This window comes from Rhagoletis pomonella, unplaced genomic scaffold, assembly GCF_013731165.1.
Source record: "Rhagoletis pomonella isolate Grant_MI unplaced genomic scaffold, Rhpom_1.0 Rhpom_scaffold_00011, whole genome shotgun sequence".
In the NCBI taxonomy this organism is placed as follows: Eukaryota; Metazoa; Arthropoda; class Insecta; order Diptera; family Tephritidae; genus Rhagoletis; species Rhagoletis pomonella.
Window position 1 is genome coordinate 21,014,125 of NW_023458565.1, and position 71,417 is coordinate 21,085,541.

General features: G+C 35.0%; 7 protein-coding genes and 1 long non-coding RNA gene across 17 annotated transcripts; 4 read left to right on the forward strand and 4 right to left on the reverse strand.

The window, feature by feature from the left end:
- The first annotated feature begins 2,356 nt into the window (after positions 1-2,356).
- LOC118746802 lies at positions 2,357-5,170 on the forward strand. Its single transcript, XM_036480713.1, has 2 exons — positions 2,357-3,390; positions 3,453-5,170. The coding sequence occupies exons 1-2, from the start codon at positions 2,794-2,796 to the stop codon at positions 4,854-4,856; spliced, it is 2,001 nt and encodes a 666-aa protein (XP_036336606.1). The 5' UTR covers positions 2,357-2,793; the 3' UTR covers positions 4,857-5,170.
- Positions 5,171-10,494: 5,324 nt separating this feature from the next.
- Positions 10,495-15,883, reverse strand: LOC118746805 (putative uncharacterized protein YGR160W). Its single transcript, XM_036480716.1, has 2 exons — positions 12,976-15,883; positions 10,495-10,932 (listed from the first exon to the last, which is right to left on the reverse strand). Exon 2 carries the CDS (start codon positions 10,774-10,776, stop codon positions 10,591-10,593), a length of 186 nt encoding a protein of 61 aa, XP_036336609.1. The 5' UTR covers positions 10,777-10,932; positions 12,976-15,883; the 3' UTR covers positions 10,495-10,590.
- LOC118746804 lies at positions 11,842-12,204 on the forward strand. The gene has a single exon (XM_036480715.1). The coding sequence runs from the start codon at positions 11,892-11,894 to the stop codon at positions 12,117-12,119; it is 228 nt and encodes a 75-aa protein (XP_036336608.1). The 5' UTR covers positions 11,842-11,891; the 3' UTR covers positions 12,120-12,204.
- Positions 15,884-15,981: 98 nt separating the features above from the next.
- On the reverse strand, positions 15,982-24,471 carry LOC118746803. The gene is made up of 4 exons (XM_036480714.1): positions 23,941-24,471; positions 19,491-19,601; positions 16,401-16,808; positions 15,982-16,325 (listed from the first exon to the last, which is right to left on the reverse strand). Exons 1-4 carry the CDS (start codon positions 24,118-24,120, stop codon positions 16,170-16,172), a joined length of 855 nt encoding a protein of 284 aa, XP_036336607.1. The 5' UTR covers positions 24,121-24,471; the 3' UTR covers positions 15,982-16,169.
- A 4,629-nt stretch (positions 24,472-29,100) lies between these two features.
- Positions 29,101-49,861, reverse strand: LOC118746806. 9 transcript variants are annotated; one of them, XM_036480721.1, is made up of 18 exons: positions 49,222-49,861; positions 44,320-45,235; positions 41,119-41,388; positions 40,817-41,044; positions 40,479-40,730; positions 38,505-38,762; positions 38,165-38,431; positions 37,646-38,092; positions 37,053-37,568; positions 36,770-36,985; positions 34,882-35,307; positions 33,326-34,812; positions 33,149-33,269; positions 31,222-31,613; positions 30,989-31,144; positions 30,123-30,924; positions 29,864-30,040; positions 29,101-29,425 (listed from the first exon to the last, which is right to left on the reverse strand). In XM_036480721.1, exons 1-18 carry the CDS (start codon positions 49,276-49,278, stop codon positions 29,286-29,288), a joined length of 7,128 nt encoding a protein of 2,375 aa, XP_036336614.1. In that variant the 5' UTR covers positions 49,279-49,861; the 3' UTR covers positions 29,101-29,285. The 9 variants fall into 9 exon arrangements, with proteins under 9 accessions (XP_036336614.1, XP_036336613.1, XP_036336616.1 ...); XM_036480720.1 differs by having other exon boundaries at positions 33,326-34,827; XM_036480723.1 differs by having other exon boundaries at positions 33,326-33,777; positions 49,222-49,783.
- A 21-nt stretch (positions 49,862-49,882) lies between these two features.
- Positions 49,883-50,700, forward strand: LOC118746809. The gene is made up of 3 exons (XR_004993894.1): positions 49,883-50,016; positions 50,087-50,243; positions 50,322-50,700. It is a non-coding gene; the product is annotated as an uncharacterized LOC118746809 (long non-coding RNA).
- Positions 50,694-52,164, reverse strand: LOC118746808 (cytochrome c oxidase assembly protein COX18, mitochondrial-like). Its single transcript, XM_036480727.1, has 4 exons — positions 51,536-52,164; positions 51,194-51,469; positions 51,021-51,131; positions 50,694-50,941 (listed from the first exon to the last, which is right to left on the reverse strand). Exons 1-4 carry the CDS (start codon positions 52,076-52,078, stop codon positions 50,714-50,716), a joined length of 1,158 nt encoding a protein of 385 aa, XP_036336620.1. The 5' UTR covers positions 52,079-52,164; the 3' UTR covers positions 50,694-50,713.
- Positions 52,165-52,795: 631 nt separating this feature from the next.
- On the forward strand, positions 52,796-55,469 carry LOC118746810 (F-box only protein 33-like). Of its 2 annotated transcripts, none has more exons than XM_036480728.1 (10): positions 52,796-52,931; positions 53,205-53,460; positions 53,699-53,854; positions 53,940-54,044; positions 54,114-54,345; positions 54,411-54,683; positions 54,757-54,831; positions 54,896-55,132; positions 55,195-55,383; positions 55,444-55,469. In XM_036480728.1, the coding sequence occupies exons 2-9, from the start codon at positions 53,321-53,323 to the stop codon at positions 55,333-55,335; spliced, it is 1,359 nt and encodes a 452-aa protein (XP_036336621.1). In that variant the 5' UTR covers positions 52,796-52,931; positions 53,205-53,320; the 3' UTR covers positions 55,336-55,383; positions 55,444-55,469. The 2 variants fall into 2 exon arrangements, with proteins under 2 accessions (XP_036336621.1, XP_036336622.1); XM_036480729.1 differs by having other exon boundaries at positions 53,209-53,460.
- Positions 55,470-71,417: the final 15,948 nt, after the last annotated feature.

A 71,417-nucleotide genomic window follows, 5' to 3' on the forward strand; every position in this document is an offset into this window, starting at 1 on the left:
TTTTTACAAGCCGCAATTCTGCGTTCCACCTCCTGTTTTGCCTCTTCTACTTTGTCGTGGAAAAATTATGTGAATGCAATAATACTTAGTACCAGCCATAATCTATGAGTTTACAGTCTGAATCATTTTATGATAGTAAGTTCTTTGCAAAACATTTCACGGAAGTCTGCCACAATGGTCGCGGCTAGACGGCAAATACACTAAGCGGAATTTAATAAGGAACGAAATTTATAAAAATCTATATACCTACAAAATATGAGTCGTTTTTTTTTTGAAAGTGGCATAAGTTACTTTAAACCTCTTGTGCTTAAATTACCGGTTACTTTTAACCGAATGCAGCTGTAAATCGTTTCATCGTCATAAACTAATGACAAAACCTTTCAGCTTTGGTTAATGAAATTGAACGCATAACGGACGTGCTCAGATAAAAGTAACCGGTCATTAAAGCACAAGAGGTTTAGAAGTGACTTATGCCACTTTCAAAATATACGGCTAATATGTAGATTCGTTGAGCATCCAAGAACGTTGGTCATCCATTTTTATTTTATTTTTTTTTGTGCGGATATAAAAAATAATTTGTTGAATGTTGTTAATGTTAGTTAAGATCTTAAACGAAAAATAAGCGGACTTAAAAAATGGGATTTTTGCAGGAACATTTGTAAATTTGTAGATACTTTTTTTTTAAGACATTCGGACTTTTCTTCCGCTGGCTCTATTTAAATTTCGCATAGTGTGCCATTCAAAGCTATAATGATAGATACTTAATATGTATGTGTATGCAATTTGGTGTATGAGTTCAAGTGCTTTGTTTATAGGAGAGAGAGTCCATGCGGTGCAGTAATGATATGGAACCAAAACAAACACCTAAATTTCTATGTATACATTAGACTGGGGCACAAAAAAAAATATGGCGCAAAATGCACTGAATTTCTCATCAAACTGAACAGAGCGGTGTTGTGTCGACTAACTTCCGTTTTCACAGGGCACTGGGCCCTGGGCTCAGGAAACCTACGGTGCAAGACGCGGGCGACGAGTACGGAAAAGGATGGAATGACGAACTGTACGAGCTTTTTAACGACATGGACATAGTAGTTAAGAAGGCAACAAAATGGACGTGCCAAGTGCAGAAAGACCTCTCAACACTCGGGATGAAGAACTGCCGAAGATTCGCAAGAAAGAGAAGCAATTGGCGAAATTTCTTGGTCTCGGCCCAAACCGACAAATGGTTGTAGTGTCAAATACGAAGAATAAGAAAAAACCGTGGAGCATCTGCTCTGTAATAGTTCAGCACTCTGTAGGACTAAAATTAGTTTTCTAGGTTAACCCTCCTTCTACGATCTAACAGACATAAGAAATATTAACCCACTGCAACTCCTTAGGTTCTTAAACTCCACGGGCTGGATCTGAGAGAAATAATCGACTTCTGTGGTCTTCTGGTTGCATTTTCTTTTTTTTTTGTTAAATTGCAAGTTGTGGATTTAACAGAGCACGCAAAAGTGCTAGTTCGAGTTGTTGAACTCAGCATATCAACCAACCTCTTTCGACCAGTATAAAACAATTATTTCAATTTCCGGCGCGCCGGTCTAAATAAAATTTTAGTTGAAACAAAATTAAAAATTCTAGTGAAACGTAAATACTCTTTTGCCTTAAAGGTTGTACGTCTCTCAAAAACACATTTTCAATGATTTCTCACGTTTTAAAATCCGGTCATAAATAAAAAAAGTATGAAAAAACCTAGATTTTAGCAGTGTTGGGAGAAAGGATCAAATTGTTTTTATCCCCAAAATTCGTGCGATCGAGGAGGTAATTACACTTTTATTTTCTTTTGTTTGACGCCCGACCCTATCTAATTTATATTTCTACAAAATAATGTATGAATAATTTTTATCAGTTTTGACCGACCATTCAAAAGGCAACCTCTCAAATATATATTTGTATATACACATATGCTTACCTACTTTTATGTAAACAATTACAAAGAAATTAGGTATTAGAACACTTGTTTATGCACGTACATATGTATGTATATGTATATTTATGCCCATATAACGGCCATGTGTGTATAAAAATGATGTGAGGTGTGCCCAATAGCAAACCTAATTAATCGCCTGATAAGCCGCTAGACACACTTCTAATTGTCCAGTGATAAGCATGCAAGATGGGCATGCACACAATACACCCTTGAACTTGATTTTAATATTTGTTTACAAATAAAAAATTTACAATTAAATACATCCATATTGTACATTTACGATCTTTCGGTGTATTCATTTGGGTTGTTAGCATTTCCAACAGAGCAGGAGTATTTTGTATTGAGGACCCAGGAGTAGGGTAGAAGGGGGAGGCTTCGACATGAGGGAGGCTTCGACTTTTTCAAATCTGGCAGTCGTTATTACTGCCGTTGTTCTCATTCCTAGAACAAACAGTTACCAAATTGACTGTGATGCTGTCATGAAAACTATTCAGTGCTTGTTGGCAGACGATAGTGTGCAGACGTATTTTTTATTTTTGAAGTGTGTTCATGTAAAAATTGTATGTAAGTATTCTTGTGTAAAGTGTGCAATCTATAACGTATTCGTTCCGTTTTTTCCCCATTAATATTTTAATAAAATTGTGTTTTGTTGGTTCTAAAGATATTTCAAGTAACAATAAGATGTATTTCTTTAAAGAGAAAAATTTGGCATAAGTGCAAAAGGGAGGATCCGACAACCTCTTTTGGGAGGTTTCGACAAATTGTCGAAGCCTCCCTTCTGTTCTTTTTCACTTAGCAAGCAATATTTTACAGCTATCAAGATGCCAAATATTTATAAAAAAAAGTTTCCGGAGAAAATCATCGACGAAGATAATATGAAAAAAGCCATCGAGGACATAAAACAAAAGAAAGAAACACCAACAAGCGCTGCTCGAAAATATGGCTTGAAGCGTACAACACTATTATCTCGAATTGCAAAAGAGCAAACAAATGTGGGAACTGCTAAATATTTCCAGTCGAAGTTTTCTTCGAACCAAGTACTTACAGCTACGCAAGAAAAGGAATTAACGCTTTACTTCAAAAAGTGTTCAAATCTACATCATGGATTGACGTATGACTTGGCTAGACGGTTCGTTTTCGAGTTTGTTTCTACATACAAAATAAAACATCCACCAAGTTGGGACAAAGAAAAACAAGCTGGAATTGATTGGCTAAAATGTTTTATGCATCGAAATAAAGAAATTAGTCTACGCAAACCTGAAAACACTAGCATATCACGCATTTTTGGATTTTCTAACCAAGCTGTTTCTTTATTTTTTTCAAACCTGAAAAAGGTATACGAATTACACCACTTTCCCTCTGAGCGAATATACAACATAGATGAGACTGGAATAAGTACGGTGTTGGATTCTCCAAAAGTAAGCCTTGTTCCGATTTGTTGTTGCAAATAAACTTCATGTAAGTATATACAAATTTACAGGTCATAGCTGAAAAAGGAAAACGAACCGTTTCTCAAGCCGCATCCGCAGAGCGGGGAAGTTTAGTTACAATGGTAGGAATTGTTAACGCATCTGGAAATCACATTCCACCGATCTACGTTTTTCCTCGCAAGCGAATGAATCCAAATTTTCTTAACGGATCAGTACCAGGCTCAATAGCACTTCTAGCCAACAACGGATGGATGAACTCGGAGCTTTTTATAGATGTTCTTATCCATATTAGAAGTCACGCTCGTTGCACTATCGACGACCCCATACTACTTTTGATGGACAACCATGCTTCTCATTGCAGTCTAGATAGCGTCATTTACAGTCGCGATAACGGCATATGCTTATTGTCTTTCCCACCGCATACGTCACACAAACTTCAACCACTTGATGTATCGGTGTTTGGACCTTTCAAGAAATTTTGCAAACATTCCTTTAATGATTTTACAGTCAACAATCCAGGAAAGAAAATCGAGATTTCACTTATTGCAGAACTTACGAGGACTCCATTTTTACGAGCTTTTTCTCCAGATAATATTGTAAAAGGGTTTTCAGCTACTGGAATCCTTCCATATAATTCATTAATATTTCCTCAGTCTGATTTTTCCCAGTCCGAAATCGAAACAAACTCTGAGATTGCTATTGAAACTAACCAAAATCAAGCCGAAAGTTTTGAGAATATAATCCTACCATCTGAACCGAATTGTTTCTCTCCAGAGGTTATCCGTCCACTTCCAATAGTGAGGAAAAAGAGAACTATTACTAAAAATCAAGGCAAGTCAAGAATTTATACGGATTCTCCAGAAAAAGCACGCTTGGAGGAGTTGAAAGAACAAAGCATAAAAAAATTGAAGCTACCAAAAAAGCTAAAATTTTGTAAAAAAACAAAAACATTGCGAAAACTAAAAACTAAAAAACAACGAAAGATAAGTTCCTCATCATCAAGTGAAAACGGTTCTTATAGCCTGGCTGATTCTGATAAATCATATGACTTTGGTGAGGTTGAAGAGCACAACAATGAGCAACCAGAATTGGAGGTTACTGACGGAATTCATGTTCAGAACGAAGAGCACGAGAATGAGCAACCAGCGTTGGAGGTTACCAACGGAATGCATATTGAGGAAAATAGATTTGTGCTAGTTAAATTTACTGACAAAACCGATTTCTTTTACATTGGTGTAGTCGTAGAAGTTGAAAGTACTACGTGCGTCGTGAAATTTCTCAGGCGCCAAAGTAAAACTCAATATTTCTATGAACCAATTGTTGAAGATACAAACCTGGTTTCAAAGCAGGACATATTACGTATATTGCCCACACCTGAACATCCACCAGGAACTTCACGCGCGCAAAGCAAATTTGTTTTTAACTTCGACTTCTCAAATTTAGATGTTCGTTAAAAGTAAAGTTATACTTCATTTTTATGCTTAAGTTGTTTATGTTTTTGTTCGAAAAAATTGTTATTGTATTGAAATAAATAACATTTATGAATTGAAAATCGTATTCAGAGTTTTTTCCAACGAAGTCTTTTTCTATTTTGCATGTTTAACTGCCATGTTTGATAAATGTCGAAACCTCCCACCCAATGTCAAAGCCACCCAGATGATTGGCGAAGCCTCCCGGAAAATGGGAGGTTTCGTCACATATTTTGTTCCTAATTATTTGATTAGAACTTTGAAATAAAATTAAGTAGTACATTAACGACCAATCTGAAGTGTCACAAACATACATGGCATCAGTAATTGTGAAAGGAGATGTTTGTTTCTTATTCTACTTTCTCTAAAAAAAACATTTTATCTTAACCTGTCGAAGCCTCCCCCTTCTACCCTACCAAGTGACAATAAAGCGTGCAATAAAACACAGGCTAAGACAAAAATAAACAGCAAGCTGGCACATACAACGTCTTTAATCAATCCTTCGGCTCTTTCAGTGATCACCAGGGCTGGCAAAATTATACCAGAAATTAAAAATGAAAATAAGCGCTATAAAAAGCTCGATATGCTCAAATATGCTAAATCAAATAAGTTTTATTTAATTTTTTCAATTTCGGAATAACGGTTTTAAAATTTTTCAAATTATCAATCCAAAATGATATTCTCTGGTCATTTAGAATTGTTGAGAAATTCGAAAAACTCCTTTAAACATCCGTTGATGTAGTTAGACAAAGTTTAAATGCTGCTGGGGAGTACTTCGATCCTAGTTACGGAGCCAATAAGTAGTATATATCTTTTGTATTAGCAGAGTTTTTGACCAAAATACTTTCAAGTTTTTTTATATATGTATTAGTTTTGTGTGTTATTTCAATATTAAACTTTTTGTTTGAAGTTTTGTTGTACCCACCAACAAATAACTAAACTTTGCCTTAATGAACGCAAAACTGTTCGGATTTCTTCAAGCTATAGCGGTATGTTTATATGTACATATATGTACAAATTGCATTGCATCAAGGCGAATTCACACAAGGTGGTAGTAAGAGCATAAAAACACATGTGAATTCGCCTTGTTTCATGCATTTCTATCGTCTCATTTTCCCCGAAAATGTATGAAATGTTGTCAACAATGCAAAAATAAGCAAACATATGCAATATCCAAAAAAATTGCCAGATATACTTATGCAAAATAAATTTTTTCAGGCATTTGCTTAGATTTGCCAGCATTGCTTTTAACAGAGGTACATTGGTGCCAAACTGGAATTTACTGTCCAAAATAGTACAGAGCCTTTATTCTTCAGCCGATTTGATTTTTTTTTTAATGAAAGCTAATAAATTTTGAAGAGATTTGTCGAGCCCTTGTAAAGAAATGTTACATAATACAAATTAGTTGAAAACATTTATAAGATTCACCAAAAACGATAAAATATGCAAAAGTAAAAGTTTTAGTTTATAAAAAATAACCAAAATTTAAATTTTTTTCAGATTTTTAGAGAAATTGTAGGTATGTGCAAGTTCCAAGTTCCAAAACTGCCTATCCACAATTTTTCTAAAAATTTTTAATATTTTTTATAAATTTTAACTTTTAATTTTGGTTTTCAAATTGTAGGTATGTGCAAGTTCCAAGTTCCAAAACTGCCTATCCACAATTTTTCTAAAATTTTTTAATATTTTTTATAAATTTTAACTTTTACTTTTGGTTTTCAACTAGTTTTTATCAGGCAACATTTATTCACAGGAACAGGAGAACCGAATTTTTTCAAATTTGATACTTTATCTGCACTTTGCTTTAAAAAATTTAATATAAACACACACATGAACAAATAAAAAATAAAAAATTGGGATCGAAAAATCTCTCTAAATTTTATTAGCTTTCATTAAAAAAAAAAAATTATAAAGTTGGTGGAAAAATGAAGGCCCTGGGCAAGCTGAACACATGAACAAGCTGTAGAAATCAATATTATTTTCAAAAACTCAATATACAAATTTCCTTAAAAATTTATAAAATTAAACGGATCAAAGCTGTTGCATTCTCTTTTGAAGAGATTGGTGATCGAAAAATGGTTTATTTAGAGTGAGTCTTACGAACTATTTATTATTTTCGACATGTTCTGTATTTATGTATTTATTAGAAGTACTTTTTGTTATACTGGTAATAAAAAGTGTACCAACTGCTACGCAATACAAATTTATGTTTTTTTTTTCCTACCACTTTTACGACTACTTCGCAAAACTGCGCAAGCAATTGAAGAACCATTCAAATAATAAGGAATTGAAAGTGCGTGCTTAAACACTGCTTAAGTCGTGAGTGTCATCAATGTGTATAATTTTCAAAGTACTTACATACATACATACATACGCATGCACACAATTGTCATTCAATTTACAATTTTGCATTTAAAAAAATCGAGATTAAATTATTAACTTTTTAAGTTTACATTATTACAGGTTATAGTATAGACCTATACATATGTACATATGTATTTATAATGATTACATAATCAATTACTAATAACTTAGTAACTGTTTACAAAAAAAAAAAAAAAAATTATTAGACTATTTATTTCTTGTTATGTGGCGATATTTAGTATGAGGACACGTAATAACGACGTGCCATATTTTTCATTGACGCCTTTGCTGGGACTTTAGCATTTTAGTCGCAATCACAATTCATTTGTTTATTTACATTTGAACTCACGTATCTGTATGTGGGTTTATCTACCTAGAAATTACATAGTATGCATATAGTATTTTCTTTATATTATGTATGTAACAAATAAAAAAATATGCCGACACATGAACATACATATATTTGCGCATATGTACATATGTATGTATGTATGCATTTATGCATGTATTAAATGTGCGTCCGAGGGGCCGTTGACGTAGTTAACGATAATGATGAAATAAAGCTTGGCTTTAGTTTGAGAATGAATTGGCAAATGCGTACTAATCGGATTTAATAATTTTATTGTGTGTGCATTCATACATATACATATGTATGTGTATCAATGCACTTTGTACCTGGGTATGTGCAGTTTATTGTAAAACAAAATATTTACAGCTAAATGAAATACTAAATAATAAACATTCCCACGACAGCCGGTTCTACGTATCGGAATGGGACGGGTTTTACCCGACCAAGGGCTGTTGTTTCGGCGATCTAACCCCGTTTAGGTCGGCGAAGTATCTAAGAAGTTGTTCGTCCGTAGGGCTATATTTGCTACGTATTCTTCTGCTCAGGGCTAGCATCGAGTCAAACCCAGGGCCAGAAACCTACACCTGCTGTGTTTGCCAGAGACAACTACACCACAACTCCACCCCAGTCAAGTGCAATGCTTGCGAGGGGTGGAGTCACCTCAGAGTCTGCTCAGGATTATGGACACAGCGGCAGTAGACCACGTTGTTTGTGGCCACCTGCTGCTCAAATAAAGCAGTCTCCACGGATAACCCCAGTCCACCTGAGCGGCTCAACACAGAAACCACAGCACCGCAACATAACAACACAATAGACCACACCACAACCACGACAGACCACATAACAGACACAACCACACCACCACCCACACGCCGCCGCCAACAACTCCTGGTTACTCCTACAATCTGCACCGTATGTCAGACCAGGATATTCCGTAATGTGACATCAGTCAAGTGCAACCTCCTGCCTTTGCTGGTGCCACTATAGGGCATGTTCAGCTCTGCGCACCACGCGAGATTGGACGAGGAATTTAGAGGGCCCTTGTTGCGTTGCTCGGTCGCAAAGCCCAACTGTGACGCCAACCACTACCACTTTAGGACGGCAGCCTCCACAGCAGCGCCACAGCTAATGGCGGAAAGGCCACACTCATCCCTCACACCCCGCATCACCACACGTCTCCCGAACCACATGAAGCTCCTTCAATTTAACTGTAACGGGCTTCAGAGCAAGATCGAGGAGATAACCGTCTTCAGAGGAAGGCATGGTATATTGATAGCTGCGGTCCAAGAGACGAAGTTGTACAGCAATTCAACCTTGTTTAATTGTGCCGGGTACAACGTGCACCGCCGAGATCGCGAGCGAGATAATGGTGGTGGCTTAGCGGTCATCATGCACCACACCGTGCAGTATCGTCTTATTGAAGCAGACATTGACCGCAGGGATACCACCCTAGAATGTCAGGGCATTGCTATCCGGTCAGACGATGTTGAGCTCGAAATATTTAACGTGTACGTACCCCCTGTCACTTACTGCCCGGCAGGATATCACCCTGATATAGGTACGCTCCTCAGAGGTGGAAACCGCACCACGATCTTTGGCACTCAAGCCTGTCAAATGATCGTAGGGGAACAGACTTGGCTGAGCAGATAGACGATTCGACATTCTGCACAATGAACGACGACGCACCCATCAGGATTATGGGCAGCTGCTGCAGCTCTCCAGACATAACAATAGTCAGCGCTGGTCTGATAAACAGCGACCTATGCTGACTTTGGCATCAGACCATCTGCCCATAGTCATCTCGATCGATAAACGAACCGACTTTGCCTCCGCGGAACACCGGACCAATATCAACTTTTCTAAAGCTGACTGGAAAGGCTACGCGAAATTTACTGGGAGCACCTTCGCTGAGCTTCCCACACCAACCGACGTCCACCTTGGTGAACGTAAGTTCCGCAGGGTTTACACTGCTGCTGCAGCTCGCTTCGTACCGGCAGGATACATTACGGACCCACGTCCAAATTTCCCTGCTGAAGCGGCTATTCTAGCCGATGGGCGTGACAGCCTTCGTCAGGTCGATCGCGGAAATCCCCGTATCAGGGATCTCAACGCAGAGATTCGGCAACTAGTGAACGTACATAAGCGGAAGAAGTGGGAAGAGCTTCTGAAGACTTGTAACTTCACCTCTGGTGTCAGTAAGCTTTGGTCAACCGTGAGGTCACTGTCCAATCCGACAGAATATGCATGTTGATGCTGAAAAGTTTGGGCCCTGCGGTTCATGCAGCAATCATAACTTTCGTGCTGTTTTTGTAGATAATCAGAAAAAAGTGGGATGGGCTTGACTCAAACGCAAGAAGTGGAAAGCCCTAAAGATATTTCATACAAAAAAAGAGTGACAATTTAGTTTCAGATCTAGAAATTTGAGGTATTCCAAGTTTTCGAACCTCTTTCCATAAAATGGAATAAAATTGACCAGTGACGGCATACTTAAATATTTTCTTGTACTTAAGTTTCCTACCTTAAACTTAAGTACTTGAGTATTTAAGGGTGCTATACTAAACCACTTTTTAGATATCTCAGGGACCGTATCGGTTATAGCTTTTATTAAAACAAAAATATCTTTTAGTGGTTCTTTACTCTGTTGTATTTATTATCATTATTTTTGGAGTATTTATTTTTTATTTTTTACATAGAAAGCTTTTGGTGTTTTACTTAAGGAGCGGTAGCGAGTTAAAAATCGTCAAATAAATATCATTAAAAGTTAAAAGTAAATATTCTCAATGTTAATGTTTATATTCATCTTCAACTTCAACCTCAGCTCCATTTTCATCTTCATCTTAATCTTTATCTTCGTCCTCATCTTCATCATTATCTTCACCTTCATCCTCATCATCATCGTCACGTTCATCTTCAACTTCAACTTTACCTTCATCGTCGTCATTTTCATCATCAACTTCCACTTCATCGTCATATTTATCTTCAACTTCAGCCATTTTGATCTCCATCTTAGTCATCTTCCTCTTCAACTTCATTCTCATCTTCATCGCCATCTTGATCTTCAATTCTATCTCCAACTTCGTCCTCATCGCCAGTATCATCCTCACCTTCATCGTCATCTTCATCTTCATTGTCATCTTGAACCTTATCTTTATATTCATCGTTATCTTTATCATAAGCTTCATCAAGGTGCATTCCGTGTCATTGTTTTTGATTCGGTCTTTGATATAGTCCTTATATCTTTCTATCTCTATCTTCTCATTCTCCTGGAACAGCAACGTTAGACCTTCAACGCAACCGTCCCCTGTCTATTCGCTCAGCCGCACATTCTACGCATGTGTAAGCGCCAATCTATTATTATTACTTATTAAAAGACAACGGTTATTTTCCGAGCAAAAAATAAAATTTAAAAAATTATTGAACTAGACTTTTTTTTAAATAAAACTTAAAAAATAAAAATCATTCTCGCTGTCGATAGTCTAAATAACAAACAACAAGATGGTTTATGGTTATGCATCCAGCAATTGATAATTTTTGCTTTTTTATTTTCAGGATTGGCAATCTAATAATGAACCGCTTCGAGATTTTCGGTTTTCGTCGAAACTTTTCAAAATTTGCTTCAGATTTTTACGTGAAATTTAAAGGTTATTCGTATTTTACTTATAAGGATTTTTTTCAAAGCACTTTGAAGAATTCCGATTCTAAAAAATCGTTTAAGGGTTTTGTCATGGTTCAAATAATGCGATTACATATGTATGAAAAAATCTCATACAACACACGGGTGAGGCTAGATTAAGCATAAACCTGTCAGTCTACTCTTCTTATTGTTGGGCATCTATATTATCATAACACCCCAGCAGGAACCAACTGCATGCATAAAAACATATACGTACATACATATGTATATGTATACCATAAGTTCTAGCTAACAAAACTTCACAATCATAACCAGAAAATACCGACTAAAGTGCGCTTAAATTACAACAACTAATTTTTTTATACTATAAAAAGGGAATAATACAACATACGTGCATGCATACATACTTCAAACTGATAAGCGTGAAACCTATCAGCTGAGACTAACTTCCAATCACTAAAACAAACCAACGATAGAGACTTTGGTGCTTAAGTGTAAAGAGTATAAAAATGATCGTTGTTTCTTAGTAGCTAACAGAAAGAAGTGTACATTGAAAGTAGCAATAAGTCGTGCATAAAATTTTGCCACTTACTAAACAAACTTATAGTTTTGTGAGAACGACTTAATTAAATTGCAGTACAAAGTCAAAATAATACTGCACAATATTTGCAAAATGTCCGCGAAGAATCTTCATCCACTGGTTGGTGCTACCACACGCTATATCGCCGGCAGAAATGCCATGCAGACAGTTTATTGGCGCACATCTGGCGCTGGACCTAATGGCCGAATGGTGAAAATACACAAAAATTGCGAATTCGAAAAGACACAGGATCTGCCGTCGAAAATACGCTTGCAGTATTACAATGAGAACTATCGGGCGAAGATGAAGGATGCACTGTGATCACTGAAGTGGTTGGCGAAAACACGAATTTTTAGGTTAACTTTTTTTTTATATGGATGTGTACATAGTATTAGTTTAATGAGTTAATTAGCGAAATAGTAAATTATTAAAATTTAACAATCAAATTTCTTTATTTATTTTTAACGCATGTTTATACATATAGAACTACAAGTGCGCAAGTGGGTACTCCATTAGTCGGGGTAAGTACTAAATATGCAGCGATAACACTATTCTTATTGCACGCGGGCGACTGTTTCTTTAAACCTGTACATTTGTGTATGGTGTGATTTGGATTGTAGGTCAATGAAAGGCGATACGTTGTAAGTATTTAATCCAAGCCCACATATTTATACTGTAAAAATGTGTATATATACTACTCTGACACATGGATTCCTGGATACAAGGGAAAAAATAAAAAAATCCAATGTATACTTACATACATATACATATGTATGCACTATCAGTGGCGGATCTAGATGGCGAAGGGGTGAAGGGGTCGTTACACTTGTTTTCTTATTTCTCGAATAACAACGTGATTACACAAAAATTTAATGATTCACTTTTTGCTTTGCCAATGGATTCGTATTCGTATTTTTTCAAGAACTTTAGGTATTCATAGCTTACTTGTAGCCATGATACAAAAATATGAAGGTAGTTTCACTCATAATGCCACAAGCGTAGGCACCCTAACTTACTCCTGCATGAGAAAGAGCCTCCGCCGAGCTACGTTAGAGACGTACATCGACCAACTACTGGACCTGAAGATGCACCGACGAGTGATCAACGGCATTCATAGGGAGTCGATCACCACCTAACACGACTGCCGATAACCCCAAAAACTCTTTGGGGAACTTACATGCTGTTACAGCAACAACAACCACTCCGGTCTATGAATACTGCGATCGACTCTCAATTGTTATCACAACGAGCCCATTGGAAACAGGTACCTGCTTCTACCTAACGTTACTTAAGTGGACCGGGACAGCCACCTGGAAAGCTGAAAATCATGTGAAAAAATATTGTAGCAAAGTATAGGTACTCACTTCGTGTTAAAAGTCTTGCAAAACGGAGCGTCTTCCCTGTTTATGTCCGGCATTGTCAAAACACGATTATTGCTACCTCTCAATTCGAGAAGTTGGAAAGCGTGAAGCGTAAACACCCTAAAAGTAAAACTCATCATCAAATTTCTCTGGTTTTTTGCGCTTTTCCGACTTTCGGTGTTCTAATCAGCTGTAAGTTTTGTATGTTGACATGAGCGCTGAAATCCACAACGGGTAAAACGTTAAGTGTGGAGATCTAATTTACGTTATGTGTACTTCAACTAATAAGGTTCGGTCTCCATCTGATCCCTAGCTTTACCACACGGGTTTTGTTTTCGAGGAAGCATCGAAAGTCAAGCCATTTAGCATTAAAGTACCAATCCCCAATACTGCGGCGAGCTTAAGGTAGTCACGTTCGCCTACAACTGTTACCACCTTGCACTGCTTATTCGGGTAGCTACTGCTCGTCTTAGCTGCTGGTGTATCTGTGGCTGTATTTACTGCGCTAACAACCATTGCGTGTTCCGCATCTTCCGTCTCATCAAAGCAGGAACGGTGTAGAAATATTCGGTGGCAACGTGGCCTGTTAGAAACTGCATTAAGTGGAAGTTTACTTTACTCTTTAAGCACTTTTCTATGCTTGTCATCAGTCTGCATGTCGACTTTCCTTTTCTCAGCAACGTTGCCCCTTTTGGAACTCTTTCTTCAAATAACAGATCGATAGGAGTTATGTCTGCAATGAGTGCCTCATATACTAGTCCACGATACTATTTGATCTAAATGGATTTTCCCAGGCAGAAGTTGCGTACAAAAGCACCAATGCTAATACTGCTTTCCGCTTCAAGATCCACCGCTGTTAGGCAGCATTCGAGAAATGTCCCATGTATCTTTGACCTTTTTTGTGTATTACATATTCCGCATGCGGTCCAAAACTGATTTTGTCATCTTTTATAAAATCAAGACATTTCAGCTTGCGTACAGATTTGATTAGATAACTATCTACCAAATTGAAGGAGTCTTCTTACGGCTGCTAATAAAGTTCGCTCCCGTAATTTTCAGGCGTTATATATAAGCCTATTTTGTTCATGTCCATGATCATCACTATTGCTTCTGACTTAATACCCGTCAAGTATTTTGCCACTGCAACCAGCACAATGTCGTCAGTGAAACCAATGATTTCAGTTCTGGTAGGAAAAGTCTGCGCCCACCATAGCGGATTTTGGAGGAAAACTTTTTATAATATACCAGCCGTTCAGCCGATCGAAGGTCGTTGAGGTACGTGCTACCACTCTGAAGGTCCTGGGTTTAAGGTTTAAGGTTTTTTTTCTAACAGCTTTCGCCTCCCGGCAGGCGATGGCAAGCCTCCAGTGTATTTCTGCCTTGAAAAATGATCTCATTAAAACCATTTGCCGTCCGAAGGCGGCGTTAAATTATAGGTCCCTCCATTTGTGTCATAACATTAGGAGGCCCACTACAAATCGGAGGAGAAGCTCGTCCAAACACTTAACACAAGTGTAAGCGCCATAATATTATTATTAGATATTGTTAACCGATCTATATGTGGGTTAATCCCAACCCGATTCACCGAACTTAACTAAATGTTGAATGTGATTTTGTGGAAGAAATGAAGCGCTTATTGATATATGTATATATGTATGTTTTTCCTCCATTTCGCAACCGTTAGACGTCACACAGTCTAGAATCACAATTAAGTTTCATTCAAACTTTACTGTCACACAGTAAGTGGAAATAATACGTAAACGTAAGAGGAAATAATATTTTATTTTCCTTAATAGGCTGCAAACGTTTATCCAATCTTAGACGAAATTTCTGCGAGACATTTTTTTTTTTGTTTTTTTTGTAATCTTAACTTAATTAGCTGCACAAATAATTTAATTAGACGCATTATACGCCTACTCGTAAATATGGAAGTATTTCGTGTGTGTGCAATATCTCTGGGCTCGAACATATGTATGTATATACTATGAATGTGAATGAACATGTGAAGATAGCTTTCGCATCGTTTCTCACTCTGACACTGGAGTTGGACTAATTTAATTGAATTGAATTTAATTGGACGGAATTTCAAACAAAAAAATATTGTTGTTATTGTCTAACATATATACATATACTATCTATACTAATATATGTACAAAAATTAACATATGCACACTAGGATGATAAAAAAATAATAATGTCCGCTCCCGAACTAATTAATATCGAAAATAAGGAGACCAGTATTTTTTATTTTGAAATCGGTTGACATTTAGCCGTGCCGTCGGGTTTTGAAGCTTTCCATTAGCTTATATTAAGAACATACACTTTTTTCGTAGAACTGCTATAAAATAGCTAAAAATAAATGTTTTTTTCTGGAATAAAAATTTTTCATTTCAGAAATTAAATTCGGATGCCTATTTAAATTAAAAATTTTTGCTAAGTACTTTTTCATAACCGATAATCTCATCTCTTATGTATTTACAGAATTTAGCTATTTTATGTGCTTGTATGCACATTACGCACATTTTGAATTAACAGTTTAGTAACATTTAAAGGTAAATTTCCATCATATTCTATTAATACTTCTCAAAGGAAATATTTTTATTCGATATATTAGTTTTTAATTAATTTTTTTCGAATATTTATTTTTAACGATTTTATGGCAATTCCATAAAAAGACATCATTTATCCAATATAAAATATATAGAACTTTTCAAAGTTTAAATATTAACCGATTGCAAAATAATAATATCCGCTCTCCTTGTTTTCTATTTTCTATAATTCTGGGGGCTGGCAGCAAGAAAATTTCTAAAAGTTGATTTTTCTGTGGACTTTTGGGCCACCCTAGTGTGCATAGATACTCGTTTGTATGTATGTATTATTCTTGTACACAAAATTTATGAATCAGTATGTTGGACAAACACTACAAAATTAAAGCATAAAATTAGGCACATAAAATTAGAATAAATTTCAAACTTGAACTAACATCAAATCTTAAATTAATAATTTGTTTTCAAAAATAAGATTTAGCAATGGCGAAAAATCCCATCAGCGCCAACGAATAGCTACTCATAACTCCCAAACTTGTAGCCGCAGAGCTGCACACCTTTCGAATCGTTTCCGTATATAAGCCACGTCTGGATAGCAAACCTCGGATGCTACGCAATTCCTGGAAGGAGTTGGGAAAATTTTAACTTCATTAAATTACAAAAAAATAAAAAATAAATTACCAAATCGTACAAACCTCTAAACTCAGCCCTTTTTCTGTTCTGCTCAGCACGAGTGTGTAAATGGAGCCGCTCATTTCATTACCGCAAAATGTCAGCACCAAATGATCGTTAACCGCCTTTACCACCTGTACGGTGCCTTTGAATTGTTTATATGAATTTAGCGCCTCTAATGACCCGCGTTGCTCGCCTACATTGGTCCATAGGCCGGGACTTCTTTCCGTATAATTAAACATGTATTCCAGATTATTATCACTTTCACTCCATATCAGTCGTAAGTATCGTGTTGCTGTATGGTCATTGTATGGTCGCTGGCTCTGAGGTTGTTGTTGTTGTTGATGTTGTTGATGATGTTGGGAAGGTGGCTGGTTGGTTTGTGTTCGCCGTTGACTGGTGTATTGGTGATTATTATAGTAATTTCGCATCTGGAAAATATGTACTTTTATATATGTATGTATGCAAGTGTATGTAAATATTCGCTATCAAGAAGTTGGAAAGATCAACTCAATTTTCAATGGTTGGCATCGACCATTTTTCATTAAGAGGAATTTTGGTCAGAGCTTTTTGGGGAAAAAATTAAAAAAAAAAAAACATTTCGAAAGTTCAAAATTTCACAATGTTCGGGATTTTTAATGTCTATTTCTTGAATATTTAAATAAAAAATATATAAATTCAGAACGTTCGAAAAATAAAAAAAAATACAGGATTTTGAAAAAAAAAATCGTAAAACCACAAACTTATTTTTGGTTAAATAGTTTTTATGCAATAACTTTAACTGATCTTAAAAGATACTGAAATTTTCCAGAAAAAAATATAAAAAAAATTAATTTTTGAACTGTGAACAAAAAGCCTTTGCAAACTCTAAATTAGAAATTAATTTTAATTAAATAAAAATTGTTTAAGATAACCTCATTTAGAGTTCGCAACAAATGCATTTCGTTGTTTAAAAATTGATATCTTAAAGTTCTGATCAAAATTCATGACGGTAGTACCAGGGTACGGTTTGTACAAGAAGATTTGCTTTTAGTGCGTTAAAATCTCACATTCACGGGGTTGGGGCTTTCCCTTCTTTCCATCTATATCAAAAAATACGTATATACAGTATCGGTCATATCTATAGCACGCCATTTCAAAGTGATATTGTGTGCCACTTATGTTTATTTATTAAGTTTTTAAAATTTCCAATTAAAATATAGCTCATTCTCAGAAAAACCCGATACAAACCCAAGTTTAATAAGTTGTAGAAAGCTACAAAAAAGTGAAACAAATTTCACATAAATTTCAAACTTTTTTCTCGCAAGTTTTAGAATTTTTTTGAGTACACAGTTTTTTAGCCCCTTCAATTTTAGTCTGATAATGTGGGAATTTGAAGTGGCTACGAATTACCGTTTATTTTTAGAATTTTTTTTGTCGCATTGGCTTCCATAATAAATAAATGAATATTTATTTGTATATGGAAAAAATCCGCAACACCTTTGGCGAAAAAAAATCTAAAAAATCAACGGTAACTTTAAGCTACTTGAAACTTGCACATTATTAGACTAAAATTGAGGGAGCTAAAAAACTGTGTACTCAAAAAAATTCTTACACTTCCGAGAAAAAAGTTTGAAATTTAGGTGAAAATTTGTTGCACTTTTTTGTAGTTTTCTACAAATTGTTACACTTGGGTTTATATGGGGTTTGTCTGAGAATGAACTGTATTTTAATTGAAAATTCTTAAAAATAAATAAATAAACACCAGTGGCACATAATATCTCTTTGAAATGACGTGCTATAGATATGACCGATACTGTATACAGGGTGTCCTAGACCACCCATCCGCCCCCTCTAAAATGGATGGAAGTGTTTTTCGTAAAAATATGACCTACAAAATCAGGGATGCCCCCTCTTTTGGTGGTATTACCGTTTTCCGGGTTCTACTGACTTCTGGTTTCTACCGGAAGTGGGTTAAATCGACCCGAAGAAATTTTTTTTTAAATGGTATGTACATGTTTTTACCATAGATTCGGATTCTGCTCATAAAAATACGTAACTTCTGTCGGAAACTTTTTTCTAGAATGTACCTCCGGTTAAAACAATTGACATCCGGTCGGTTTAACCCACTCCGGTCGAAACCGGTAAAACCATATAAATCAAAGTTTCACACTTTATATAAAGTTCACAAAAATTAAAAAAATGCATCCAAATTTTGAACTTTTTATTAATTTTTTTTAGATGGGTTTTTCCACTATATGGAAATATAAGCACGAATTTCTTATGAAATAAAATGCGGGAGACTGTCAGATAAATTGCACTTGTTATATACAAAAAAAACACAAAAGCAATTTCCAAAAAAAAAATCTCAAAAAATCAACGCGATTTTGTAGCCGGTTGAAACTTAAACTTCATTAGACTAAAATTGAATAGGCTACAAATTTTCATACTCGAAATTTTCTAGAAATGCTGAATAAAAAGTTGAAAATTTTGATGAAATTTTTTGATTTTTTGCGAACTTTATATTATAGAATGAACTATATTTTCATAAATAAATAATGCAAAAAATTGTTCATGAAAATAATTATGAATATTATATGAGAGCAAAGTGTACACTTTCATTTGTCGCCTAGTGTATGTTTGTACGTATGTCTAGGCATCGACGAAGACAAGATGAAATTGCGCCTGGGCAAGACACTACCCAAAAATCTTCCACTTGCGAAAAATAACTATTGCCAGCTGGTTCTTTTATTTCGATAGGCAATCGAAAATTTTTTGATGAATAAAAATCACATTCTACAGCCAAGTAACCCATAATATCTTTCTATGTGGCGATAAAACGTGACGGCATCGAAACGAATTTTCGAACAAATTCCATACTTAAATCGCACCGCCTATTCTAGATGGATAACGAATATCAAAGAAGGTACCTACAAATATACAGTAATGATCATTGGCCCTATTAGTAGAGGTGATAGGATATCGAAACAGAGTAAACGGAATCTTAACGATCAACAATGGCCAAAGACTTTCCTTGCTAAACGAGAGTATAAACAAAAAAAATATTAAACCATTTCTAATAAATATAATAAAATAAATAAATAATAAATAATCCATACAAAAGTTATACTTACTTGTTCTGTTATGTCATTCAAATGAATTATTACGCAACTATCATACTGGTATACACCTGGAATATCCTGCGTATGAATAATGATCTCGTTACCATACCATAATCCAGTGATCTGTAAAAGAATACGAATATATTCAAGTGAGATCTAGTAATATCTTGATTGTGACGCAATAAAAGTTGTTCTATATACATACTTATAAATCTTTAACTACATTCAATATATGTAAGCACGCATTTATGCGAACTTACATACATATTTGTGTACATTAGGCATATTATTTTTTTTTTTTCGTTTCTAAAATTTCATTTTTTCTTGTGGGCGAAGTTATCGTATGTGCCATACAAAAGTAATTTGTACATACATATCAAGCCCCTACCGCCAAAAATTTAAAAGTATTTTTTCAAAATTTTATTTTTTTTTGCAGAAATGCATCTACATTCATAGTACATGCATCAAAAAGAAATTTTTTGAAAATATGTCGCTTAATTATTATCTCGCCAGGGGGCGTCAGGTTCGAAATATTTTGAAAACCCGTAGTTATGGTCCGATTTGGCTAAAATTTGGCGTACTAGCACTAATTAAGAGCTATAAGTTAAGCCGATTGTCAAAATAAATAAGAACATTCTAGATTACGGTCTTCTCAGTTTGCAAAGTGTACGTTGGTCACGTTCGACATGATGGAAGTGTCCATTTGTATGTATTGTATATGTTTTTTTCAGTGCAAAATATTTTTTTCCTGGAGTTCCCTGCGGCAACCTTTTGTACAAAATTTTCACATAAACGTAATTTTTGTTGGTTTTGCATTATTCCTCATGCTCGCCTCATAGGTATATTTAATTTTAGAAAAAGTCATATGCCTAATGTACGTACGTACTATGTACCTACATTTGCATCCACAACATGCGAATACATACTCATAAACGAAAACAATCTTCATGCTTGTCATGCTGATGGCCGTTAAATGGACACTTCGTTAATTGTATTATTAAATTTACGTAACCTTTTGTTGACTTTCTAAAAGAGTCAACTTTAGGGCACCAGAAAAGATTCGGTATGTGGAGTATGCATTTAAATGTGTACATACTATGTACTCACACTCTAATGGACATTAGACTGAGTCGGGGAAAAAACTCACCGTCTGGCGAAATTTAGAATTTGCTAGCTTTGCGTGCTTTTCTTCTACCCTTTTAAGAGAAGTACATAACATAATTATTCCCTTTCTTCATTTTTCTTAAATGTACCCTATGTAAGTGAGTGTGAAATTTCCCTTATTATTATTTATTATTTCGTAAACCTTTTATTATTACATCAATGATTATTTATTGATTGATTGACATTAGATAGATGTGAGATATTTTTTATGCCCGTCAAATGGCGAAAAAAGACTCGCATTCGAAAACAGATAAGGAATAAGAAAGAATCGATTGTTTTTCTATATTAACTAAATGAATCATAGTATCATTTTAATCATCTGTTCTGGCTACAATTTTTCTAATAAAAAAAGATTATTCGATTTGTTTTTTTTTTTTTTAACCTGCAAGCTCGAATAAGTTATATAGTATTTATACATATACATAGGTGAATATAATAGCCCTAGACGACTTGCTTAGTACAAAACTAAGAGCTTATTTGTCGTCCATTTAAAATGAGCCGAGCATACGCTCCTTTGAAATCGTTGGAGTTGCCCATTATTATTACTTTACGGGCGCATACAGTGACTCAAAGAAGTATTCACATGTTGATTTTTTATACCCAAGCACACTTGTGCATTAGTGTATTATAACTATAAAAAATCATACTCGAAAAACGAAAAAAATACTGAACAAGTATGGAGTAAGAACATTGCTGACACAGACAGTTTGCCCGCTGTACGACAATGCCAGACCTCACACGGCCAACACCACGAAGCAACTCCGGGACAAGACTCCGCATTCTCCTGACCTAGTGCCTTCAGATTACCATCTGTTCACACCAGTGAAGGTGCACATGGGTGGAAAAAGGTGTTCAATTGATGAGGAGGTGAAAGTGAGGTGGAGAAGTAGGCCAAGGAGCTGGTGGGTCAGTTTTTCAAGGCAATCATGAAAAATAGCAGTGAAAGGGATGGAGACTAATTTTTTGAAGTCTAAAGATATATTTAAGCGATTCGCAAGGAAACATAGAAGTCATCTTAAGAATTTTTACACTGTTAAAAAATAGTTCGTTGTGGTTTCAAATACTCTAAATATTTATTAAACCGTTAAACACTTTACGACTTGCTCCACTTACGATATCTTGTGAACCACCTAAATATCTCCGACACAAGATAATCTTTTCAAATGTCACAGCGAGTTTTCTACAAAAAAAATTCTTGATAATGAAATTTTATGGCGGATAGTTTTTTGTAAGGTTTCATTTGAATATATTGAGAATCTGAGGTGATGGATCAACTTTGGTTTCGGACAACCCATTGGAAAAGTATAGCCTGGCCTTAGGATCTTGACTTTTGTCAAATCCAGTAGGCCTCTCATGAATATATATCTCTCGATATCTTATCTGAAAATATAATACTTATCATAACTAAACTACATCTATACATAGTGATCACCCGTCCTTTATTTTAAAGGACAGTCCTTAATTTAAACCAACTTTCCTTTACATTTTTTTTCAAATTAAAGGACGCCTTTTGTCCTTTTTTGAAAAATAAAAATGTCCCTTAGAGAATATCTATAATAAAAACCTTCGCCAGTTTATTTCGCACCCCACTTAATCGGTAATCTTTCTACAATCTATAAAGCACCGGGAAAGTTGTGCCCAGGATCATGTTGCACGCCGAGTTTCCAGTTCCACTGAAAGAAGATAAACCCCCTGCTGCACAGTGGTTCAAAGCTGGCATTTAGTGTTCGTAATTCACTGGAGCCTTCATGTTTACTTAATTTGATTAAATTTTATTTGTTTTTATGAAAGCTTACAATATTTGCCAGAGACCAGGTGAGCCTGATTTCTGAATTTTTATTTTTTTATTTTTGTAGCAATTTTGAAAAAAATGTATTCCCCTGTTCCAGTTGATAAATGTTATACAACAAAAACTATTTAGTTGGAAACAATTGTATGATTCCCAAAAAAAAAATTACAAAAAAAAATTTTTGAAATGTTATAAAAAAATGTTCATCAAAATAAATATTTTATTTTTTTGGTTTTCAGTAAAAGATTGCTTGCAAAATAAAGACTCCGCTGAATTATGAACATTAAATTCCAATTTTGAACCACTGTGTGTTAGCTTCGTCGTGCAGTATGAATTATGGTAAACGCATTTTGGTAGCAAAGGCTGGCGAAGTTCTCGAAAAGATTTGGCTTAATTTTTCGCTACAGCAGGGAAACTTGTAAAATTAAATAATATAATTAACTGGTAAATATTTAATTTAAATTACGATATGGGTAAGGTACTTTTATCATACAAGTTGTATGTACGTATTCCCAAATCATTTAAAAAAAAATTTCCTTTATTTTACGTTGGTTAATATGGTCACCGTACCTATACATATATTGACAACTTTTGCCTATTTATTTTTTATTATTTGATTATAATTACTTTTTTTTTATAAAAATATAGTGCATTTTACAACAGAAACGATTTAAATCCAAGTTTCAAGCTTTGTACAAACATCAAAAAATGCATCAAAATTTGAAATTTTTTATATAGATTTTTTTTTGGAAAATTTTAAGAAGTTTCATCAACATTTTTTATTTAGAAGTTTTAGAAAATTTTTGGTATGCAGTTGATAGCCCACTCAACAAGTGGAAATTTGACAGTGTTGTGCATTTCCTCCATATAGAAAGCCCGTCGAGCATACACAGTTTTGGCCATTTTCCTTTTATTTATTTAATGTTAATAATTTGTTTCAAGCTTATTATATTATATATCCAACACCATATAAATCCACATTTCAAACTTTGTATAAAAATTATAAAAATTTCAAACTTTTTTTTCAAAATTTTTAGAATTATTTTAGGAATGCAGTTTTTTAGCCCATTAAATTTTAGTGAAAATTTACAGACGCTAGAAGATCGCGTCGATTTTTAACAATTTTTTAGCCGACGGTGTTGTGCATTTTCTTCCATATAAAGTATGCACGACAATCTCAGAAAAAAAATATTAAAAATCAATGCGATTTTCTAAAAATTTCCAATAAAATTTAATGGACTAAAAAATACCCAAATTTTTTTTTAAAATTCTGAATAAAAAGTTTGAAATTTTGAATAAAATGTTTGAAATTCTGAATAAAAAGTATAAAAATTTTAATGACATTTTGTTGATTTTTTTGAATTCTGGCACAAAGTTTATTATTATTATGTCGGACACTATATTAAAGACTCATTTTGGTGGAAATTGCATATAGTGTTTTTTTTTTTGAATAGAAGCCCTCAATACATATTATAAAGAAATCAATAACTATAATGTAAAAAAGCGCACTTGTTCAATATCCACAGAGTGTTGAGGCTTTATGTCCATACACAGCAATGAATTCGTATAAATATTTCGATCCGTACTTGAAATCCCCTCTTCATAGCTTTGATACTGATTTAAGGCAAAACAGCAAAAAATTCCAGAATTCAAGAATAAAAGAAAACAAATCAAAATTTTCGGCTGCATTTTATATCAATAATTTTTTTTTTTTTATGTTAATACGAAATTTAATTAAAACACTTGATTAACGTATTATTTTATGTCTTTTTCCGAAAGTCAAACGCAACAGCGCACACAACAACGTTTAAGCTCACAGCACTGTTTCAAACTGCTGAGGGCGGCTCATCACTTAAGCAGATCAGGAGCGATAAGCGATATTTTCTCCAGTAGCGTCGCTTAACATTTGATTTTGTTATTTTGCTGTTGTTGTACAGTATTTGTAGAGTAGTTGTTGTTGCAATGTTTATTCTTCTTGATGTTACTAGCTATTGACATTAATAAAGAGGATGGATGGGAGCTGCTACTACTATTATTCCAATAACACTAGCGACGAGCTTATATGCTCTCGCATCTGGAAAGCACGGACTAATTTAAGCGCAGAAATTGCTGTTCATACATACAAACGTTCATCGGCGCATAAGTGCCGCTATGTATATACAAACATACAGCATGTTGTGGCGTGTATGGCATCGCAATTGTGTAGTTGTCATGATGAGTAGTGGGTTAAAGTATTATAAAAATTGCATACCAATATAAATTGGAAGAGCCTCAAATGGTGAGCGTAGAGAGAAATTTACTACCCGCCTCCACAGAATTGAAATTGTCAATTAATTTTGCGGGTTCGCCAAAGGGGGCTGATGTTGCTGCCCTTTATACCGCTATAAATGGCGTTGACCGTATGTGATCTACTCGAATGGTCCAGTTTGTTAAATGCTTGTATGAATCATGCACGCTGAGAAAGGCGAAGAGTTTCATACGCAATACAGTAGTTTTAAATTGTCTTCTTGGAAGTAATGCATATGTGGAGTTATAACTTTTGCTAAGTGTTTGGCCCAGCTTTTCCTCCAATTTGTGTTAAACGAGAGTTTAACTCCCCGCGAACGGCAGAAAGTTTGCCATTGCCATTACTTGCCGAGGGTCGAGCGCTATTAGAAAGAACTTCGTTGTTGCTGGCATCAGAAATCGAAACCTGGATGCACAGATTGGTAATGCACACCGCTGACCACTTGGTCTCGGCAGCTTTTTGTCAAAACATTTGATGCGGTACTGCCTTCTTGGTGCACGCATCGCCTCTTATATCACTAAGCAAGATGTTGAACATTTTTGGAAACTGCGTCTTCTTCTTAAATAATGGTAATCACAGAAGTTTCTAATAAAAAAATAGTTTTAAAGTCACGTGCAACAAAATCCTGCTTGCGATGCTCGCAGCGATCTCTTTCAGGATCTCAAGCAGTCTCAAAAATACTGAAATAGTCTCAAAAATCCCGAAATTCTTTATTTTTACACGCAGTACTTTTTATCCAGTATTTATTAAAGAAAAAGTCTCTAAATATTTTTGTTCGCGGTATTTATTGAAGCCAAAGTCTCAAAGAACTTCTTACGTGCGTTTCGTTAGGTGAAACTAACTAAATACTTTTAAACTAATGGCCTTATTCATAAAAAATAAAGTAGGTTTGTAGAGCTTTATAAATTGACGTTTTCATACATTTTTCAATTTATAAACCTTTTTTAAACCTACTTTATTTTTTATGAATAAGGCCATAAGTATTTAGCGCTGTGAAAACAGGGACCGTAACAGTTACAACTTTTATTAAAAAAAACGCTCTTTAACAATTATTTTTTGACTTTTATTTAATTACTCCTTAAGTAACAGTTATCTCTGATTTTTATTTTATAAATCCCAAGATAACAATTATTTTTAATTTTTATCTAAATAGTCTGCAAATAACAGTTATTTTTGATTTTTAAATTATATGTCTTAAAAAACAGTTATCGAAAACTGTTTTTTATAAAAGTCATAAATAAAAATTAGGCAGTGACTTTTACTTTTTAAAGTCATCAGTATAAATCAGTTACTGACTTTTGTTTTTTAATCACACTCATGAAAGTCATTTGTATAAATCGTAGTAAACTTTTGTTCTCCAACACCTTCTTAACTGCGAAAAATTACACATGACTTTTATACGTATGACTTAAAAAATAAAAGTGGGTGACTGATTTATGTATATTGATGACTATTAAAAGTAAAAGTCACTGACTGATTTTTATTGATGACTTTTAAAAGTAAAAGTCTTCGATAACTGTTATCTAAGACATATAATATGTAGAAACAAAAATAACTGCTATTTGCAGATTATTTAGATAAAAATCAAAAATAATTGTTATTTTGGATTTATAAAATAAAAATCAAAACTAATTGTAATTTTTTTTTGTTTTGCATAAAATTGCAAATAAAAATCTATTTTCAAATTTGATTCTCGGTGAAAAAATAAATCGATTGGTATGCACTATTAATTGTAGAACATTTCCTTCATAGTGAAGTTTTCAATTAAAGTTTTCATCAATAGCTGTTATGTTCGGTCCCTGTGTGAAAATAAGTAAATACTAGCATACTCGATACTTACATATGTACGTAAGTAAATTGTACTTTGGTATTTACCATAACATAAATACCTAAATACTTTTCTACTTAGTACTTAATACTTAAGGGTCGATTACGGATAGCAAGGCAACTGATAAGAAAATTTGTATTATGAATAGCAACTATCGTCAGTTGCTTCAGAGTTATCGATATTCGAAACTTGACAGTACGCCAACCAGCAAGTGGTTGTAAACAAAAGGTGCTTCAATTGATAGAGGAAAAAATTTGCAATCAGTGTTCCCTTTTGTTACACCAAAAGTGCATACTCAACGGGAACTAAAGTTTCAAGTTGTAGTTTTGTTGTTATTTTCACAATATTCAGTAAATGAGAACTGCATTGCAAAAGGTTAATATTATTCAAACTATTAAAAACTACATAAATTATTTCACATACTTTTCAATTTTCGCTCCAAAAACTTTCCCAGCAACCGCAAAAATGTAGTTGCCTGAATACACACTTTGTAGCAACTGCAGTTGCCAGTTGCCATCTGTAATATCGTTTCGGCAACTAGCAATGCAACTGAGCTTCGGTTGCTATCGATAATCGACCCATTAGTAAATACAATTTTGCCCATCACTGTTATGACCAATCGAGTGCCGTAGTCCCTCTGCGAAAGGATAATACGGAAATGGTGGAACCCACAGCTGTTGCGAATAAATTTAACACTCATTCCACCACATTAAGTCAAAAGGTTTGTTCCACACGCTTTCCGGGTTGTTTTGAAACTGTATAAATTCTATACCCAACATCGTGCTCTCTTTTTTAAACTTGGAAGGTTTGTATTTGAAACTAAATTTAGTTTGGTCATATATGTAGTCTAAAAAGTTTGAAATTAAAACCGAAATTTTTTACCGTGTATGATATTGAGCCATTCTTTTTTAAGTCTGATGAATTTCGTAAAAAAAGTTATATCATAAATCCGCTTAATTAATTCGCTTAAAATTTTTTTTTATGGGTTCTATACATGAAATAAGCTAACACGTATTCGAGGAAATTTTTCCTTTGGAGATGTGATCTGTTAAAGTTTGCATTTTTTCGTGATTCTGACTAATCATGTACTTCTTCAAATCGTTATATCTCGGGTTCTTCTCATCGTAGAGACATCATCTTAACGTCGTTTTAAAGCTAAAGAAATGGGCTTAACATTTCTATGCATAAGATGGTCTTGATCAGGGAACCGATTTTATGGAAATTGCCTTTTTTGTCCGCTAAAGAGATAGAGAATATTCGATTAAGAATGTCCACGATTTAGCTTTCTCTGATTCCATATATACACATTTGGTGTTGCCTTTTTTTGCTTTTTTAAGATATTTGCCTTTTTTGCCTTTTCTACCTTGAAAAAGTGATTATAGCATTTACAATTTTTTTTTTTTAAGAATAAAAAATATACACATGCCCATGCGGCTTATAGAAGCGCAAGGACCTCTTGCCAAATTGGTGTTGGAGAAATTCAAAGCCGTTTTCTCAGCTAACGAAGGCTTGGAGACAATAAGGGATGTGGATAAAATTGTAAAGGGCGAGGAAAACGCCCTTATTCCTGATAATATGAACGTTTCAAACGTTCCATATTTAAATTGGGCTCCACTTGTATCAACTTACGTCGAGCACACATTTGGTACATTCAAGGCTTTATTCGCGAAAATCGAATGAAAATGCTGCCAGAAAACTTCAAAATGCATCTTGTGGTTCAATGTTACTACTACAGATTAAAGCTTTATGGGTTAGAAACTAGAAAGGATAAAATAGTCAAAGATTCCAAGTACAAATTTTCTAGTTCATAGTTTTTCTCTTTTTACTTGTAATATAAGCATTTCTAAAATAAATCTATTTTTTGATTGTTCTTATTTCTTATTTGTTCTTATTTTGCTTTTTTTGCAATACCTAGTGCCTTTTCCTGCCTTTTTCGCTATTTTGTTTTGCCTTTTTTGCAATACCTAGTGCCTTTTCCTGCCTTTTTCGTTATTTTATTTTGCCCTTTTTATAGGTTTTTCGGTCCTAAAAATCCGTTCCCTGGTCATGATTGTCCTAAAGCCAACTTAGCTATTAAAAGGTGAACTTTTTGAAGTTGATTTGTAAAGTGAAGACCAGTAAACTAGGAATTAAAAATTACACCATTGTAATCCTTGTTTAATTCTCTATAAAAAAAAAACAACATTGTTAAAAACATGGGCGTTTTTCAGGAACTATTTTTAAAATATTTTTTATGACGAGATGGTTTATTTTGTGAGAATCAGCAATTTTTTGTAATTTGTTTTCGAAAACTTATGAATGTTGAGATATATTTAGCAGGGTGTTAAAAATCGGGTTTTTGCAAAAATTTAATTTTATTGTGGATTCCGATAGAATACTTATCCAGAAATAATATTTGTACGGCACGATTTTTCTTTAAGGCGACAAACCCCTAGAAACGGATTAAAGTTAGCAAAACGCAGATTTTGGCAGAATATCTATCCTTCGATATATTTTTTAAGCGAATCGAAAGTGTGACACTAAATTTAGTGTCCGATATGAAAAAGAATGTATCTATTGTAAATGTAACGTTGCCATGCCATGTAATGGACCCTGCACCTTTGTTAGATTTCCCTTTATTTTATCTACGTCTGATACAAATTCTAGCACTACTTAAACCACTATGTATCTAGTATGTACATTAAAAAATTGTTTATAAAAATATTAAATTTCCATTTCGAGTTAAAAGTCCATTCTTAATTATGTAGCATTTTGTATGGAAAAATTAATTTTGTCCATTATCCAATCCACGTATTTTTCAACGCGCACATATACGCCCGGTTTATTTGCGTAGCCGCAGTGTTGTCCCCATGAAATTATGCCATACAGTGTTTCACCATCTAAAAGTAAAAGTAAATTGTAATTTTAAATTACAACACTAGTTATTTTATCTAAATATTGTATGTGTGTATATTGGCGTGCAAAAAATGGAGCATTTCCACCGGAATTGTAGAATTTATTATATTTTAAGACTTTCTTATATTCGAAAAAATAGTAAGATCTGTTTGAACTAGAACAATTTGAAATTACCTCCAAAAATTTAATTTTTTTTTTTTTTGATGCCGCTGATAAAATTTTTAAACATTTTTATGCAGACTTTTTAAGCTAAACATCTTTTATCATAGTGGATTAAAAAAAAATTTAGCTAATTTTATTCATAAAAACTCAATTTTTGTAGGTATTTTCAAACATGTGTAGCTTACGTAAAGCTTAGTTTTTTTTCGAAATATTTAGACAGAAGTCCCAAAATATATAACAAAGGATTTATGTATGCATACCCTCGTCATGACAAATCAGCGGCCCACCAGAATCGCCATCACAAGCATCCACGCTCTCGTCCATATAACCGGCACAGAACATGCCTTCAGTCAAGCTGGCGCCATAAACATGAGGCTGCTTACAAACATCATCGGACAGTATAGGCAATTCAGCGGCACGTAAAATATTAGAAGGAGCTAATAGAGATTGAAATTTAAAATAATAATCACTTATATTGCATTGCATATAATTTTTGTAGCAAGAAAAAGGTAAACATACTTGAAACACCGGATTTAATAGAGCCCCAGCCGGAAATTGTGCACTTGCGATTCTCTGTTACAGTGGCATCCTTACTCGGCAAGCACACCGGTTGTATATAATCATTGAATTTGACCGGTGTTTTCAGCACAATCATCGCTATGTCGTTATTCATATGCGTTGCGTCGCGGAATTTTTCGTGCACATACCAATTTTCAATGAACGAATCTATTTCAGAAGCCTCAGCTATATTGGCATAATGATCACCCAATCGTACCAGATAAGCACCCTTCGGATAACCAGCGAGACAATGCGCCGCGGTGAGAAGATGACGCGAAGAAATCAGCACAGCGCCACACCAATGGCTCGATATGCCACCCCTGCCGCGTGTGCGTATTGTTGCTTGCCACGGGTGATGACCACGTTTCGCTAGGCTGCCATTTACAACTCGCTCTTCTGGGTGGGCATATTCGTCAAGCAGATTGTCTTTGAATTGCCCGCATCGTCGCCTTTGCGTGCCAATCGCCTTGCTTTTGCGCTCCCATTCGGAGAATAGACCAATATCTTCTAGTTCTTGTTGCGGATCATCTAACTCTTTTCGCCCGTTGCCGTCTACATGGTTCCTATCTGTTTGCGGTGTACTCACTTTCTGTGATTGAACTCCCACAGTACATTTGAGACCAACATCCTCGGTGTGATTGCAATTATGTTCGCCCCAAGTCCAGTGATTGCACTGCTCCAATGAAGTTTCATTGCCAAAGCAAGACACCTGATCCAACCAAATGGGGCCACTGCCCGGTCCGTATACATTCTTTGCAATGGTCTGTAATATGGATTGTTATTTTTATTTACAAATCGATGTGTATTTGCTAATTAAATTTACTCACCGGTAATCCGTAAAAACCCATAGAATTACATATAACTTGAGCCTCTTTCAAGCCGAAATCATCGTCGCATACAGTTCCCCACTCACCACGGTATCTAACTTCGAGACGTCCTTCACTCGGACTGCGGCCACCTTGCAGGCGATACTCGACGGGTGACTAAATATACAAAAAATTAGAAGAGTAATATTTTCCTTTTAATGCTTAACCATAACCAGCTCACACACAAAACTCACATTGCAAACGTTATCGCTCTCATCCGACTTATCGGCACAATCTGGTGTATGATCACAAACGAAGGCAGGTGGTATGCATTCTTGTGACGTGCTGCATAGCCAATAGTTGTTGGGACATTTGAGTTGTGGTACTTTGCAAACCACGCCAACCACTTCGTCTGGTCCGCAATTGCTGACGCCCCAACCTTTAAAATTGCATTCCCTCAACGAAGATTCATCACCGCGACAATCCACTTCATCCATTACGAACGATACTTCCGTCTCAGTGGGTGGATAGTATGAATAGCCGCGCACTTCGCTGGCTCCCAGTTTAAAGCCCAGCTCACGACAAACCACTTCTGCATCACGCAGCCCGAATTTGTCATCGCATACATAGCCCCATTTTCCGAGAACTGCATAGAGTATCAAGAATAAAATAGGTAAATATTCTGTAGATATAGAGTTACTAAAATACTTAAAAGTTAAGAATACTTGCATACAGTAATTGCTGGACAGGCTACCGCATGCAATTCTTGTGCAGTTTCTTGCACACAGTAACATACTAGGGGTATTCTCTGTGTCTTGCAAAGACCTTGCACGGTGCACGGTTTGCAAAGCTGTACCATACGAAAACCGGTTTTTACTGTGCAAGGGCTTTGCAAGACTCAGAGAATACCCCTACTGTGTCTTGGGGTGTGGAATTAATCGAAGGAAATGGAGGGAGAGAGAGGTCAGACATGTATCGATAGAGCCCAGCTGGACTGTAAGAGTAGATATTTATCATTTTAACCTGTATTAAACCGGTACCTTTCAGGTCAGCCTAAACTTGCTAACGGAGAGTTGCTGAGAGAATACACCTCTTCCAACTCTACCATATAACGCTGAAGGAGAAACCAGTGGTTCTTAGCTTGATGCATGAACGAACTGTGGCAGCCACACCGATTTCAACAATTATCCGGACCTTTGAATGCTTTTACTTGATTTTGGTTTCGTACCAGCATTAATAGCTTTAGAGAGAGGCAGTTAGCTTGGGAAACTAATGCTTTTTACTCGCTCCTCAAAACTTTGCTTTTAGGACAGTTCCTATCTAGAATAATGCGCAAATACTTGACCTAGTCAGAGAGTCCTAACACCTCTTGGCGAATATACCGAGTTCCGTCTGTCAACCAATTTAGGACTAAGTTTATGTATCCCTGAATCAGATCATCCAACAATCCAGACAAAGGGCGATAGAACTTACACTACACTGGACAGAGGCACTAGCCAATCTGCTGATGGGGATAATGCAGAAAAGAAGCTAGTCAAGCCTTTTATTATTGCCTCGGATAGTACGCTATATCGAGGAAGACACCAACCAAGTAGTATTTTTTCTCAAAAAGCTCTTTTATAGCTTTAATAATTATGGGTAAGACGGGTTCCAGTGATGCATCCTCTAAGAAAGAATGCTGAGAGAGACTCAATAATGTGATATCCTCACAGTCTTTCAAGCCTTCGAAAGGGTCGTTTTGTCCCTTTTTTCAGAAAGTCTAAATAAAATTTCATTTGGCAGTTCGCTAGAGGGCTGAAATATTCTAGAAAATTATTCGTCACAAAAAAATTTACTAGGCGTATTCTCAGACAAAATCTTTATACAAAGAACATAAAAGTCCACAGAAAATAAAAAACAAATATGTCTCCTTGAAATATACAAACACGTTTTATGTTTTTTTTTATATTTGTTAAAATGTCTGAAAATACTTCTAGTAAGCTTTCTTTTCTAAGCTTTCCGGCGAATAATTTTCTAAAACATTTTAACCTTTTAAATTTTAAATACCTCCCAAATGCCCAGCCTTATAAGCTCATTGGCGTCAGTTATTATCATTTAGGAAATACGGTCGATGTTTTAATCAGTAATTTAGAAAGTATATCCAAAGTGTATGTATGTACGTTATTACATTAAAATACTCACTTTTAACCTCAACACGTCCCATGTTTGCACTTTCGCCACCAGCTAAACGCACCTCATAGCCCAAATGTTTACAATTATCTTCATCCTTACGATTACCACAATTGTTAATGCCGTTGCATACCTGAAAATTAAAACGATATAATAAAATAGTAGCAACTTAGTATCGTCATTACTCACCTCAAAGGACTTCACACATTTTCCATTTCCACAATCAAACTGGCAATCCACATCCTGGCCTGCTCTCAAATCTATCTCAGGTCGAACACTAAAAGGAGTTGTTGACTCCGCATATGGATTTGGTGGATTTGCATTTGTCAAATCAAAATTATTCGTAGTTGTAGGCACAGTACGCAGCGTAACGGGTGTTGCGAACGGATTTGGCATTTCAGGATGCCGCTCATGGAATGCTCTATTGTGATTGTGGTGGTGGCGATGAGGACTTGACTGATCAACCTCATCAAAGGGATTTAATAAATTTGGATGTGTACGATGGTATTCCCGATTGTGACCGCGATTATGCCAATTAGGATTATTTTTAGATTCTTGCTTTGTATTTTTCGAATAAATATCTGTACGTGACCCGTGTACGCTGTTTTCAGTTGGGTTTGTGCTCAAACTATGCTGTTCACCTGCAAGTATAAGTTCAACCTCCTTTTCATTTTCGGCACCAACTTTGGATTTGTTGGTAGTTGTATGAGGTAATGTATTCATAACAGAATGCACAGATGGCTGTTCCGCTGTAAGCTTCATTATATGCGACTCAGCCTTTTCAGCGCTATCCTCCGAAATCGTGCCACTTCGATTGAAGTAGGGACGCAAAAGTAAGCGTAAGGCATCAGCCATTGGCAGATTTTCGGCGCTCTGATAAGCTTGCGGGTCAATAGATTGTGGCGGACTTGCGTGTGCTACATTCGAATAGGAACCACTGTAGTGGGGATCTTTAGAGAACATTGCTACAGTTGTATTCTCTAGAAAGGGATGTACTTGCTTTAAACGTGTTGTGCCGGCAGAATGAGTTTTTGTGACAGCGGTAGGTGCGGTTGGAGGTTGAAGGTAATTTGCAGGAGTACTGGTCAAAATTTCAGTTTGATATAAATTTGTGTTCGAAGGTGAAGACAGTAAATGGGGTTTGCCATCAACATTCGTGCTAAAACCACGTATGGGTTCAAATGAATCTACTAACGATCTGCCAGTGGGACGTGGCGGCGGCGAAGACTGCGTGGGATTGACGGGTGCCGGTGGTGAATTTTGATTTCGAATTGAAACGATGGAGTAAGGAGTTTGGGCAGTTGTGGGCGGTGGTGGTGGTGGTTGCAAGCCACCATAAAGATTAGAGGCTTCAATGGCATTTTGAGACACTGTTGTAGGCGGATTATATGCGCGTCTCGATGGGGGTGTAACATGAGTTGCTGGTGCATAGGAGTTTGCTGGTGCAGAAACCTGCAAAACGCTTTGTTGCTCAGTGGTGCGTTTTGGTGGTAGAAGCACTTGATTCGGTATTGGAATCCACTTGTTATCATTGCGATCGAGGGGCGTTCGCGCAGACGGTTGCGAATCAGCATTGGAGTCAAAGACCTCATCTGAGTTTTCTTCGGAACCAACAGGCTGTGCATAGTAAATGTTTGTGGTCGCATTTGCGTATACATTCCTATTAACGGATGCGGCTGGCAAGGAGTCAGCTGAGTTGAAAGGTGCTAAGGGGGTTGTATAAGTTTGGATTGTATTATAATTACGATTTGGTTCTAGCGATCCCTCTTCATAGATGACACTTTGCGTGGGCGTTTGGCGATCAAGTGCAGCAGACGTGCCGGCCCAACTCGCTGGACCGTTATTGTGTCGCAAGTCTTTGCCGTAAACGGGTAGCCGTTGCTGTCGATCATAATCTGGATTGTAGGTACCTTCGGGTATAAAACGTGTGTCGTCGTGTGGCACTGGGCGCTGTCTGTCCATATTAAACCAACGATCGCCACGCGTGTTTGTTCGGGAAGATGGCATTGTTGGAATGCCTCCATAACTATGACTATCGTATGTACCTCTATGATGTGAGGGAGCACTATTAGGTTGCGGTATCCATTCATTACGTGTGGGATTCCTGTTGTTGGATTGTGGTGTAGGTGCTTGGAAATGTGTGTTCGCATCATAGCCATGACCGCCATTATCTGAAACAAAAGAGTTACGAAATTATACGAAGAGTCAGATATGTATGTATGTAAGTAAGTAAGCGAGTAAAGAAATTTAGGTCACAAATTAAAGTAAAAACAATAAAAAAATAGCTCCTTTGGAGATGGGGTTGAGTGTAACATTAAACACATCTTGCACCGTGAAAGGGCAACATTTTTTGAAAGAAACGAAATCACCATAAGAACTACTGTGCAAAATGTTACTCATACGCCACCGCTTTTGCATATTTTTTGAGGTTGGAAGAAATCCTGAAGTGATGGAGAAAAAAACAGATTTCACATTCGTTTCAGCGTATCGAAATACATAACGAAAAGATAATCGGACCCCGAACCACGACACAATTTTTGTGTCAACCTTGGTTTGTTCTTTTTGATTTTTATTTTTTCGATAGTACCGTTATTTTCAGATTTAATTTTTTAAATCATACAACATATAAAACGGCCCTAAAAATGCGGTCTTCCTTACAACGGTTAAAACTGATTTAAAAAAAATACAAAATAACGTTTATTTTTGAAAGAAAAATTAAAAAAATAAAAATCCGAAAGTAACGAGTCAATGTGATCGAAAAAATAAAAATCTAAAAGTAACGATTTAATTAGATCGGAAAAATAGAGATCATAAAAAAACGATTCAAAATTTATTGAAAAAATAAAATGCATAAAATAACGATTATACTTGATAGGAAAAATAAAAATCCAAAAAAAAAAACATAATTTGATCCAAAAATATAAATCATAAAAGAACGATCTAAAATTAACGGAAAAAAATTAAAATCATAAAATAACGATTAAATTTGATCGGAAATATAAAAATCCAAAATAAAAATTATTTTTGATCAAAATAATAGTAAACATTAAAGAACGGTCCAAAATTAATCGAAAAAAATAAAAATCCCAAAATAACAATTATTCTTGATCGAAGAGATAAAAATACAGAAATAAAGATTAAATTTGATCGGAAAAATAAAAATCGAAAATAGAAATTATATTTGATCAAAAAATGGAAATCATAAAATAACGATTATTCTTGATCGAAAAAAATAAAAATCTAATATTAACGGTTAAATTATAGTTTTGGTAATAGAGATCATAATCGTTACGGTACCTGGAAAAGCAAAAACCATATTTTTCGAGCACCCCCTGCCCCTACCTGGCTACGCCCATGACTGTAGCCCCTAAAACCTTTTAATAATTTAAATATAAATTTAAAAAAATTTAAATCCGTTAGGAATTGTAGACTGTAGACCTTGCTGAATAGTAAATTTCTTATATGTTCCACTGTGCGCAGACTTACAAAACTATACCGCAGAAATCAAAATCTCCGCAAACACCCTATACTGCGTTATACCGCGCGGTATCGTGCCACCACATTTTATTTTTTTTTTTTGAACAGACCTTTTAAGCCAAAAATTATAATAAGAATTAAAAATTTGTTTTTAACCTTCAGGCGTGTCCTCTTGACGGACACCACCGTCTGCACAGCCAACATTGGCCATAAAATCGCATGTTTCCATTTTAACATTCCAAGCCGTACCGGGACCGCAATCTTTTATAGTTGCTATGTCATTATCACAATGAAGAAACTTTTTGCAATCCAAAGGATGCGGATAGACGCCAGAAGCACCAACAGGACATGCTACAGCTGGACTATTTCGAACTGCGCAAGTTGATAAGAAAACCATAAAAAATTCAATAATCATTCTTTGCTATCTCACAAATTTCACCTTGCAAATCACCAATGCCCAAACGACCGGAACAATCAACTTTATCCTCAAAATCACAAACTTCAAGCGCGGCATTAAATGCAGTACCCGGACCACAATCCATCTCATAGCTTATGCCGTTTGCGCAACGTAAGTATTTCTTGCAATCAGTTGGATGTGGATAAAGACCTGATTCACTTTCAGCGCAAATTGTAGACTGTGTAGAATCGACCGAGCTCTGTGTGTGAGCACCAACAGAGTTCGTATCCAAAGCACTCCATTCGACGACTTTGTGATCAAATGTGGCATAACCAGGATTTATATGCTGCCAGTCCGAACGTAACCACACGTAGTCTGTGCTTTCTGCTTCGTCAGTGGGTATGCAAATTTGGTTGGAAATGCTAAATACCGTATTTTGTGCGCAATTCTGAATAAGCGTTCGCCCATCGAGGCATTCTATGTATAGCAGGCCATCGAAGGGATAAACGAAATAGCCAACTGCTTGCGCTGGACAAACGATGTAGTGTTGATACGAGGCTATTTATAAAACGAATTGGTTGTAGTTAAGAATTTTCTATTTATTTTCTACTTTTACTATTTAACTAAGTACTCACGAATATCTGTAGCATAATCTTGCGAGCACTGTACGCGATCCACAGGTGTGACTTCCCTTGCAGCTAGACACATTCTCTGCGAAATACTAAAAACGCTGCCCGTCTGACAGGTTTGTATGATCGTCTCACCATTATTGCAATTCACAAAATGCTGTGCATTAAATGGATGCAAGAAGAGGCCTTGCATATTCGGCGGACATGCCACCCTGTTCTCAATTATCGTATTTGCTGCTGTATTAGGTAACTTTGTGCCTTGCATACAATTAACATTTTTTTCAAAATCACAAACCTCCATCTCTGCGCTCCATGCCGTGCCAGGAGCACACTCATTAACTTGTGTCACGCCATGCGAACATGCAAGGAATTTCCTACAATCATACGGATGCGGATATGTGCCTATCGCTTTAGGTGGACATTCCACATCAGCGTCTGCACTCACATCTTTTGCTAAATATTTATTAATTTATTGGATCATAAATAAGTAATGTGAGTCATAACGCAAACACTTAATGAACTTACGTTCTCTCTCACTCATTACTCCAGCTTCCTGAACGTCAGCGCCTGCTTTGTGATTGTCATATCCATTATCCGACCGCCAGTTACGATCATATTCGTTTACTTTCGTCTCATAGTCGCAGTATCTTCGGGTTGTGCTAAATATCATACCCTTTACACAATTTTCAATAGTTCCATGCCCACGGCTACATTTTATATATTTCGTATTATCGTAAGGGTAGGGATAGACACTGTTAGCATCTGGAGGACATGTTGTCTCGAGCAATTGATCTAAGGCGTTCAAATACCATGTTTTAAAATTTTTTTTTACGGTACGGTACGGGTAGTATTGTGAACAAGTCACTATTATTACCTTGACTCAATTCTGTTGAGAATTCATGTTTAACCTCACTTAGATATTCCACACGATCGTATGCATCTACTTGATTGCGATTTATACATTGCCTGCGCGATATGCTGAATACTTTACCCGGCGGACAACTTCCTACTTGACTTTGCCCATTATGGCAGCTAAGATATTTGGTACAATCGAACGGATGTAAGAAAAGCCCATCCATATTTTGGGGACAAATCAATTTAACTGCTTCTCGATTTGAATTGACTGCATTGCAAGGAATTGGGTATTATAAATAAATTAAAATCATTTTAATTATTATCTGAAGACTTTCAAAGCTACAGATGCATATTTGCTTGTATGATTGGTGAAATAATGCAAGTCAAGAGATTGTACTCGTAAGATATTCGTCGAATCTATTGCTCGCAAAAAATACTCGAATACACCATTGCAGAGTGGGGAGTCTAAAATATACCCGCAGTAAGGCATACACCTTCACCACCAATGCATCTCGGGAATTAAGCAGATGCCAGTAACAATACTCTCTGCAACACCGGCTCTAGGAATAAGGATAAATTTTACAAAGGCAATATTAGGACCAAGGTAGCCCAGTACGGTCAGCAACACAAATACTGAGCCTTCTATGGTCTCCAGTTATAAACTCATCCCACATTGAACCGCTTTCGTGATCTTGATTCGGATGAACACAGGTCCAGCTTGATGACCTGCAGTAGGATCAAGAACCCCTCTAAAGCATTGTACAAAAATCGATGCTTATCATATGGCCACCTCACTGATCAAGAAAGATCAGGGCTCAAAGTTTATTTCGTAAAAGTGCAAGTACACACTCAACGAGAAAACTCAAAAGTTCCAGATTTCGATATCAAATTTTACCGAAAGGTCATGCGATCCGTATATGTGTGGAATCGAGAAAAAAGATGAAGTCTACCCAGGAGCAAGCTGAATGTTGTTGAATCCCAAACACCCAATTCTTCTAAACATATGTATACCAACCTAAGAGTGAAGAATAGTCAATATGGGGGAAAATAACGAGCATCAATGCAGGTTCTCTCGATTCTTAAAACGAGAACATATACATTTTAGCGAAGAGTTATGCGAAAATTACCGAGCCAAGGACGAAATTCCGTAGATGACAGATATCAGTTCCAAAGAGATCCCCAGGATCAATTTAAAAGTGCGGTCCAATATGTTAGACTGGAGCTTCGCAAAAACTAGACATACATCCCAAGAGTAAATATTCAGAAGACTCCACCACATCGTCGTCTAAGTAGACTCACTCCTTGAGTACGTATGTGACAGTAGTCTGTTAATATCCCAGTAGGAAGTGTATAGCAGTACCCCGTACGCTATATAATGCATTGCGTTCAGTTCCAGGGTGAGAGTGGTCCTAACTACCTTACAGATTCCACTACGTACATTCACGCACTGTACCCGCACCAGCCTTCTGACCAGGTAAGCGCCTCTGATCGAGGGAAGAGTGGCGTGTGGTATCTTATACGAATTAAAAAATCAATTGATTAGTGCCCACACTGCCATACATACATACACACATATGTAAGTGAGCGTAAAAAAACGTACATAACTGCAAGGTGTCACAGTTGGGTGGTACGAATTTCGAGCTGGAAGCATCATTGGATCATACTACTTATTTACTTGAAAGATGGTGTGCCTACATTTTGGCATACAATTTGAATAAGAGCGGTTTTCTCAAGTAGGTTTTAAAATTTAACTGCCCTTTGAAGAAAAATTTTGTTCAGAAAAAATGTGTTTGATGGGCAGATAAATTTTAGAAAATACTTGAAAAAAGAGCACATAATTTTACCCTTAAAAAGATTGTGACACGTTAAGTCTAATAAAACAGCACTATACGTAATACGTTACTAGCTTCTTGACTTGCAGAAATCATACAAGCAAAAATACATTTACAAATACATATATATTTTTCTCTATTTTCTAACTCACTGTAATTGTAATCCGATTCAGAGACCCTATCTTGGCCAACGTCAAGCTGAAATTGAACTTGTTCATTGACGTTGACAAGTTCCTTGGGATCACAATGTTTGGCAGACAAACTGAAAACGTTGCCCGTTTTGCAACTTTCTACACTCAACTTTCCATTGCGGCATAGCATAAATTTTCTACAATCAAAAGGATGTGGATATAAACCAGATTGACCTTGAGGGCAATCGAGCGGCTGATCTACGTAGTTCCGCGCTATAAATTGATTTCACATGGAAATTATATGTAAACGTCTTGAACATTTCATATAAATAATTAAATAAAAAACAACGAACACTTACAATCTCTGATTTCGGCATTCGAATTGGCTGCCACTGCATTGCGCACACGATCGCCAATAGTCACTTCACTTTCCGGGCGACATGTCTGCGCTGATATACTGAAAACCTTATGCGACCCGCATTTGTCAATCGACATGCGTCCTTGTCGGCAAGTTATAAACTTTGTAGAATCATATGGATATAAATGATTGCCATCCGTGCTCGGTGGACAACTGACCATCGTCGAAGCTGTGCGGTAGGTAGATTAGTGATGAAAATTTTGTTTGAAAACACTGAAAAAGTAAGGACTTTTCAGCACTTACGCAATTGTTGCACTTCAGATATGACGTAATCGACGTGATCGGTGTTGGGCGTTTTTTCTTTGAGATCACAGTAATTCCTCGATATGCTGTACACTGACCCAGGCATACAGTTTTGTATGGCCGTATTACCGAGTTTACAGTTCAGGAATCTCGTATAGTCGAATGGATGTGGAAAGAGGCCAATTACGCCTGGTGGGCAGAAAATATCGCTTTCTTGGTTAGCGGTCGAGCCGTTCTCCTCATCTCTGGTATTGTCATAGTTGTTATTTTCTTAAAATACAATTTATTTGTATTTTATAAATATTTCTGGATTTCGTTATACACTGCCGGAGAAACGTATTGGCACAGCGAATTTTTCACAATATATGCAACAATTTTTATTCCAATATTTTTTCGCTATTTTTTTACAAATAATAATAAAGTTGAAAATTTGCATGAAAATTTTAGCGAGCTTTGCACAAAGTTGAGCAATTAAATTTTTACATTTTTATAAAAAATTGGCGGAAAAATATTAGAATAGAAATTGGTGCATATATTGTGAAAAAATCGCTGTGCCAATACTTTTTTCCGGCGGCAGTGTATGTACTTATAAGCCTAAGGAAAAATTATTCATGCGATCCCGTATAATAGATTTTATGTGTACACATAAAGTTAATACGAAGCATAAGCCAAACGATTTTTTTTATTAAATTTTTTGGGAGGCATTGAAAAAATTTGATTATGATTCCATGCATTCAAAACACTTGCTATTGATTTGTTTTTGTTAGTAATATATTCCATGTTATTTTCAATTGTAGTACGGATAGTTTTTTTTTTGTCATGTTTCAGTTTCTAAGACCAAAGTCAGTTCTAGATTCAACAGCTTACTATAGGTACTGTTAAAAATATGATTTGTTTAAACTATTTTCGATAATAACGAAAAGGTGGTACTTCATGGGTGGTCCCAGACTAATTTGGTTTAGCACCGATCATGGGACCATGAAATTAACGGTACTCCTAAATTTAAAAAAATTACAGTTATGTACCTGTAGTTAATTTTTGATGAAATTTTTTTTTGTGATCAATTTTTTAAACTATTTACACATCATCGGTTGAGTGGAAGATCGCCGTATCTCGGCTGCGGGATCGAAAACGCCATATCTCAGCAGAAGTTTGAAAAATGCTCTATTTCAGAATTTAGTTGAAGAACGCCCTATCTCAGCTACCGCTTCGAAAACAAATTCACTGTACGATGCTCTAGGATCCCAATGGACTTTCCGCCTATACGATTCCAGTTGTGCTTGAATGGACGCAGTTGATTGAACTTCTCACTGGATTCAGCACATTTAAATAAGTTTTAATTTATAAGCACTAAGAAAGCTATCCCAAATAAAATACCCAATGGTAATCAAGCAGTAGCTATGTATATAGTATTTCTTAAAAACGTTCAACAGAACAGAATCAAATTAAACTTGAATTTCAAGTTTAAAACTTCATGAAAATTCAGGGCAGTTAAACTGGATAATAGCTAGCTGGAATTGATGTCTATTCCGTGCCGGATTGAATGAAGGACCTTGGTTTTTGTTTTACAGACTTCAGACTAACAACCGACATTCCAAATTAAACCTTATATCCGGGGAAAATAACTTGATCTAGAAAAACAGAAAACAGATTCGTAATCTACGACTCAAAAATTAAGTTTACGGGTTTCGGCGTTTTTTTTGTGTCATTTCAAAACTTGAGATTTTCCCTATAGTAATTATTATTCTTTTCCAAAAATCAAATAAAAAGCAGCTGCGAGAAAATCGTGTTATCTCTGCCTAATTTGGTTTAGAGTAATTTTCACAGTGGCGAATTACGACGAATGACGACTCCCAGAGACTGTTCTCGATGCCCTAGCTCATGTGGGGCTGGTTCACAAGTTTATCGGTCACCATTTAGGTAGCAGAGCTATATATTCGGAGAGGTATCTGTAACAAGATAGGCAAACCGCGGCCACCCCTGAAGGCAATGTACTTCCTCTTCTTCTTTGAAATTGAACGGGAATGAACAAGTACGGTAAGGAAAAAATTTAGCCTAAAGCCTCACGCTGTGAACTGGATGTACACAGCGGTTACAAAGGCTCAAAAGGTGGCAGACAAAACCCCCAGAGACTTTGCTTCACTTTATGTCTGTTGACTTATATGGTTAACTACAGGCAAGTTTTAATACTTTTAGATTAAACGCGTTCATGAAGTTTAATGATACGTGGTTCGGCCACTCGACTAGAATTTTGGAAGATCTTTCGGCAGACTTCAGGCGCCTGGACTACACAGTCTCGCCCACTAAACTGAGGAATTATTTGCAAACACAGATTTACCAGCCATCTACGCTGCAAGTTGAATTTAAAAGTTTAAATGGGGTATACTCGCAAGAACTCTCACTTAATCTTAGTTGTCGTCTGCCCAGATCTCTGCAACCTCTTTCAGGCTGAACTAACAGCAACCAACGAAGTTGCAAGATGATTGACTGATTCTTCTATTATGAGCAGGCAAGGAGCTACGTCGCTCATGTTACGACATACCGGGCAACTGTGTTGAGAATGAACTGGCAAGAAAAGGAAACTTACTGTCTGCAAACAGTTCTTCCCATAACTCGTACAGCACTGCCACTGCCCCGCATTGGCGAGGGCTCATTGACGCTCGTTCCTCCACCATTCTTTCGAATGTCTGGCAGAACTGGATTCAGTCAGTTTCTTCGATTTTTTGCGCTGCATCTAAGCTACAAATCGGGGTTTGCTTCTAAGAATACAATTACAATAGGCTGATGGTGACCTCTATGTGCTTTCTCTTCGGGCGCTGGAGGAGGCCAGCCCAGATAACCTAACTAAACCTAACTCTCGTTCCGCAGGAAACTGTCGTTTTCGATCGCAAACGTTTTAAGTTAACTGCCAGATATGGGTCAAATATACCCTGTAAAAATTAGCCTTAGCGGTCTAAGAAAAAACCGTTTTTATGGTATACGTAGAGACACTTATTTATTTGCTTTGCCCTGAAGAAATCTGAGAACCGGAAAGTATTTTTGATAAAAATTTTGAGAGTTTAATAAGCATGAAAGATGTTGGAGCCTTTATTCCAGTGGAAAGGGGTATTCTTATTATCACATTGATTACGAGTAAAAATTATATGTACTCTTTTGCCCATGCATATACAAAAGAAAAATAATTTAAGTATAAACACTTACCATACTGACGTCCATCTCGACTATTCAATGCCCCATTTCCACCATTCTCCCGACCACTGCAATCCACTTTCTCCTTGAAATCACACGTCTTCATTGAAATGCTGTAAGCAGTGCCGGGTCCACAGTTTTGTACATGCGTATTACCATTAGCACAATTCAAAAACTTCGTACAATCTGTTGGATGCGGCGCCAAGCCATTCACGCCTGCAGGACAAAGCGAATCCACATTACCTGTGCTGACATCTAGGAGTCGACCTGCACGATATTTATTAGGATTCGACGCCGTCTGTAGCGTTGTTTGCCTCACGTTCAGCTCACTGCTAACTCCATTCACGCCCGGTGTGCCACATACCACCTTATCAGGGCGATCACATTCGAGTGTTTCAGGATTAAAAACTGTACCTGGGCCACAACTCTGTATGTGGCCGCGACCATGCCAACAGTTTACAAAACGACGACAATCATACGGATATGGTACTGGCCCAGTGTGTTGTGGCGGACAACCACTATTGTGGTCGCCTATTGAGTTCTCTGTCCCACTCCAAGCGCTCTCCACTTGTCGCTCTGAGGGCGGCGAATGACGCACGTGCGCTGGGCGATTAAATATCGGTTGCTCGCGTTGCTGATAAGACTCAGCTTGTTGTGGGTTTAAATGTTGCTGCTGGTGTTGATATGAAGGCTGCTGCTGTTGCTGTTGTTGCTGCCTGCGCGGCTCATCAATGTGTTGGTGAGAATCGGGTGGTGATAACCTCAATGAGGGGGCACCGTAATTTGTATTATCATAACTGGGGCTAAACCTGGAGTCGCGAGGATGTGTGTTTGTGTACGGCGGAGATTGCTGATTTTGTTGTTCAGCATTTGGCAAGTCTCGATGGTAGGATCTTGTTTTGATACCCGAATTAGCTGGGTCATATGTCTGAAAATACAATATGCAGTTTTGATTTAATATATACAGCTGCAAGCAGGTGTCTGTCTTAAAGTAAGCAACATTAGCCCAAGCTTTGGTTATTCACTGAGTTTGAGGCCCGTTACCTAAAACAAACTTCCACCCTTCTTTTGATACGACCACGGCGAATGATTACAGGGCCATGATTTGAGATTATGCACCTGGAATGTCCAGACCATTTAGGTGGCTCTCTACCCGGTTGGTTAATGTCCTCGAAAAGACGAAAGCTGACATCTATCCAAGAACTGCGACGGATGGGGCGATGTAGTTATTATGCAAATGAGTAACGCACAATAGACCACCCAAGATGTCGCAGTGCTCAAGGCTCATAATAATTAGCTCTGATCCAGTACTCCATGAACTTACAGGATTTTACACGAACATGCAGGAAGTTGCAGGAAAAATGTTCCCGTACTCCAAAATCCTCCAAAATCCTGTAAATGAGAGCGACTTTGGAGAGTTGTGTAGAGAATGAAGTTGCAAGATTTTACCCGAACTTTTTCTTCTGGTAAAATTATGAAAAGTGTCAAGCAATCACTGGTTGACGTTTTTTCAGGAAAAATGTTTTTTTTTGTTCCCGTACTTTTTGTTGTTACTCACTTTTTACTCTCACTTCAGAGAGTAATTTTGCCGTTTGACAGTTTTACAGGATTTTTCACGAAAAGTATTGGATCAGAGCTATTATATGCAAATGTGTCATTCACCACGCTGCACGCGCATCTCCTCGTGATCTGGATGAAAGCGAGATGGGTTGAAAGAGGGAAAGGGACCAAGGGGTATGCTCTGTATTACGATTCGAAACTCAATGCGATTCGAAAGGCGACAGGGACAGGGATATAAAATCATAGTGCCAAGTATTCGAATCCGAAAGATTTGCTTTGCAAATCGCAATACAGAGTAGACCCTCAAGTGTCGAAAAATCTCTTTCGAGCGCTAGCTACGACCGAAGATTAAATTAGTGCTTAGTAATTTTAAGACCAGGGTGGGCAAAGAATGCATCTTTGATCAAAAAATCTGAAAATTTAGCCTCCTCGAGGAAATTTCTGATAAGGAATTGAAGTTGATCGACTTCGCTGGGTATCAAAATATACAGCACAAGATTCCCGCATAAGCGTCAAGCTACATAGTGGCCTCCTGATCGAAAAACGATGAGCCAAATCTGCTATGTTGTGATAGATGGAAACCACGCTTGCAGTGTTTTGGATTTACGTACGCGTCGAGGAACGATCTTCAACTCAGACCACTAACTTGCTGCAGCTAAGGTAAGTGCACGCCTCTGAGCTCCCAGTCGATGATGACGGAGCCGATGTCCCATCGCCCGGCGAGGGATGAATAACAAGTCGCCTGACCGATGCGCTACTCAAGTTCGGGGACAAAGACCTGGTAAGGTATATGCATCAATTTTAAAGCGGAATATGGTCAGATGAACGCATGCCCGACGACTGTTATCTATGTGTGTTCAGCCCAATGCACAAAAAAAAAAACGTTCTGGGCTGTTCGATACCAAACGATATTAAGGTTTTATATCAAATAACGTCTTAAAGTATTAAACGCGGGTCGCTGTTCTGGTATCAAAGCAATGAAATGATCAAGTGGAGACGGGCTTGGCTTCACTAAATAGGCATTTCCAATTGGCGTCAGTTCAGACAAAAGAGGAGACTACTGGCGTGCTATATAAAATCGCTTTGGCGATTTCAGCGCAAAATACTAGTAAAAGGATAAATAGTCAAAAAATCGTTGCATATACTAAGGCGCTCATTGAAGTAGCAAGTGCTGAAGAAAAATAGAAGAATTAATGTTTCAATTACTCAAAAAATTTATGTTTACTAATCGAGTTCATAAAAAAAAAACTACAATTTTACCCCAAAATGAGATAGAAAAGATACTAAATAAAAAATTTGTTTATACATTTGTACTCATTTATATTTAAATAAAAAGAAACACTCATCTTATGAGTAAACAATTGAAATTTTTGGTAATACCCTTATCAGCGCAAAATTATTCTTGCACCCATACACATAAATAGTATGTACATATATATTTATGAATCATAATCATAAAAAACCCCATTTTTTTATTCTTCTTATTCTTTAGGCACAAGCACAGAAGCTGCGTCATTTATTAAAAAAATAAAAATAAATAAAATATAGTACATATTTCAAGTATCAATCCACAATGTTTACTTCGAGTTACAATTATTACATTTTTCGAAGGAATATGCAATTAATTACCTCAAAAAATAGCTATAAGTACAACAAAGTAAGTCAATAGGCGTCGTCATCTAAAGTGATAAAGGGATAAATTGCTTAAATTTATCAGTTTAGCCGCATTCTTACTTGATTGAACCCATCTTGGTAAATAATTGCATATAATTGTTTATTATTTAACTTTTCATGCTTACATTGTCCATTATGTTCATTTGCTTTTTATGTGTTCGTAGCGAAAGCGACCAGCTGGCAACTTGTCAGCATTGCATTTCGTTTAAATATTTAGATTTCTATACAAAGTTTGACAGTCGAAATGATAAATTAATTAATTTATCAAGTTTATCAGAAGTTTATCACTTTAGATGAAGACCCCTAATATGTAGCTTGTTATTGAATATAAATGATAATAACCCCGCCATCAACCATAAACATCTGAAAGTGTATTTGATTGAAGAACGCCCTATTTCAGAATTTTATTGAAAAACACGCTATCTCAGAATTTTGTTGACGAACGCCCTATCTCATAATTCGGCTGCAAATACATAGAAAATGTGCAAATATACGGTGTTTTTGAAACTAATTCTGAAATAGGGCTTTCTTCAACCAAATTCTGAAATAGGACGTTTTTGAAAAGTTTTTTGAGATTTTAAGCAGTCGATTTCTGAAGTGATTGAAGAGGGGTTTGCCAAGTTAAACTCTAATTATTTAATAAGTTAAATGAATTGTTGCAATACGACGAAAATACGACGAATCAAACGAAAAGGTTTGGAAAAAGCTTCATTTCTAAACCACATGTAAGTTGCCACCTATTTAAAAAGTCAAATTGAGTTTAATTTCAGAGAGTGAGATATTCAAATATGGGTGTCAGACGAAAGACGTTTAAAAAGTTCTAGTTTGAAAATACTATGAAGGGGATTGAAATAATAAAAATTTTAAAAACTTCTATGTTTTTGGCAAAGTCAAACAGAAAATACGTTTTAAGCTACTTCTAGAATGAATATGCGTATGCTTTTACGATATAGCAAATAATTTTGAGATAGAGGATTCGGGAAAAATACTCTCGTTGAATAAAAGTATTAGCTTGACCTTTAAAATTACCCAAAAAAAGGTTTTATTTTATTTTCTTTTTTATCCGAGACCATTATCAAATAAAAAAGTTTTAAACACATATATTGCTGCTATGGCGTCAGGGAATTCATTTCCGTGGTCGCAAGAACCGGGAAAACGTTTTCAGTTCAAAAATAAAATATTTTAAATTTTAATTTTTTAAGTCAGGTAATTCTTTATTGAACCAGACCTTTAAATTGACATTTAATAATAACAATTTTTTTTTTGTTTTACCTTAACAAAAACAGCTTTGCCCATCTCAAAAGCTTTAAAATACCGTTACAGTTTTTTGCTATCTCTTCACGTTCTCGAGATATATCTGACTTTGTCCCTTTTTTTTCAAAATAGAATATAGTGCGACGCTGCATACAGATGTATACAAACTATACGTATAAATATATTTCGGTACTTATACAATTATTTATATTAAACATTTTTGTTAACTTTGATAATGCACACTGCATATTTATTTAGCAAAGAATAGCGATGTAGATATGTGCGTACATACATATGTATGGACGACCAAGTGTGTATACATATGTACATACATATGTACATATGCATCTATAAGTAGGTATGTACATACATATGTACAAAGTAAATACTTTCTTAAACATACAGTAAAAACAAACAAATACTTACACCCTTAATGATAACAAGTTGAGTCGCGCAAATAAGAAACCACAGCTTCGAAAACATTTTAATTTTAATTAAAAAAACTTGCTTTCACCAAAAAATGCACTGCCTATTTTACTTGTTTATATAGTTGTGTAAATCTTTTTGTTTTTTAAATTGCTTTTTTAATTACTTTTATTACTTCATTTAAACAATTTCAAAATATTCAGGTGGTTGCACTGCATAGTTTTTATGGCTTTAATATTTACTTATGTATATACATACATACATATGTATCCAAGTCACTCTTTATCAAGTTGCACACACGATTTTTTTCTTAAACAGAAACACTACAATGAATCCCGCGTACTTTTCGACAAATACGGTGGTGTTTTCCCAACGAGCAGTATTTGCGTTTTAAAAGCAAACAGACGTTCTTAATTTCAATTAAGCGCCTATAGCTCCAGCTCCTGCTTCGTATCTCATGGTAGACACAATTAAGATTGTGTAGTACCAGTGAAATGAGAGCAAAATTAAAATCATTTGAATGTTCAATGGATTCGTTAAATACATTCTTACATTATGTATGTATGCATATACACATCTTGTTGTATATGTGTGCAGACGGACAAACGTACATATATTTGCATGCTCCTAAATACAAGTGCACGTTCAGGGTTCTGTTTATGCTGCGGGAGTAACTAAAAGAAGCACATAAATAAAGTTCTACATAAATGAACTTATGAGTACTACAAGTGAGTGTAGTATGCAAAAAATGTATGCTTAGAAACGCTCATGTAGTATATGCACTTACAAAAATATGTATGTATGCCAATAAATAATAAATTCATGTTCAATATTATAAATTACACTCGTGGCCTTCTTGTCTTAGTATCGTCAAAACAAACTAATCAACCACAATTATCGCTAGTGGCAATCTCTAGACCTTTCCGTCACATATATATTGACACAAACATCCATCAATTGGTATTCTTATCAGGGACTTGAGAGATTTAACTGCATTGAGCTACATGAATAATGCGTCTCTTGTAAATACAAATCCAAACTATTTTGATTATTTTTGAATTTAGAAAATAATTTGTGTAATAAATCATACATATTTGCAGAGCGTTATCATTGCGCTGATACCCAAACAGGAACCAGGAATTCCCAAGAGGCGAGAAATAACTATGACGTATTGAGCTCTTGTTGTTGTTGCAGCATTGCCAAGACATTAAACATTCCAATATGTGCGTGGCCCGCGATGTTATCCAGTTGAACATACAGGAAAACTGCAGTTTGAATATATTTATACTCTACTCGTGTATAAAGTAAATCGGTCACATGCACAGCTTATTTTAAGTGTAAGACCTAAAGATTAATGGGCAAAAGAAACTCATTGAAAATGTGCATATATTACATTTCAGTAAAATAACATTTTTCTGCTCACAACTGCGCCTTTATATGTATAACTAGAAAGTAAAAGGCGTGATAATTTCCATTTAAGGAACAGCATTTTCTATTTACGAGTCTCTTCACTTTTTGTTACATTTGAGGGTTTCTCTAGAGATTTTTCTTCCGTTTTTGTTGTAAGAGTTTGCATTCTAACCCACATTCGTTCATATGGGTTCGGAACTTCCGAATTAGTAAGTGGAATACCAAGTGAGCGGCGTACTACAGGTGAAGCCAGCAGCAGATTTTGTGCTAAACCGTGACAACTAGAAGCCACCCAATAAACGCAAAGAGCCTGTAATATTAAAAACAATAATAACCAAAAGTAATATATCTATGTATGTATACGTTTCTACAAATGTTTGGTATCTTACCGATGGCACAGAACAGGCCACTGGTACCAATGCAATAGTCAGCAAACGAAACACATTTGTGGCATATTTTTGCAAACGTGTTGTGGGACGCGTACGCAATACAGTTTGCAACTAAAAGAAATGAAGAGTTTAAAAACGTTCAGTAAAGCTACATAAATATCGCTGGCTCTTACCTCTATTATGCCCAAGTTAATTAGAGCAAGTGAAACAGGAAGAATGTAAGAACTGTCCACTTCCGTTAGATTCGGTATCCACCCAAAGCCACCTATTGTCATTTCAGTGTAAATAATTTGTGCCTGCAGCGTTGTGGGGTCAGGCATCATATGCACAAGATTTCTCAATGCAACTGATTGGCATATCCATAATGGTATTTGACCCCAAAGCATAATGAAGGTTTTCGCCGGATGACAATTATCGCGTACAATTAACGCATTCCATTGCTTTTTCAACTGAGAATAAAATCCAACAAATTATTTTAAATTTCAATAACTTAATCATGTTATTAACTTACGCACCGACCGGTTGTACACTAGCCTAGTTTGGCTTTCGGTCCAATTGAACTTTTTCATAGCCATGGCAGCTTCCTTCTTCAATTCGGCAACAATTGCAGGCATTTCTAATGCTAATAATTCTAAGCGTGCCATTATTTTATTTTGATATATAGCCAAGGGCAGCGTTATTACGGTGCGAAATAGCATTGTGGACATAACAATTGAAGCCCACCACGGTAGTCCGCTGTAGTCATGTATCGCTGTCAATGCTTCCTGCATGCAAGCAACTGGTGCACTTTGTGACAGGGTTAGCCATATGCCTGTGAACGGAGAGTGCACTTGTTCTGTTATAATTGCAGTACTATTGGTGGCGGCTTCCGCAAGTCCACGGTGTTGCAATCGCAGAACACCAACACTTGAGGTTGTGATGCTACTGGCACCAGACATTTGTTTTCTTAAACTATTTGTTGAAGAGATGCAGGAAAAAGAACGCTCACATATGGAAAATTGAGGGCTTTGAAACAAGCGTATTGCGTTTTTGTACCGTAAAATTCCGAAATTATTCATTTTTTAACAGAATAAAAAATTTAAAAAAGTGTTATGCATGGAGTAAACAAAACAAAATCGAAAACAGCTGTGAATGTCACTCGACGTCATTTATGTAAGTGCTGGTAAACGCTTGACGTAAATATGGATGCCGGATGTAAAAAAAAAGTATAATCCAATAATCTGTTCCCGCAAAGAACGTAAATGTACTCGCTAAAGTCGGCGAGCGAGGTCTGACAGGTTGAGATGAGGAGTTCGCGTCCGTTTTAAAATCAATTTTCGTAAATGAATTCGCCGCACATTTGGTTTCGCGCCGATAAAGAACGTTGAGAAAAAGTGATCGATGGTAGAAATAATAAAACAAAATGAAAAAAAACATGGCCGCAGCTCTTTTTGTTTATTTGCAGACGGCATAAAATACACTTTTTCAATCACTTGTGCAAAATAATCACCGACATTCAAATTTGCCACTTTTCTTCTGTTTTGTTTGCTGTTTCCGCATTCGAGGCGAAAATCAAAAATCTGCTGCGGAGAATTAAAAGGGAGACGAACTCCTCATCTCAACCTTTCAGATACGGTCAAAATCGTCGAGGCACATTTTCAAAGTAACGAGTTGTCGCTTCTTATACATTTACGTTCTTTGGTTGAAACAAGATTAAGCCATAGGGTGTAAATACAATATTATTTGTATGCATATACTAAAACGAACACAGCTGGCAGTATTGCAAAGATTTTTTATCGAATATGTGTGGAAAAAAGTAGCAAATCAAAGGCATAAAAATAAGTTATTTTGCAATAGACGCATTACAAAAGTCGTTTTAGTATAATTTAAGCAAAGAAAAATTACTAAAGAACTGAAAATTTGGAAAAAGCGGTAAGCTGAAATCTGTAATTTGAATATAAAATTGGAATAAATAAGGGCAGGAACCCAATTTTTGTTCTTCAAAATTTTTAGTTTTACAAAATCACAGACACTTCATTTTTGCGTCGTTAATTGTACGTGTCGCTTTGCAAAACAAAAAATAAATACAGAAAAAAAAAAACAATTAAAATACCATCGATTGTAAAACAAAGGATTTTAGCTGTTGGGATTAAGGGTAATTTGGGTAGCAGAAGTAAAATGATGATAAATAATTTTTTATTGTAGGTAGTTGGGGGAAAATTGTGAAAGCAGACGAGTGGGAATCGAAGTCACAGTGACGCAGATAAGGGCGAAAAGTGAGATTGTAAAAGACTCGCTTAGTGCCTATTATACGCGTAAATATGAGCCGTTGTGTTACGCCAGAATGGGATCGGATACCTACTCTCGTATTGGGAAACATATATGAATATCTCGAGCCAAGGGATCGATTAAATGCATCGCAGACATGCCGTCACTGGCGTGGGGTGCTCTTCCAAAAGAGGTGTGTATTCTAGATATATTGCTTTGGTTTACATACTAGATACATATGTATATACATAAGTATGTATGTATTGCCATTGTGGATCTACAGTAGGCCGTTTCCGTTACTGCTTGATAAATTTTTTTAGATTACAAAATCTTAGTTAAAATTATGAATGTATTTTGCTAATACGTATGTAAATACTATGTTTACTAACATATTTTATCGTACAACTTAAAAAAATTGATTTAACTCGCAGATTTTTCGACAACTTCAAGTTAAAGTTGCACGTCAACAATGAGCGGCAGTGTACGTTTTTTCGTCAAACGCTTTGTAATTTGGCAACTGAAGTAACGCTCATATTTGATTTTCTAAATGTTTTCCATATCGAAAAGATAAGGCGTATCCTCTATAGGTGTGTATCAAAATACTTTATGTTCCTTTCATAATTTGTTATAACCGTATTAGTAATAATAACTATTTTGTTTTTCATTTTGAAGGATTGCTCGTTGTGATAATTTGCAAGGCCTACATTTTTACACTAACAATGTTGGCTTAATCCCACCTGGCGATATAAGTGAAGAGAGCCTTGTCGACATTGAACAGTATGAATTGCTTAAATAGATTAATTTGTAAAACATATACTTACATATAAATTTATATCGTATTTTTAGATGCTTTGTGGAGCCGCTGAAAATGTTTTTAAATCGCAAAAAATATCCATGCCAAATTTTGGATTTAGGTGCAATCGAAGCTTTAACCTACTACGGTTTAGATGTACTAAAAGCTTTAAGCAAACCCGAAGCATTACAGCAGCTAACATTGGCTTCGATTAAGTTCGATCCTAGTCATTATCCCATATTTACCTTAGAAACTACTTTGCTGCAAAAGTGCACATCACTACAGGTGAAAATTATAGATTTTTTTTTATATTTAATTTCTTCATTTATTATACTAATTTTTTATTTAAGGTTTTATCACTCGATTACGATACCCTGAACGACGAGCTATTGCGTGCCATGGAAATTCTACCCTTGAAAAAGCTCTTAATTTGTATACATGGCTTGGATCGTCAGCATCCTGGTATTTCCGATGTAGCTTGGACTAGATTTGGTGCCTCCTTTCCGAATATCGAATTAATTGTATCTTTAGTGTATGCGTTTGAAGCCGTGGAAGTGCTGCAAGTGCGCATATTGCGTCACAACATGCCAATAACACATTTGAGAGTATTATTTTGTGACTTTGTAAGTAATAATATTTTCATTGCTAATTTTTTTTGGGCTGTATATTATTTATTTGTTCTTAAATCCATTTTAGATGAACGTCGAGGCCTTAGAGTGGATGTCGGTCAATAATAGCAATACACTGAAGAGTATCCAGTGGATAGATTCAGTTAGTTTACATACACACTTATTTTAAAAGCTCATTCACTGAGGTTTCTTTATATTTTTCGCAGGCCTACAAGCATTCCGATAAAAATGTGATGGATTTATTTTTACGCTCCGGACAAGATCCTTTCGTAATGATGTCTTGGCGTTGCAAAAACTTAGAGGAAATCGTTATACATGGCTATGTGCTAGATCCACACAATATTGTTGGGATTTCACGCCTTCGTGGCCATACACTCAAACGCCTAGAAGTATCTATGATCGATAACACTCCCACAGAAGCAAGCATGGATTCATTTATTGAAGTAAATCAGTCTTTTTTTAAGCTATTATGTATAAGTTTACTAGCTTACATTATCTCTTACAGGAAATCAATACATTGCTTGGTCAAAAATGGGAGCCTCTCAATCCAAATACTTTACATCCTGCACTCGGTTACATACCAGTGTCAGATGATGTACGTGATGAATACGTTTTCGATCTCATGCGTCGTGATATGGGCTACTAAAATATTATAATTGCACCAACTCATACCACAACTTTTATGCAAATTTAGGTAAGTTTCAAGTAACTTTTTATATTATTGGCGTCAGTAAAATCATTATTTTACTTGTAGGTTTACTGTAGTTATATTATCAAAAATACAAGAACGTAAAAGCAAACATGTTCGATATGGCAGAACATGTGCGGGTGTGCAAAACGCTCATAAGGAAAAAATGCCTTAAAAATCAAGCGTCAAAAAACAACAGCAACCAAAGTCAAACGAAAAGTGCGATCATAAAGGCTTTGCAGTGATATTTTATTTCTATAATTTTAAAACTACATCAGTCCAAGCAAAGAAGAAACAAAACTAATGAACATTAGCTAAAACGAACATTTAAGTATTGCAAAGAAAAAAAAAATCAACAACAATATCTTATATAAAGATTAGAGTTATAAAAGAACACTAAAACGAAAAATGGAGAAGCATCAAAACTCAATTACCTACGTATTCATAAAAACTAACAAATATATTTAGGCGATAATAGTTTAAGGAAAAACAATAACAACTACTCCTGTGATAAAGGAGAAAATAAATTAATATGTATGCACATATACAATAATACAATATTGATTGGTGGCTCAAGTGCAACGTTAAACATACAAAGATCCTTAAGAAGAAATCACGCATTGCTCCCGAAAAAAAAATAACAACAAACAATTGAATTGTAATGGAGACCAAGTACAATTGTTACCACAGTTGGTTTTTTTACCATCAATAACGATGAAAAAGAAATGCCATAAACGCGAAAAACGAAATAGCGTGGAAATCTAACAAGAAGGCATAGTCTAGTTGGCTCCTATATTAATCAAGAAAGCATTCTAACTTAATTTTTTTATTTATTATGTGTGCATTACACAGGCTTAATGTAACAACAAGAACAATGTAGATTTCATCCCAATCTGCGTATGTAATTTTATTCATAATTTTTTATATAGACATATGTACGTATACAAACCAATAAGCAATGTGTTTATAACTGCAACACGAACATATATTCCATATTACTTTATTTCTTCGCTTTATAAAAAATAATCTACTTACATACTACAATGAAATTAAATTTACTTGATTTATAGTTGATTATGCTTGGTTCAATCATGAAAAATGGCATATTTTTATAACGAAAAAATTGAAGTGCACGCCGGTTCAATTTACGCCTACGGCCGAAAAGTTTATTGTATTTATGCTCATTTATGTAATCTTAAAACTTTTGACTGCATAAAATTTACAATACTAGACTAATATTATTTAAGCCAATGCTTAACGCTATAAAAAATCTAAATTTATTATTATTATTATTATTCCAATCGATGTCAAAAGCAAATTTTTCGAAAGTATAACACCAAAGGGGGATAGAATTTATGCATATATAAAATGCATATATGAGCAAATCCCACGAGTGGTTCACCTATCTTGGAAAATGCATTATCTTCAGTTTTGTATAGAGAACAAGATTCCATCGCGAAATTGTATTTAAATGAAAACTTAAAAAAGATATACCAAAAAAGTAGAAATAACCACAATGCACAATTTGTAAAAATGGAATTTTAGTTTCTCAAATCATAGTCATCTTTTACTCAATGTAATTATTTTTCATTTGGTGAGACACTATAGTCTTATTACACTAAATTCGTTCGTTTTGGAAAGAAGCACATTTTCACCGTTTAAAAAAAAAAAATTGTTTAATTTTAAAAATTACAAGATAGCTGCGACGGATATTCTGCATGCTGGCATTTTTTTTTTTTAATTTTGTGGTGTACTCTTGAAACTTCACAGATATGTTTTATATGAGACCAACTTTCATTGCCTCTAACATGAACATTCTATTTGAAAACTTTCCAATGCTATTTAAAAAATAAATATATGATTTTTTCGAGTGGCAATGCAAAAATGATCAATTTCGTTACTTTTTTGCCTAAAAACATATTAAGGGTAAAATTATTCAAATGCTTAATATATTTTGTATAAATACAAGAAGAATGTTTTTGTTTTTTTTTTCTTGCCGAGAGAAGGGAGTGACACGAAAAAAAAACAACTCGTGGGATTTGCTAATATACACATATATGTATATATATATAACATCGAATATTAAGCAGAAACGCACACGAAATAGAAGAGACAAAGCTGCTTGGAGCCATTTCTACACCTGCCATAGGCGCTGTTTCGTAGTAAAATTAAAACAATACTTATACCATTTTGTGATTTCTTTTTTTTTATGCAGAATTTAATGCAGCTCTAAAGGTTATCTAACAGTGTAATTAAATATAGTTCATAATAATTTTGTTAACTGCATTTTAAGTCCACATTACACACAAGCGACATACATAAAGACATCATTCTAATTAAGTTCAATAACACGAACATGAAAAACAAAATGAAAATCAGTAAGGAAGATGCATTTTTTTTGTTTGCAAAAATACTAAAAGCATTCAAATTATTTATTATACATACATACATCAAGGAAATTTTTTTAAAAAACGCTTTTCAGTATGTGCTTTGTATGTACGCATATTTGATTAAAAGCAAATGGCTGTTTTTTTTTTGTGTAAGAACACTATATGTGTATGTAATTGTGTAGAAATTTATTATTTGTAAAAAACAAAGAGATTTAAAAGACTTAGGACCGAATTTTCAAGTCAGTTTTAAAATTTAGCGGGCCTTTAAACACAAAATTGTGTGCTAAAAAAAAATGTGTGTTAAAGGGTAAATAAATTTTATTAGCTACTTGAGAAAACGGTTATTAAACACCTGGAACGAAGGCGAATGCGAATGCGAAGCAGAAGAAGAATGTGCAAAATAACTTAAATGATGTGTATTCCGCACAAAACAACAAATGGAATCTCGAATGCCCTCAAAACAGATATTAAGGGAATAACAACAACAACATTAATACATATTTTGTTTAATGTGAACCAAAGCTGTGATTTAATGCAAGCCAGCATACGTTAAGAATGCAACCCCAACAACAACAACAACAACATTAACAAAAAGAAAACACGACTACCACAACAACAACAAGTAGAAAATCCATTATAAGAATGAAGAACAAATAATATAATGCAATTAAAATGTTTAGATTTGTTAAGTAAAATCTGTTGACAGCGAAAAACAAAAACAAAAACACAAAAAATGAAAGCAAGAAATGCCGGCATGTTGATGTTAGCAGAGAGCTTAAGTTATTTAGCATAAATAGCATATATTTAAAGTAGTAATTATTTTGCAAAATCTTTGGTGTAAGAAACAATACTGTTATTTAGTTTCCAATCTAACAATATATTCCCATTTGTTTGACCGCCAGCGTATGTTTACCGGGAGTAGTCATTTACATTTTAGGCATCGATAAGTAAGTGTTTGAAGATTTTATCGTTATATTTTCGCGACCATTCAGAATTACTTCGAGTTTTACATTCAAGAGTTATTTACAGAAACTTGGGATTTTACGTTATTTTGTATGGTTTTTCGAGATTTTCGTGAACTTTCCGCTCCGAAAGTACATTAATGCCTTAACTTGGTTTATAATGAGTACTTAAAATAAAAAAGCAGAAATAGCCGGCTATTTTGTGTTAAAAAAAAAAACATTATGCCCAATTTTAGAATTGTAAATTTACTTTAATGGTCCAAGAAAATTTGGCTTAAACCCGACTATGCAACAAATTTCATACAAATTTTAATAGTAAAGTAAATTTAAGGATTTTTTGGGATTCTGAGTTTTTTGTTGATTAAGAAAATACGTTTTTTTTTAATCTTCTGAGATCCATTTCATTGAACTAGGCGATATCTCGCATCTCCCATTACAATAAATATCTATCTCAATTAGTATTTATTTCATAAATTTTATTTGTGTGTTATTTTTTTTTGCTTGCTCTCTGCTAAATTATGCAACTAATTGGTTAGTTAGTCATCTTTAAATGCTAAGCTCAAATGTCAACAATGCTCAAAGATGCAGGTAAAGCGTGCATAATTGCATATTAGCATGTATGTATGTATATCGGTATGTATATTCGTGTGTAGGTATTATAAAAATATTTAACAGCATAAATGAATTTTAAGAACTCAAAGAATGTGGTACAAATACAAATACTTAGAAAAATTCCAACTTAATATTTATGTATATAGTACCGCTAAGTGCACGAAACGAAGAACAAACGAAAAAATCAAAGGTATGCATTACAAGCAACAACAACAAACAAACAAATTGTGATGAAAAGTATAACTATGAATATATCAAACACCGTAATTTAGAGAGGAGAGAATTGAAAGACAACAAACAAACACAGAAATCCAGCAAATTTATCTAAACAGCATGTGTATGCGCGAGTTAAAAAAATGAAAACTAAATAAATATGTAGTATGTATGTATGATTGTACGTAAGAACAAAATGCAAATGCAATTGCAGTCAGGGCAGATATGAATAACAAAAATGTATTGTATGTATGTATGTATGTATGTATAGTGCGTACCACATGAATGTACTGTACTAATCAATCTAATGTACGATTGTGTGTGTACGCATACATAAATTTTGCAATTTAATTGATATGTGATATGCGCGTCCGCGACGAATATATAACAAAAACAAAAATCGTCATGCGCGGCAAGCAAAAAACCAACCAACCAACCAACCAACCAACTAACCTACAAACAAACAAACAACATCTGAACAAAGAATGTTAAAAAGTGATATTAACAAATTATATTAATAAACAACAACAACAACAACAACAATTGTAGTTATAACTATACATATACATATATATATGTAAACTGGCAATAAGGCAATCTGCTGTTTACCAACTACGAGTACCTTGCAGGCAACAACAACTACTATAAAAAATAAAATAAAATCGCAAGGATTTGCCAAAAAGCAAATTTTTATACATATTGTACATATAAACATCATTGTGCTATAAGGAAATGATTGAAAAATCAGCAATCAATAAATGAATGTGATGCTAAATGAATACAACTTGAAATCTAAACAACTCTCTACACATACTACTACGAGTACTAGAACTATCAATTTATAGTGTTCCACAAATAACTGAAGCGCTAAAGATATTTGAAATCTGTATACTAATAATGTAGGATTTAATATTTGTGCAGTGGTGGTCTTATAATTATAATTTTTTATAAGCTTGAACTAATAATTTTTTATTTACTTTTTTTTTCAAAAATATAGTTTATATTACAATGAAAACCATTCAACTTAAAGTTACAAACCTTGTACAGGATTTATAAAAATTGCCAAATTAAACAAAAAAAAAAATAGTCAGCAAAATTTCAAACTTTTTAATCAGAATTTCTAGAAAAAATTAAGGTACTCAGTTTTATAGTCTATTAATTTTTAGTGTAATATTGTTCAAGCTTCAAGTGGCTAAGACCGGTTTCGGCGTTGTGCCATCTTCAGTGTTATTTTTCGTTCTCAAAAATCAACCAACACCAACACGTTTATTATTATTAGTCAAAACCTTCGTATCGATTAAAACTACTTTGTTGACGCTATGCGTAATCTTCTGTGGTCTTGAAACAATCTTTTTTTTTTTGCTTTTAGTTTTGATATCGTTGCATAGACCGTTATGCTCAGATGACAGGCTTTTCTCTTTTGTAAAGGCCTTCATCCAATGCAAGTTGCTCTCAGTTTTGCCCTCGATTTAGTGATGTTATATTTTTGAACTTGTATACATTGTAAATTTAGCTATTGTGACCCCGCAGTGTGTGTGGACTCGATGTAGAGAGTGGTGATAGCGATGTGTCAGCAGATGCCAATAACCACGACCGCCAGGAGAAAATCCAGGCCCGGTACTAATTAAATACGTGCATAAATCAAAGCTTCAAACTTCATACAGAATTCCCAGAAATATTTGTAAAATTTAAAGAACTCGACGACTGATTTTCCATCCCTTTCCTTGCCAATTCGTCGGCCATGCAGTTGCCTGGAATTAGCCTGTGCTCAGGCACCCATACAACAGACACCGCGTATTTAGATGCAATCAAGCAACTTTGGACACTGTTTTGTTGGATTTTAGAGTTTTAATAGCAGTTTGGCTGTCAGAATATGTGCATACATATATAGTGATAGATCGCCTGGAAGATCGGAAGCTGTTAGCCACCGAGCGGCTTCCATTATGGCATTTAGCTTTTACCAATCAAGGCTACAGTTGTCGGGAAAGCGAGTCTAGGTCTGTGGCAACTTCTCATTCTCTAAAATTGCCCAGAAATTTGCCATAATTTGCCAGAGATCCACCTGTGGTGTGTAAGTGAGAATTTCTATATTATTGGAATACAGATTTCGAATATTTTTCGGTTGATATGTATGTAGTTGAAGCGAGCTGCACAAATATCTTGTGAAACATTTACACATACAAACATACATCAGTATACAACAAGACCTTTTTTAATGTTTTGATTTCTAAGTTAAGATATACGTAAATTAAGTTGTCTATTTTTATTTTTGAATATTAAAAAATTTATTCAAATGAAACAAAAAGAACGGTGAATGCGATGTCTTTCATAAGAAAAAATAAACAAATTTTAATTTCTTAATTTGAGTATAAGATTAAAATTAATATTTTGGCTATTAACTCTGTATGTTTTCAATCACATTGTATATTTCCAATTATCACGAAGTTATATTTTAACATTTTTTAGTTTTTAATGTTTTTCGTTTTAATTATATATTCAAAAATAATTAATAAAGTTGTAAAGCTTTGAAATTTTAAGTGGTTTTTAATTTATTTATTTAAATTGGAGAAGAAGCTCGGCCAAACACTTAGCGAAAATGTAGTGCCAAAATATTATTATCGTACGCATAGAAAATCATCGTGGCTTTAATTTTTTTATTGCCAAGTCGCTGGTTTATAATTATTGTTTTTTTCAAAAATAATGAATTATTTCTGGAGCGATCTTGCTTGCGTTGTCATGACTGCAAGTCAAACAATAAATTGGTCGACTAATATAACCAAATTTGAACAGTTAAATTATGATTGCTATTAATATAAAGGTCCCTGGATCGCGGATCGGCCATTTTAGGGCACAATTTTGCAAAAAAAAAACAGACCTTTAGGGTTTTTTAGAGCCGCTGAAACCGAATTCGGTGTCCATTTCTGACACCATGACGTCAGTTTTTGTTAGTTATTTTGTTTATTTATGTACATTAGGGTGCATCATCTTCCATACAAAAATATCGGTACTGTTTTTCCATCGGAATTATAAAAGTTATTTAATTTTATTTCAGAAAAATGTTAAGATTTACTTCAGTTGACCAATTTGAAAATACCTCCAAAAATCGAGTTTTTTGTAAATAAAATTAGATTTTATAAATACTTTTTTCCAAAAAACCAACCCAGATGATGGAAGAGTTTATGCTTAAAAGGTCTTCATAAAAATGTTTTAAACATTTTTTTTTGTAAAGTGAACTTGTGGCCACGAATATTTACATACTTATTTTGTACAAAATTTAAAAAAATTTTATCTATATTGTTCTTGTTACAATGTTATCTATATTTGATTTTTTTGTTCATTTACGAAATTCTACCTAATTTTTTTTAAAGGTGATAAGGTTTTCGTGGCCACAAGTGTATTTTCAAATCGGTTCAGAAACCTTAAAATATAGTTAGGTACTTGTATAACTCCGTTGGAAAAACAGCAATTTTTTTTGGTGAGGCACCCTAATGTACATACATCAAATGAGCAGATTTCTTTTATGACTTTGACATGGAGTATGACCATCCTAAAATCCTTACTAAGTTAAAACCCATTTAAAAACGATTTAGAAATACTCCAGAAATGCAAATTATCAGACACGGACTGTTGAATGATTTAGAGTAGAACTCCACAAGTGATTCCACTGCTCACGTATGGCGGTTTGTTTAAAAGCGCTCTCTGAGAGCATGTTTGAGACTTGGGTGGCTAATAACCAGGGCTCGAATCTTCACACACGATATCATACTCGGATTATGACATACGTGATCGTACTCCTTGTCCCATTCAGCTTATATTGCCTGACGTATCACGTACATTTCTTTCGTATCGTTTTCCACCCGTGAACGGATGTTACGATGCGGGCCTAGCTCGCCTAGTGAACCCGCACGGCGTTAAAACGCCCAAGATAGAATTTCAAAAACCTACAAACAATTCCAAAATTAGTAAGGTATAAGCGATTCGAGCGTCATATTTCTTCTAAATCCGTGCAGCCGTTTCGCATAGTAGGTTTTTAATATTATAAAATTTTAACTCACCCAATAAAATGTTTATAATTGCAAAAAAGGGAAGGTCTTTATTTTTCAGGCTATACAATTTATTTTCGAGTAAACTGCTACAATTTTTAATTTGAGTTCGAAGCGAATTTGGTTTAAATTCACTCGGAAGTGAATTGCAAAGCCTATCTGAAAACCTTTTCAAAACCTTTTCGATTGATATCCATCATTTAAAAATTCAATTAACCTAAAATTCAATTAACAACAATTAAATAATTTGAATGCAGCTTACCCTCCTAAATATATTTCAGAAATAAAGCCTTTTCAACCCCATTACGACTGACACCCATATTTAAATAATTCATTTGTCTTTTTAAATAATTAGAATATTTGAACAGGTGGCAACCTTCTTCAAACACCCAAAAAATATTTCTAGTGTTCAAACTAAAGATTTCTTAACAAATTTTAAAACACATATTTGAGTTAGGTAATCGCCCTAATTTAAGTGAGTTGGATTTTTTAAACAGGTGGCAACTCTCCTAAATATATTCCACAAATAAAGCCTTTTCAAAATTACTAATTCATCCAACTTCTTAAATAATTTGAGTGTCACTTTATAAGCACGTGGCAACTCACTTCAAACATTCTAAATGTTAAAACTCGAAATTTGTTTAACACCCTTTCGCTTCATATTTCAAATAACTTGCGTAAATGTTAATTAAATTTGACTTTTTATACATGTGGTACCCCCCTTCAAAAGTAGTTTCGCGCTAAGATATTCTTAAATATTCTTCCACCAACGCGATACATATTTTATTTAACTGAACCGCTAAATATAGTTCAGAAATAAAGATTTTTCAAACCCATTCGATTGATACCCAAATTTTAATAATTCATTTTATAATTTGAAATAAATTTTTAGACAGGTGGCAACCCTCTTTCAATACCTCAAAAATATTCTTAGTGTTTAACCTAAAGGCCTCTAAACACTTTCGTTTGACATTCAAATTTTGACATTTCATATAACTTTTGGATAAGTTAACTAAATTCGACATTTCAAGCAGGTGGCAACCCACTTCAAAATATTTTCAAACTGCTACTTGCTGGGCCCCCTTTCGTTTGGCACCCATATGTTGAAACAATTGTTTCCTATTTAATTTCCTTAATTCAAATTTAATTTGATTTTTTAAACAGGTGGCAACCCCCCTAAAATTAAGTTAAGAAAGAAATATTTTCAAAACCATTTCCATTGATACCCGTTTTGTAATATCTTATTTTGTTAGATAATTTTAATATAATTTTTTAAAAGGTGGCAAGTCAAAAAAGCAAAATCTTACTGCATATCAGCAGTCCAAGCCTTTTAATTTGACACCCCATTTACAGGTGGCAACTCTGTTCGAAAAAATTAAAACCAGTTTGCCCATCTACAGGCCAAGCGCTTTAGTTTGATACGAACCGTGCAGATCTTTTATCCTGATAGATGAGTGGCAAATAATATCGCTTTGAAATGGTGGTGCTAGAGATATGTCCAATACTGTATATTGTTAAGCGATTTCGATAAATAACACCATAAAAAAGCATGTCGATAATAGTATCGATAAATATTCCGATAAACCGACAAGTCCCGAGATTTCTAAGCATGCTCGCATTCTTTTTGTAGCGATTTAATTTTGAAAATTTCTAATTCTTTTTCATGAAAGACAACGTTGAAATACTAAGTAAAATGGATATGTTTAGATTAACTAGAAAACTTTGTACATACTCCGGAGATCGAGTATAGATAAATAGTGGTAACAACGGTCGACTAGACGAACTACATACTATATATAGGCTTATAAGAAAATCAATTTAAGCAGAATGAATAATAAATAACAACAAATATTACCAACACCGATAGATATATATTCTACTATGTATGTATGTATGTATGTATATACACAAACACTTACATCCTTATATGTATGTATATATACTACATAGAATAGACAAATAGATACATAATTGTTATAACAACAACAACAAAAACAACAACAACAACAACAACAACAACAACAACAACAACGTGAATGATAAGAAATGATAAAATCATTAAGTGGAGCTGTGATATTTCAAATTAAACGGTAAAACGAAAAACGACAACCGAGAATCAATAAATGGTAATGATCATTAAAAGAAAAACCGCATTACTCGTAAGATATAGTAAATGATACGAGAACATCTTTATGAAAAATTGCTCAGAGCTAAACCCAACAAACCGTCTTAGAGGTGTTAAATAATCGCAATAATAAGTACAGTATATATATATATACTTAGGTCTCTTTTTATACGGTACATGCGTTCCTCAGAAAGCCGCATAAAAAAAGCAAAAAAGCAAATTCGCCACAGCGAAAAAATAGTTTGAAAAACTGCATAAAAAGAGACCTAAGTGTAATTAAAAAATCGCAAGGATTAAGTGGTTAGAAAAATTAAGTGTTTACAGCATATGCAATTCCCAATTAGAAGACGAAAAAAAAACAACAGCAAACATAATTATGTAAATTAAGCAAACATTACTTATTATTTACATACGCACTATGTATGTAGTTAATAACATGCCAAGGTAAAAAATATCAAAACTTATAAATTGTAGTAAAAAAAATTAGAAAACTGAAAATTTCTTTTTCTTAAAATTATTTTTTCGACTGTTTGAAATTAATATAAAAATACACAACTGAAACCAGTTCACAAAATAAAAAATTTAAATTTACTTTTGTTGCGCGCAAAACTTAGCGGTTGCTAGCATCTAGAGCTTAAGAATTCCGAAATTTAATTTAATAAAAATATTAGGGGTAAAAATATCAAAATCTTAATTTTGTATGTGACACTCCTTCATATTATTCTATGAATAAAATAAAAACGATCAGGAAAATTTTTAAATTTTTAAATAATTTTTAGCGTTTTGAAATTATTTTTCAACGCAAAAAACCCACACTTGACTTGACCAGCTATAACTCAGCGCATTGATCGAACTTGTGAGTTTAGTCACGAATGAAATCATGCTCCGCAACACAGAAAAATACCATTATGTCAAAAAAATTTCAAAAAATAAAAATAAAAAAAATATGCGTTTTGAGCTCAGGAAGTCTATACTAACGCTCCATTTTTTTGTGTTGTACAACTTAGTGAAAATTAAAAAAAAATTAAATGTTGCGGTTATTCTCAAACAACAATGTTTGGAGCTCAATAATACATTAAATTATTTGGCGATGAGTTTTTATAAATAGTTTTCAATAATTTGTCAAATTATCAGATTTAAAGTTTTTCAAACCCTGGTAGCGACCCCTAAAAACAATTTTCAAAATTTTGTAATTTTCGTGGATACCTTTATTTTGTAAAGGGATGCCACATACACAATTAAGATATTGATATTTTTAAGGGCCATCCTAATACCTGCATATATTTATTATTTTTTTAATACACATTTAACGCATACATACATACCTAAGTATATTCTACTTGGAAGTGTATGGTTTCTACAGTATTTTACGCATATTCATATTATCTTAATATTTAAATGTATAATTATTATTATTTTTTTGATTCCTAGAAAACACTGCTCGTAAAAAAGTTGAATTTCAAAAAAGGTTTTCATTATTTAAACAAAAGTTTATTCCTGCATATGTATGCCATGCGCTATATGCGCTGTATTATATATTTCTTGTATATATTGTATTTTCTAATAATTATTAGGAAAGTGTTTTAATTTACACATATAAATTTTTGGAAATAAAAATGTTTTCAGTTCGGGTTTAAAAATATTGTTTCTACTGGGAATAAAAAAAGGGACGCTTACATTTCCTTCAAAAAATAGGCATGCGGAATTATGAAGTATTTATGGTAGTGGTAACCTGTAGTAATGACATTGGAATGGTAACGGAAATCTTAATGCTAATGGTAATGATAGTGCAAACAGTAATGACAGAAGTTATGGTAATGTCCTCGCGTGCTTCTAGTGTTTTGGATGCACGTGAGCTCCGAGGGATTTGTGGGAAAAGCTTCAGACCCGGTAAATCGACAACAGTACTCACGATACCGCACATCTTAAAACATATCCGCTAGAGGAGGACCTAAGGGGCTTTTCTTACATTGAATATGGTGTGGTTCTAAAGGTGAACAAGTAAAAACGAAGTATGTACCTGCTGTCCTCAAACAAACACTCTCTATGTATAAGACACTTGCTGGTATATGGCGCAGAAGAATGCGGAATGGCGACATCCGATGAAATGGCGCTTGGAATGTTCGACAGAAATATTCTACGAAAGATTTACGGGGCTTTGCGTCCGTTGAACGATGAGCTGAGATGAATAAACCTGAAAATTCATATATATGTGGCTTTCTACTCGCTAAATCCGGGTCCGAGGTCCGTTAACCGTCAGGTTCGAAGTCATTTGAGGGTCGGTTAAATAGGAAAAAAAAATATATATTCAATAAAAATAAAAATTCATATATGTACACAAGTGTTTGTTGTCGCCGAATCCGAATCCCTTGATTCTTCAAGGTCATCTAGAAGATATGCCAAACTCATCTAAAGGTCAAATTCCGAAGAATTGTATTGAATTTTTCCCTACTTAACCGTCGAACCTGACGTGATGGAGGCTAACGGACTTCGGATTCGCATGCAGGGCGTCGAATAACATAGGGATATAGAGGTTTGGTTCAATATATAGACACTTTCTTTGTAAATCTTTGTTATCTTTAAATTACGAAAAAAATAAGTAAAATCCGGCAAGACTTGTAGACTATAGACCTTCTTGAATAGTAAACTTCAAATTTGCTCCACTGTGTGTCGTACTAATATATGGATGCAAACGCGCTAGCACCGAAAGTATTCAAAGGCGATCCTATTGGTGGTATCACAGGGACTGAAACCAGCTGCAGACGGACCTGGCTTCACTTGACATGAGGAACGACAGTCTTGCCTTATCGCACTGAGCTATAATCGCTTAGGCGGTTATTAACCCTCGTCCGTGCGACTAGGTACAATTGTAACTTTTGCGTTTTTAAATTACAATAACTTTTTTTCCAGAAAACTTAGAGGGCTGGATCTTCGTGACATCTCTACATTTTTGTTGCGCCACATGTTCCCTTAATTTAAAACAAAATGGGCCACTATTTTCTGAAATAGAGGGCCGAGTTAAATTTACACCCACGTCAGAGCGCATAGGTACAATTGTACCTTCATATATCTGGTATGAAGAAAAAAGAAGATTATTATTATTTTTAATTATATATAATTTTTTTTATAAAAAAAAGAGACACAAACGGCGCTAATTCATATAAGAAGCGATAATAAACTATATAAAAAAGTAACAAGCGAGACAATTCAATTTAGGAACAACGATTTAGAATATACATTTTGAAATTTTTAGAGAGTTTCTTCGCAAGAAATACACGTTGTTTTTGAAACTGAATGTTCATCACAAATTGGATAAGCACAAGATATGCAAAGCATTCGAGTTTTACGTTGTTTCCTATTTGAGTTCCGACAGATATAGCAACGTCCAGTGATAGGGGAGGCTCCGCGGCTACCATGAGGTAATTGAAGGACAGCTGCTCTAGATGCCACAACGCGACGGCCAAGTACCATTTCTATTGCACTTCGAAGGAAATGGCTTCTCATCATCATTCGATTTGCACTTCGAGATTCAACTGAAGGCATGCATAGCTGATTGGAGAGATCTTTTAGAAACTTTCGACGTTGATTTTTTCCCTGAAACCGGGGGTTATGATTTTTTTAGATTATGTAGGATGCTAAACCAGAATTGTGATCGCAAGTAGCAGCAAATATAAACTGAACCAAATAAACATCGTATTATTTTTGTTCCGGTCAGGGCTGCCAACTATCCTTAGCTATTTGGTGCCATATTAAGGATAAAAAAGTGCCAAAATGTGCCAAATAGAAAAATAAAAGTGCCAAAAAAGGTGCTATCCTTTATAACGCTTCCCATGTAGCTAAAAAGAACCACATTTCTAAAACAAAAGTGCAATGCCAAAATAAAATGAACCAGTTGAATAACCTTTAGAAATTAGAAAGTTTTAATTGAGAAAAAGAAGTACACGCAAAGTATTTCACAAAAATATTTTGAAATATTGCTATTTTTCAAAAGTGCCATTTTGGCACTTTGTGCCAAATTGAAAAATTAAGTGCCATTTGATGTAAAATATTGCCAAAAATGGCACGGTTTGAGCCAAGTTGGCAGCCCTGGTTACAGTGTATATGGCACACCAGTATGAAAAATATTGAGTACATACATATGTATGTATGGAGGGTACATATTGTTGTGGTGTACTCGTGCATTTTTCGGAGTGCATTTTATGCAGGCTACTGTGTTTCTATTTCTACTTTTTTTTTAAACAATTGTCATAACAAAAAATTTCTAAACATGTTCAAAATAACGTGTAATGATTAAATGTTATCAGTTTTTATAAAAAAATTATACCCCAGTAAAAATTCATATCAAAACTATATGAAGGTACAATTGTACCTTTGCGCCCGGTTAGCGGTGTAAGAATATGCGCCCGGACGAGGGTTAAAAGTGTAATTAATATCCCAAAAGTCATTCAAATCGAAACCTACTTGCTGCCGCCTAAAGGGTTAAAGTATTTTCATGTTGCCCCTACTTTCTTCGTCACTGAATTCAAAAGTGTAACAATGAACTGTTATTTCACACCCCACTCACTGAAATCGATATGATAAAAAAAAACACACACAAAAACAAAGAAAAACGCATAATCGACGGCTATCTATGGTACATACATACATATTTTTAAAGTCAGCTGAGGCTAGATGAGCAGCTGTGTATTTATTTTCAAATAAAGTATAGAAAAATTTGAACTTTCTGCAAACGGTCCTAATCAAAGGAGTGCTAACTTCAATTAACTCTCTTACATTAAACTTAATTCTTTTAGGTACTATGTATGTATGTGTGTATGTACGCTCTCTTTTTCTTACCGAGCGACATACATACAAAAAAGAAGTCGGTTACTCATACGCACCCTGGCGCCGCGAAGACAGCTTAAATTGCCGCACGAATATAAATGTTGACAAAGGTAGTGAAGGGGGGCAAAGGAATATTTTTAACAAAACATTGGATACCACATATATGTATGTACATCCATAGGCAGTGTACTCGTATTTGTCATTTTTGTATTCTCATTTCTGCACAAAATTGTGTGAGAAGAGAGAAAACCGTTTTCATCGAACTCATCTTGTTTGGGTTATGTCACCCCAAATGTGAACGCATCCACAAACAATTGACTGCACAACGACTATATGTACTTGGAACACGACGATATGTGTATGTATATCTACTTACAGTAGCAAAATTGCGAACCAGTGAGATTGGTGAGTTCTCAAGTAACCGGTGAACGATTGAAATTGAAAATCTGTACGTCTCATTTGGCTGTCGTTGAGCGAGCGAAGAAAACGTGAGCAAGCAAGAATTGTTAGAGTTAAACGGAAATTGGTTATTGTGGGCCTATTTAGTGAAGCAGGTAAATTTTTATGCGTAAAATTTAGTAAAAGTTTCTTCTTTAATTTAAACGAAAATAAGTACAAACATAAATAAGCAATAACTTAACGGCGTGTGATACGAAAAAAAAAACCGTAAGTTGCTTTCTTTTTTCTTTTTGAGTGCCAAACCTGAGCGAATAGTTAAATGTGGTTAGTGTTAATATCTATTTATCAATGCTATGTGCACACATACGAGTATGTACATACTAACATTTGCATTCACGTACAATCAACGGAAAGCGCATTCTACTTTTGAACATTAAAAATTTAAACCGCGACTATACATTTTGCTATCAGC

Excerpts from the sequence above, each read along its gene's own strand:
- LOC118746802 (XM_036480713.1), top strand. The coding sequence starts at position 2,794 with ATGCCAAATATTTATAAAAAAAAGTTTCCGGAGAAAATCATCGACGAA. Across the intron at positions 3,391-3,452 it reads CGGTGTTGGATTCTCCAAAA|GTCATAGCTGAAAAAGGAAA; the intron begins GTAAGCCTTGTT and ends ACAAATTTACAG.
- LOC118746805 (XM_036480716.1), bottom strand. The coding sequence starts at position 10,776 with ATGCACCTTGATGAAGCTTATGATAAAGATAACGATGAATATAAAGAT.
- LOC118746804 (XM_036480715.1), top strand. The coding sequence starts at position 11,892 with ATGTCCGCGAAGAATCTTCATCCACTGGTTGGTGCTACCACACGCTAT.
- LOC118746803 (XM_036480714.1), bottom strand. The coding sequence starts at position 24,120 with ATGCAGCCGAAAATTTTGATTTGTTTTCTTTTATTCTTGAATTCTGGA. Across the intron at positions 19,602-23,940 it reads ACTCTGTGGATATTGAACAA|ATCACTGGATTATGGTATGG; the intron begins GTGCGCTTTTTT and ends ATTCTTTTACAG. Across the intron at positions 16,809-19,490 it reads TGAATGACATAACAGAACAA|ATGCGAAATTACTATAATAA; the intron begins GTAAGTATAACT and ends CATATTTTCCAG.
- LOC118746806 (XM_036480717.1), bottom strand. The coding sequence starts at position 49,278 with ATGTTTTCGAAGCTGTGGTTTCTTATTTGCGCGACTCAACTTGTTATC. Across the intron at positions 45,236-49,221 it reads AACTTGTTATCATTAAGGGT|ACATATGACCCAGCTAATTC; the intron begins GTAAGTATTTGT and ends TTGTATTTTCAG. Across the intron at positions 31,145-31,221 it reads AGAGCGATAACGTTTGCAAT|TCACCCGTCGAGTATCGCCT; the intron begins GTGAGTTTTGTG and ends TTGTATATTTAG.
- LOC118746808 (XM_036480727.1), bottom strand. The coding sequence starts at position 52,078 with ATGAATAATTTCGGAATTTTACGGTACAAAAACGCAATACGCTTGTTT. Across the intron at positions 51,132-51,193 it reads TTAACTTGGGCATAATAGAG|TTGCAAACTGTATTGCGTAC; the intron begins GTAAGAGCCAGC and ends CATTTCTTTTAG. Across the intron at positions 50,942-51,020 it reads TGGCCTGTTCTGTGCCATCG|GCTCTTTGCGTTTATTGGGT; the intron begins GTAAGATACCAA and ends TTAATATTACAG.
- LOC118746810 (XM_036480728.1), top strand. The coding sequence starts at position 53,321 with ATGAGCCGTTGTGTTACGCCAGAATGGGATCGGATACCTACTCTCGTA. Across the intron at positions 53,461-53,698 it reads GGGGTGCTCTTCCAAAAGAG|ATTTTTCGACAACTTCAAGT; the intron begins GTGTGTATTCTA and ends TTTAACTCGCAG. Across the intron at positions 54,832-54,895 it reads GTATCCAGTGGATAGATTCA|GCCTACAAGCATTCCGATAA; the intron begins GTTAGTTTACAT and ends TATTTTTCGCAG.